General features: G+C 46.7%; 2 protein-coding genes across 2 annotated transcripts; both read left to right on the top strand.

The window, feature by feature from the left end:
* Positions 1–3,221: 3,221 nt before the first annotated feature.
* LOC129327985 (uncharacterized) lies at positions 3,222–28,139 on the top strand. The gene is given in 14 exon segments (XM_054976729.1): positions 3,222–3,301; positions 10,192–10,485; positions 10,754–10,900; positions 10,903–11,025; positions 12,295–12,579; positions 14,016–14,105; positions 14,753–14,788; positions 15,882–15,946; positions 18,393–18,588; positions 21,251–21,523; positions 22,558–22,833; positions 24,148–24,432; positions 24,979–25,065; positions 26,920–28,139. Coding segments are annotated over 14 exon segments (2,265 nt in total). The 5' UTR covers positions 3,222–3,228; the 3' UTR covers positions 26,955–28,139.
* A 3,685-nt stretch (positions 28,140–31,824) lies between these two features.
* On the top strand, positions 31,825–41,286 carry LOC129329141 (class I histocompatibility antigen, F10 alpha chain-like). The gene is made up of 5 exons (XM_054978580.1): positions 31,825–31,939; positions 34,731–35,006; positions 37,941–38,216; positions 38,483–38,767; positions 41,192–41,286. Exons 1-5 carry the CDS (start codon positions 31,873–31,875, stop codon positions 41,284–41,286), a joined length of 999 nt encoding a protein of 332 aa, XP_054834555.1. The 5' UTR covers positions 31,825–31,872.
* The last annotated feature ends 20,158 nt before the right edge of the window (positions 41,287–61,444 follow it).

Here is a 61,444-nt window from a genome sequence, read left to right as displayed (position 1 = left end):
TGAGACCACCAAATGGGGGGCTGCCTTTGAACATACCTTAGGGTCCAACCACTCAACAAAGAGTGCAGATGGGGCAGGGAGGTACATCATAAAAATCACATGAATTGTGAATTCAGGAACAAGCCCTTTATTGATGTATTGTCGTAGCGTAGCATCCAGACAAGAATAAAAGAACATGAAAGACACTGCAGACTTGGACAACCTGAAAAATCAGCAGTGGCTGAACATAGCCTAACTCAAACAGGGCACAGTATCTTATTCCAGGACACCAAAATACTGGACAACACTTCCAACTACTTTGTCAGACTGCACAGGGAAGCCATTGAAATTCACAAGCATAAGGAAAACTTCAACAGGAAAGAAGAAACCTTAAGAATGAACAGAGCATGGTTTCCAGTTCTGAAAAACACCAGGCTAACTATACTCGACAATAGCCCTGCAGAGAAGATTAGCACATCAAGCACCAATCCATATGCAAAAGAACCTCCTCAGGATACAGTGAAGCCTCCCGCCATTAGCATTCCACACCCTGGGAAACCCTTACAGGATGACTCAGCTCAACCCCAACCCTCCTGAGTAGATACAAATGACCTGCCAACATCTTTTCCAAACTGTGACACTGAGAGATCTCTGTCTTTTGGTGCTACACCTCTGAAGATGCCAGCCACAGCTGCTGGCGAAACGTCAGGAACTACAATGCCAAGACCACGGCAATACAGCCCGGAAAACCCACAACAACCAAAGCGGTGGACAGTCTTATTAGGGAGGGTTAGATTTTATACTCCTCTCTTCAGGCCAGCAGAGGCTGAGCCTCAGCCATATGCCTGGTGGAATATCTCTGTTTTACAGGCCCAGTGGAAGGATAACAAATCCTGCCGGGCCCTGGTCTCAGTAGAGAGAGAGTTCTACCAGGTTGGAGCCAGGACCGCAAAAGCCCTGGCTCTGGTTGAGGCTAGGTGGGCCTCTCTGGGGCCGGGGACCACCAGCAGCTGTTTATCTCCTGATTGGACCATGCTCCGGGGAATATACGGGTAGAAGCAGTCCTGCAGATACGCTGATCCCAGTCTGCATAGGGCCTTATAGGGTAGTACCAAAACCTTGAATCTGATCTGGTACTCCACTTTCTGTAATGAGGAACCAAAGAAATATACACCATTCGCCTCTCCTCCTTTATCATTACAACCACCCTGTGAGGTAGGTTTGCGTGAGAGTGTATGGCCAAGGTCACACAGCAATTTTCTGTGGTAGAGGCAGGATTTGAATCTTGTAGATTACACCAGACCGGCTCTGATAGGTCAAGAAATTTAGGAAACCTCCTTTGTTTAGTAACAGAGGAGGTATTTTCCACCTTCCCAGTCTGCGCTGCCTCCCCCTTCCTGGCCCTTTGCTTCCTTTGCAAATGAAATAGAGGGGAGATCTGACTGCATTGTTGGTCCCATTATTAGCTGGTGGCCAATTTTTGACACCTAACTGTATTATCCGACGAGCTATGCCTGCTGCAAACAAACAACTGTTGTTTCTTCTGCAAACAGAAGGGGGTGAGGGGCTTCTGCAGTTTATCCAGGCCAGGGTGTTCCCCTCCCCCTCATTTTTTTTGCATTGCATCTCCCACAAAGATTCTGAAGCAGGCAGCCAAACTTGAGACTCCTAGTTTTATTTTTTTGTGTGTTACGTCCGCTACAAATGAACAGACGTCTCTTTTAATTATCACAGATTTATACCTCGCTGTTCTCCTCTATGAGGACTCCCAGTAGCACACAACATTGCTTTCACCTCTTCTACTACTATCTTCAGGCATCTGAAGAAAGGAGCTTTGTATCTCAGAAGCTTACACCCTGAAAGTCTTGTTGGTCTCTAAAGTGCCACGGGACTCAAATCCTGCTGTTCTATTGCAGACCAGCACAGCTACCCACCTAAACTATCTTCATACCAGCAATCCTGTGAGGTAGGACAAATAGGAACACTGACCCGAGGTCACACAGTGAATTTCAGTGACAGAATAGGGGCCTCATTTGGGGGTGCAGCCCCCCTCCCCCAGGTTTCTTATTCCAAGATGTTATTGGGGACTGGTGGTGGTGAAGGCACTTTGGGCTCGAATGACCTGCCAGGCCCTGGCATCAGGGCAGCTTCCCAGCATGTATGGTCCCTGAGGGCACCTGATACAACATCCTTTATGATAGTGTCTGGTGGGTAGCCATGTTGGTCTGCAGTCAAAGAGCAAGATCCGGGCCCGATAGCACCTTAAAGACCCACTAGATTGCCAAGGTATGAGCTGTCAATAGTCAAAGCTCCCTTCGTCAGATCCTTTAAGGGTCTGGCCAGTGCCTCAATTTGCCTTGAGCAGGCTTTAGTTTCCAGGTCCCTTCCCTGTGTGACTGCTGGGCCCAACTGTTCTGCTCAGCTAGGGCTGCTAATTCCAGGTTGGGAGATTCCCGGGGATTTGAGGGAGGGCAGTGTTTTAGGAGGGGCTTCAGTGGGGTATAATGCCATAAAGTCCACCCTCCAAAGGGGTAAGGTTGCCAGCTCCGGTTTGAGAAACTCCTGGAGATTTGGGGATTGAACCTGCAGAGAGTGCCATTTGGGGAGGAGAGGGACCCCAGTGGAGTGGAGTGCCAAAGAGTCCACCCTCCAAAGCAGCCATTTCCTCCACGGGAACTAATCTCTGTCATCTGGAGACCAGTTGTAATTCCGGGAGATCTCCAGGCTCCACCTGGAGCTTGGCAACCTGACAAACAAGCTGGAAACGACCGTTGTAAATCTGGGAAATCTACAAGCCCCACTTGGAGATTGGCAGCCCTACTCTCAACTCAGAGTTCTCTGCAGAAGAGCTCTGTGCGGCTCGGAAGCTTGCATGCTCCTTAGCTGAACCTAACTAGTTGAAAGCAAAGGTTTCGCTTTCACTTCTGCTTTCCTAAACGACTCATCTGCAGGGCGATTGCAAACATTTGCGACGGGGCACAGGGGGCTTGGGTGCAGAAGCGGGTTGCGGCCGGCTGGAGTAACCGCCGCTGTGGATGTCGTTTTGCTGTGGACTGACTTCGCAAACTTCGCGGAAACCGCATGATTTCCCTTCTTTGGCTGTTGTGATATTTGCCTAGCAACAGCAAACGCAAATGGCACTCTTTTCTCCCATTGGTTGAATTCCTCCGCCAAAGCCAATCCCAGCTCTGCCCTCCTTGGTCATGTAGTTCCCGTTGCTCTTGCAGCGCCAGAGTCCGGCTGTCTACGATGGGGCTGCCCTGGGGTCGCTTTTTGGTGGTGGGGGCGGCGGCTGCCGCTGCCGCCACCTTCCTCCGGGAGGGTGAGTAGAACTTGCACCTCGCCCAGGGGCTGGCCTGCCGTGCAATTTGTCAGCATGAGTTTGCTTCGCTTTCCAAAGAGAATTGCAATGCAACTTCTGGAATCTGGTTTGTTTATTTAATTTGATTTATATTCCGCCCTCCCCGCAATTGCAGGCTCCCTTGTCCCCTATGGGAATAATTTCTCCTGGCAGTGTGGTGTAGTGGTTAAAGCACGGCTAGGATTTATTTAATTATTTACTTTTCTTATAGTTCGCCTTTCACACTGAGACTCAAGGCAGATTACCCATGTGAGTCAGTACAGTCAATTTCAAGGACACTTCAGTAAGCTTTGCATAAAGGACTATAAATGCAAAATCACAGAGATTTTAAACCCGCAGAAATCCAATACAGAGATTCAGAGTTGGGCCTGTCACTTACTTCTTCTCAGCCTGGCCTACCTCACAGGACTGCTGTATCAATTGGCAAGAAAAGCCATGTAGGCTTCTGCCAGCTGCTTGCCTGGCTCCCCTTTGCACTCTGGGTGAAGAGCTGATTTTGGGTAGGAAGTGAGCTTTTCTTGCAGCTTTTCTTTTTATGAACATAGTTGTGCAGTTATGATGATGCAGAATATAAAGGGATTAGCAGTTTTCTGCTGCACTCGTGGCATTTTATATGGGTCTTACAGTCAGTTGATGTATGTTCTCGAGATTGGCAACAACGGGAACACATCTTGAGCTCTGAAATCATAAACTTCCTCACTGTCAGTGGCAGCTTTCTGAAAAGTGGGCACCTATTCGCAGAGTGTTGCTGAATTCAAACAGGGAATGCACACTGGATGTATTTATTTATGTTACTTATCTAGGACTCAGAGTGGATATGTGTGTGTGTTATGTGCCATCAAGTCACCTCCGACCTATAGCGACCCTATGAATGAAAGACCACCAAAATGTCCTAGACATACTCAGATCCTGCAAACTGGGGGGCATGGCTTCTTTTATTGAGTCAAGCCATCTCGTTTCCTGTTGCCTTCCACTTTTCCTAGCATTATTGACTTTTCAAGAGAATCTTGTCTTCTCATGATGTGACCAAAGTACGATAGCCTCCTTGGTTTTGTCATTTTAGCTTCTAGGGAGAATTCAGGCTTGACTTGGTCAAGTACCCACTTGTTTGTCTTTTTGGCTGTCCATGGTATCCACAGAACTCACATTTCAAATAAATCAATTTTCTTCTTGTCAGCTTTCTTCACCGTCCAACTTTCACATCCATACATAGTAATGGATTGTCTTGATCTTGGTTCCCAGAGACATCTTTATCTTTAAGGATCTTATCTAGCTCCCTCCCAGCTGCTCTTCCAAGTCTCAATCTTCTTCTGATTTCTTCATTGCAGTCTCCCTTTTGGTTGATGATTGAGCCAATGAATAGAAAATCTTGGACAATTTCAATTTCCTCATTGTCATCTTTAAAATTGTGTAATTCCTCAGTAGTCATCGTTTTTGTCTTCTTGATGTTCAGCTGTAATCCTGCTTTGGTGTTTTCTCCTTCAACCTTCCTCATTAGTTGTTTCAAATCTTAACTATTTTCTGCCAGTAACGTGGTGTCATCTGCATATCTCAAACTGTTAATGTTCCACCAATTTTCACTCCACCTTCTTCTAGATCTAATCCAGCTTTCCGTATGATATAGAGGTTGAACAGGTAGGGAGATAATATGCATCCTTGTCTGACACCCTTGCCAACTGGGAACCATTCAGTTTTCCCATATTCTGTTCTGACAGTAACCTCTTGTCCAGAGTACAGGTTGTGCATCAAAACAATCAGATGTTGTGGCACCTCCATTTCTTTTAAAACTCTCCATAGCTTTTCATGATTGATGCGGTCAAAAGCTTTGTTGTGATCTGTAAAACACAGGCTGATTTTCTTCTGAAATTCCCTGGTATGCTCCATTTGCCATCGTAAAATTGCAATGTAATCTCTGGTGCCTCTTCCTTTTCTGAATCCCACTTGAACATCTGACATTTCTCTTTCCATATATGGTAAGAGAGTCTTTGCTGTAGAATTTTGAACATCACTTTGCTTGCAAGGGAAATTAACACAATAGTATGAAAGTTGCTGCACTCTTTGGCATCCCCTTTTTTGGAATTGGAATGTAGACTGTTTCCAGTTCGTGGGTCATTGTTTTGTTTTCCATATTTATTGACAGATTTATTTAAGATTCTAATGGACTTCATTTCTGTAGCTTGAAATAGCTCTATTGGTATTCCGTCCACTCCAGGTGCTTTGTTTATCCCAATTGCTTTGAGTGCAGTTTTTACTTCGCTTTCTAGGATTTCTGATTCTTCATCAAAAGCTTCTTGATTAAAGCTATCTGTCATCCTTCTGTCTCTTTTGTATAGTTCTTCAGTACATTGTTTCCACCTGGTTTCAGCCCATAGTTCTTCTGGCTCATGATCAATCAAACTTAAGCATTGCAAATCTGTTCCTTACCTGTTCTTTAAATTCTTTAGGAATATTATTTAGACTAGAAACTATGCCTGTTGTGTGAAACAATACAACGGGCTCTAACAAACTGTTGTAAGATTTTCTTTATATTTCATGAAACATAACAGTCAACGTTGAAAGATTTCTTTATATACAATGTTTTTTGTGAAGATGTTCATGTATATTAGGGCCCTCAGCATTGCAGCCAGGCTTCTTCAGGTAGGGGAGAATAAGCATCACAGACTGAGCAGGGACCCTTCCCAGGCTACTGCAGGCAGGTGTTCAGTAGCACCCTCGCTTCTGCCTTCTCCGTCCTCAGCAACCCTCATTTATTGTGGTTCATCCAGCTCAGTACGGACTTTCAAATGCTTATAAAAGGACTCAGTCACAAATAGTTAATTTTCCCAACTTGTCACTGGGGTTGATTTCCACCCCAAAGTGAAACAGAGCTCTTCCGCCATCCCTTCACTCACAGAATAACTCTCTCCTCTCACAGTTACAGATACCAACTGTTTCCCTCGGAAAACACTCTCAAAAAGCTTTCAGTTAATTCCATCCCATGGGTTCTAGGCTCCACTGCACATGTGCAGGAATAAAAAGTGAGTCATGAGGAATGCGGTTTGGCTTTTATGGCTTAGTAGCAACAAAGCCCATTGTGGGAAAAATACAACAGGCTCTAGAAAGGGGAGGGCAGATAGGCAGGCATTCCCTCCTCCTCTGTCACTTATCCTGGCTGGTGAAGGAGGGGGGTGGGCATTGCTACCTGCTCCACACGTGATCTTGGCCACATGAAGGGGTGGGTGGGCTTTGCTACCTGCTCCACACCTGATACAGGACGGGTAAAGGGGGGGCATTGCCACCTGCTCCGCTCCTGATCGAAGGTAGGTGAAGGGGAAATGGGTGAAGGGGGTGGTTATGGCCACCTGCTCAGTGCCTTATTCCAGTAGGTTGAAGGGAGTGAGCATTGCCACCTGCTCTGCTCCTTATCCCAGCTGGGTGAAGGGAAGAAGGGCATTGCCTCCTGGTCTGTGCCTGATCCCACCCAGGTGAAGGTGCAGGGCAGGAATTGCCATCTGCACCACTCCTGATCCCAATCGGGTTACGCTGGGGGATGGGCATTGCCACCTGCTCCACTCCTGATCCAAGCTGGCCGAAGGGGGAGTGGGCATTGCCACCTGCTCCGCTTCTAATACCAGCTAGGTGAAGGCAGGAAGCAGGCATTGCCACCTGCTCCGCTGCTGATCCCAGTTGGCAGAAGCTCTACTCCTGATTTTGGCAGGTTGTAGGGGGACGGGTATTGTTGCCTGCTCAGTGCCTGATTCTGGTAGGGTGAAGATGGGGTGGTGGGCTTTGCTACTTGCTTGACACCTGATATAGGCCAGGTAAGGGGGGGGCGTTGCCACCTGCTCCGCTCCTGATTGCAGGTGGGTGAAGGGGAAATGAGCATTGCCTCCTGTGCCACAACTGATTATTGATGGGTGAAGGGGGGTGGTTATGGCTACCTGCTCAGTGCCTTATTCCAGTAGGTTGAAGGGAGTGAGTATTGCCACCTGCTCTGCTGTCAGGTCTGTTGCCCACTGTCCCTCCATATCGTTATTCAGCGTATGATATGTTGCAATAGCCTCTTGCACCTGCTCCCTGTCGCTTTCCAGATTCCAGGACGGGCGAGCCCTTATCTGGGATGGCTCGCCACAGCGGCCTTGGGACAGCTCCTTCTGTCCCTCTACTGATTGTGTTCGTCTGGGAGAGCCGGAGGAGTGGGGGAACATGTGATCAGGTTGATATAATGTATCCTCTACTCAGTGCGTCATTCTTAACAAGAGACCTGTGTACAGCCAGAGGCCTTTAATTGCTTCTGTGTAACCTATGGACATATGTATCAAGAAGCCTGTGATATCTCAATAAAGACCCATTTACTCAAGAGAGCTTGGATTTCTTGTTGCAAGGGTTGGAAGTCGCCAACGTATCCTGTCTTCCATAGACTGACATGCTCCTTATCCCTGCTGGGTGAAGGGAAGAATGGCATTGCCTCCTCCTCTGCACCTTATACCAGGCAAGTGAAGGCATGGGGCTGGCATTGCCACCTGCTTGATCCCAACTGGGTGATGGTGGGGGTGGGCATTGCCACCTGCTCCCCTCCTGGTCCCATCCGGGTGAAGTGAGTCAGGCATTGCCATCTGCTATTGCTGATCTCAGCTGGGTGAATGGGGGTGAGCATTACCACCTGCTCAATTCCTAATACCAGCTGGGTTAAGTGGGGTGGGCATTCCCATCTGCTCCTCTCCTAATACCAGCTGGATTAAGACAGGGGTAGGAATTGCTGGGGGTAGGCATTGCCACCTGCTCCGCTTCTAATACCAGCTGGGTTAAGTGGGTGGGTGGGCATTGCCACCTGCTCTGCTCCTAATACCAGCTGGGTTAAGGTGGTAGGTGGGCATTGCCACATGCTCTGTTTCTAATACCAGCTGGGTGAGGCGAGGGGCATTGCCACCTGCCCCGCTCCTAATACTAGCTGGGTTAAGGTGGTGGATGGCCTTACCAACTGCTCCATTCCTAATACCAGCTGGGTTTGGGCACTGGATGGGCACTGCCACCTGCTCTGCTCCTAATACCAGCTGGGTGAAGGTGAGGCTGGGCATTGCTACCTGCTCTGCTCCTAATATTAGCTGGGTTAATGTGGGGGGTGGGAATTGCTGGGTGTGGGCATTTCCACCGTCTCCGCTCCTAATACCAGCTGGGTGAAGGTGGGGGGTGGGCATTACCACCTGCTCCACTCCTGATCCCAGATGGCTGAAGGGGGGTGGGCATTGCCACCTGCCCCACTCATAATACCAGCTGGGTTAAGGTGGTGGGTGGGCATTGCCACCTTCTCCGCTCCTCATATTAGTTGTGTTAAGGTAGGGGATTGGCATTGCTACCTGTTCCACTCCTAATACCAGCTGGGTGAAAGCGAGGGGCTAGTATTTCCACCTGTTCCCCTCCCGATCCCGTCCTGGCCTTCCTGCCATGGCACATTTTCTGGAGGGGCATGGTGCCTTGCCTGGGCTTCCCTCCACAGCAGCACCCTCTGGTGGTGCACCAGGGTATAAAATGAGTTGTCTGAAATACGCTTACTCAATTATAAAGTAGTATGATATGATATGATATATTTGTATTTTGGCACTATGATTCTTTTAGTGTTTCTCTTCAGCTTTATTCTAATTTTTGATGTTAGCAACTCATGATCTGTACTGCAATCAGCTCCTGGTCTTGTTTTAGCAGAGATAATAGAGCTTCTCCATCTTCTGCTTCCAATTATGTAATCTATTTGGTTCCTGTATTGGTCACCTGGTGATTTCCACGTATAAAAATGTGTTTTTGGTTACCTGAAGGTTGTTTTAGCAATGAACTGGTTGTTGGCTTCACAAAATTCTGAGTCGCTCCCCTGCTTCATTTTGTGATCCTAGTCCAAATTTTCCAACTATTTTGATTCTGCTTTATCTCCCACTTTTGCATATCTTGTTTCGGTGTACGATCAATTTCTTCTTGCACACTTGCATAAAAGTTTTTGATTTCTTCCTCCTCATAATCTGTAGTTGGAGCCTAAACTTGAATGATGGTTATGTTAACAGGCTTTTGCCGACATCGCATAAATCAGGATGAGATGTCTAATAAACAATGTTGTTGGAGTAGGGCTGCAGAAATCTGAAACGAGGCATAAGTATTAAACACAACATAAACAATGCAAGAAATGGTATTACAGACATAGAAATATAGTGCACTTGGAGGATAAAAAAGCAATTCCCCGTGGGAGGCCTATTCCTGTTCTTGTAGGTGAATGCAAAAAAGGGATCCTTCACCTGGAGAAACGTAATCCAGGCCTTCTTTCTTCCACCAGCATTTTTTAATTTTATTTATTTTATTTTATTTTATTTATATCCTTTATAGTCTGCCTTTCTCACTGAGACTCAAGGCGGATTACACAGCATGAGATTAGTACAATCAGTATCAAGGATATTTCCATAAACAATACCATAAGATAAATAGATACAAGTTTAAAAGACATAGTATTCGCAAGAATTCACTGCAGAGTAGAAAAAATACTGAAGCAGAACATAATCAATTCTAGGACTAGCATTAGACAACATGGAGCACTGGTGGTACATAGGAGGACATATTTAAAGCAGCAGATAATACGTAAGGCAATATAGCGGTGAAGTCTATGGTCCCTAACTCATTAGCAAAGCATCAGAGCAAAGCAACTCATTAGCAAAGCATCCCTACAATACAACCGCCCCATTTGAGTAAAAATCCTTTTTTGAATAGTTTGGTTTTGCATCATTTACGAAAATCCAGGAGACTTGGAGGGAGGGGGGCTCACAGGGAAGGAGGGGGGCTCTGAGCTGGGTTTGGAAGGTGCTGTGCAAATATTCCTCCTCTCTGTTCCTTTGTAGGTACCTCCTCTTCCTCCTCCTCCCTTTCGCACTCCCTGCAATTTTTCTACACGTTGTTATCAGAGCCCAGCCCGGGGCTGCCCCAGTTCATTGCCGTGGGGTATGTGGATGACCAGCTCTTTGCTCACTACAACAGTGACACTAAGAGAGCCCAGCCACGTGTGGCCTGGATTGAGGAGGTGGAGAAGGATCATGCCAACTTCTGGGACTCGAACACCCAGCGAGCCCTCAACTCCGAGCTGCGGTTCAGGGGGGATTTGATCACCCTGCAGAAGCATTACAACCAGAGCGGGGGTGAGTAGAGGAGGGGAGGAACCCATTCCCCCCAACAAGATTCCCTCCAAGAGTAGAAGATGGGGAGAGGGAAAGGGGAATGCTCAGGACAGATGCTTTTTGCATGTAACACAATATTGCACATGTTCGTGCATGACTTCCCCTGGTGGGGGGAGAGAATGGGCCGGGGGGGGGGGGCACCAACGCTTTCCTTCCATACCTAGAGAGCGGAGTACACACCTATTGCAATAGTGTCCAAGTCCTACCCTGCCTCGGGGCTTTCTTTTAGGGCTCCACACTTGGCAACGCATGTACGGCTGCGAGCTCAGCAGTGACGGGCGTAAAGGAGGGTTTATGCAATATGGCTATGACGGGAAGGACTACATCAGCCTAGATAAGGAGACCCTCACCTGGACGGCGGCTGAGGCCAGAGCTTCTTCAAGAGGAAGCTGGACAGCAACCGGTGGTATTCCAGACACTTGAAGGTCTACCTGGAGAAGGAATGCATTGAGTGGCTGCAGCAATTCTTGGACCATGGAAAGGAGTCTCTGCTAAGGATAGGTGAGTGGGGGTGAGTGGGAAGCAGTTGGTCTTAGAAATTCTTCAGCACAGCCTGTCCCCCGCACCCATCCATGCCGTATTGACCCAAGTGATGCTGTTCAGTAATTTCGGAGCCTGTGGGCATCTCTTTAGATGGGGATGTATTTTTTGTCAATTGCAAAACTGCAGCCTACTTTTGCTCTTCCTGCCAGGACCTGGACTTTGGACTCTCACCCCAGTGTTTGGTCCTGATAGCAAGGGGAACCTACTCCCCTTGGTAGGGTATGAGCTTTCGTGAACCACAGCTCACTTCATCAGACACAACTAGGAATGGAGAACCCTGAACCTTTATATCTCAGTCAGGAGGTAGGAGAGGTTTTACAAAAAAGAAAAAAAGACCTATTTAGTTAAGGGCATTTGGCTCTGTGGTTCAATCATGGATTTTTTAAAAAAAGAAATGCTGTGGAAAGAGCTTTGTGGTACCCTAGGCTGTTAGAAAGTCACAGCTCCGGCCTCTCTCTTGTTGAATGGAACAGATAAGATTGCTCAGAGATGCATTTATGATCTTCCATTGACAAAGATTGGGCCTAACCCAGCCATAGGGGCCTGGTAAAGTCCCAAGGAGTGTCGGATTAGGATCTGGGACCCAGGTTCAAATCTCTGCCACGAAAGCTTGCTGGGTGACCTTGGGCCAGTCACACTGTCTCAGCCTAACCTACCTCACAGGGTAGTTGTGAGGTTAAAATGGAAGAGAATAATGTAAGCTGCTTTGGATCCCTATTAGGGATAAAAGTGGGGTATAAATGATGTAAATCAATAAATTGAACATTTTGAAACCATAGAATCCAAGAACCATAGAGCTGGAAGGAGCCTTACAGACCATCTAGTCCAGCTCCCTGCCTAATGCAGTAATAGCCTAAAGTATCCCCGACAAGGATTTGTCCAGCTGCTCCTTGAAGACTGCCAACAAGGGGGAACCCGCCACATCCCTAGGTAGTCGATTCCACTGCTGAATTATTCTTAACGTGAAGTTTTTCCTAACATCCAGCCATTTTTCCTAACGTCCAGCCAGTACCTCCCCTCCTGTAGTTTAAACCCATGCCTCGAGTTTTATCTTCTGGTGCCAACAGGAACAGCTCCCTTCTCTCCTGGGATAAACCATACTTTGAAGCCTCTTTCTTCCAGAGTATGTGGTTGGTCTGCCTGATGGATCCTTGGGGTAGTCAAACACGGTGTGCTTACCTCCTAGCGCTTGAAGGGATGTCTGGGCCAACACTGCTTTTCCCACAGAGCCCCCGGCGGTGACGGTGGCACGCAAGGCAGGCTATGATGGCCTGGAAACTCTCATCTGCCGGACCCATGGCTTCTACCCCAAGGAGATCGATGCTACCTGGCAGAAGGACGGGAAGGTGTGGGAGCAGGAGGTTTTTCGTGGAGGGGTTGTCCCCAATTCAGATGGGACCTACCATGCCTGGCTCAGCATTAATATCCACTCCAAAGACAGGGATCATTACCGGTGCCACGTGGAGCATGCCGGCCTGCTTGAACCTCTGGATTTGGCCTGGGGGGCATCTGGTAAGAAGATACAAAGAAGGAGGGAGGGATAGCCAGGCTGCCTGACAGCCTACAAGGGCAACGTCTACTGGGCTCCTGTTCACGTTTTGGGATAAAAGTGGGTGATAAGACCTGTGTTAAAAATGTGGGTGCTCTTAGAGGGTGGTTGAAGGTAGTTTGGGAAAGATAGGTGGTGAGTGGGTTAATCCTACTCGGGCTCCCAGTTTCTGGTCCTTGCTTTGGGTGAGGTGACTTGCAAATGCTCTGCTTAGAACCTTTCCCATTAGCCTGTCATGCTGAGCTCTGTTGGGAGCCTCCACGAGGAGGGAGTTCACAAGTACTGGGACACCACAAAGAAGGCCCTGCAGAGCAATTTTGGGCAGTGGTGGGAGGCAAGACGTCACATTCCCCTAATAGAAATCCTTCTTCAAGTATAAAAACAGGAATTCCCAAAGTTCCTCCAGCATTTCACATTGCAAGTCTTGTCCAGTTTCTTGACATAAATCTCCTCCCCGAGTTGCATTCTATTTCCTGCATGATAATGTTAGAGATTATGGTATTTTATATATTTAGTTTAGTAATTTAGCAGAGTAACATAGCAGAGCAATTTAGTCAGAAGCATTTAAACCGTTACAAACGTGCATTAATTAATCCTCAGACAAAATTCATAGAAAGATAGAACTTGCAGTTTATTGTAGCAGATTTCTCCATAGCAATATCTTCTGGTAATAACAAGGGAAAGATCCTATTCTAAAGAGTTACATTCCCTAGTCTAATACCACGGCCTGAAACTAGGCAGCGAGGTTGTAGGTGCAGGTTTGTGGACAAAAGAAGGGCTCCATAAGGAGCATGGTGGCTTTACATCCTTTCTCTCTGGAAGACCATGAGGGAAGGTGTGAAATCTCCCAAGAGGCACAGAGGCAAGAGAGGAGGAGTCAGTAGGCATTCCCACCTTAGACAAGAGAGTGGCAGATTGCTAGACTTACACATTACATTCAAAGAGACATGCAGCACCCCCTAGTGTCCAAGGCAGGCTGAGTCGCCTATTCCAACAGATAAGACAAAACTTTTGTGTTTTTTTCCCCTGTAAGTTTTTTCTCCAATTAATATCCTATGTGTACTTAAACAGGGCATTGACTGGGAAAAAAATCTGGGCGTTGTGGCTACTGTTAATTCCTAACAGGGTCTAAAACGTGAAAGCCAGGGCAGTGTAGTGAAAGAATGTCACACTACAAGCAGGGGAAGCCAGAGTTCAAACCACTATACCATGAAGGTTGCTGGACACCCTGGGCCAGTCTCTGTCAGACTTCCTTGCCCCACAGGGTTGAAATGATAGAATGAGAGAGGGAGAAGGAACTCTACACCCTGAGCTTGTTGGAGGAATATACCAGCTCGATTCCTATAGATCCATATATCTAATTGGTTACCCAATTGCTTTCTGTGCTTCCTTATTGCAGATTCCTCCCATATGTGGTTCGTAATTTTGGGAGTACTTTTGGGGGCCACAGCTGTCTTCCTGCTGGTGGCTGGAGTCATCTTCTACCTGAGTAAGTTAACTTTTTTTGGCCACGGGTGTTCTAGCCAAGGGGACTGATGGCCCCAAAGCAGGAGTGCCCGCGAGGTCTGCTTGGCAGAATGGCATTTTATTTATTTATGTTATTTATAGTTTGCTCTGAGACTCAAGGTGGATTATGTAGTGTAAGTCAATAAGATCTTCAGATGGAACATCCAATAAACAATGCAACGTTTGTGTTGTGTGCCATCAAGTTGTTTCCGACCTATAATGGCCCTATGAATGAAAGACCTCCAAAACGTCCTATCATTAACAGCCTCGCTCAGATCTTGCTGTGGCCTCTTTTATTGGGTCACGCCATCTCATTTTGGATCCTTTTCCCCTACTGCCTCCAACTTTTCCTAGCATTATTGACTTTTCCAGAGCGTCTTGTAGGGTATTGATAGCAAGAATTTTTTTAAAACAAGCAGAAAAATGATACAGAGCTAAAACAACGCTGAGATTTTGGGATCTGTGGGTTGGAAAACTGGAAGAGTTTCTCACTGGAGTCTCATGTCCTGGAAGACAGAAGGAGCAGGAGAAAGCCGGAGGGCACGGCTTCAGTCTGGCGTGGGGATTGGGGTTGAGTGGTCTACTGAGGAGCCCCCAGTGATGTCTGACCTTCTGATTTGGTCTCTACAGGGCAACAGCAGGAGGCAGGCTACAGAGCAACGGCAAGTGAGTGGCTTTCTCCTCTTCTGAAATGTTGCTCTAACACAGGACAGCCGTGTTGGAGGGGGATGCTGGGGTGTTTGGTGGGCCCCAAAGTTCCAGAAGGTGGCTGCCCCCTCCCTCCTTAGTTGCAGCCAAGATCATGCCTTGAAAGAAGTCTAAGAAATACTTTGGGGAAAGCCAGCAGAGGAGAGAAACAAGGGTTGAGTTGATTTGCTAGGCCACCAACCCATACCAATGCTCCTGCAGTCATCACACACCCCTCTCTCTGTCGCTGTGGCCTCCTTTGCAACACCCCCATAGCCTCAGCTTCTCCCCCCGCCCCTTCAATCTTTATGCCTACCGTCCCTGCTTTCCTTCAGCCCTTGACTGTCCCTTTGCACTTGCTCTTCTATCTTCACAACCAGGACTGGGTCCTTTAACGCCATGCCCAATCTTTTCAGTTGCAGAATTGGTGGCGGGGAGGTGGGTGCATTTCTCACTGAAAGACCAGTCACTCACTTCAGAAGTTGTGCTTTTGTGATGAAGGGGGAGGGCTTCGACAGAGTATACATCTTCTCGTTGCACAGGGTAGTCTAAGCAGGTCTCCTCAGAAGTAAATCCCCTTTTAAGATTGCAAGTCCTGTGAGCCCTACTCTCTTCCCCTCATCCGCCCTTAAAATCTACCACAGCTGGGGTAGAGGGATTATATGATGGGCCCATTTCTTTTCAAGCAGAAGTTTGCAAGCACTTTCCGCCCCCGCCCCCGCCCCCGCCCCCCCCCCATATGCTGACTTGTTAGCTGTGGGATGCTCTCCCTTCTTGGGCGATGACCCTCCAAAGCGGTCACTGACTGCTCTCCCCACTCGCTGGGAAGAAAATCTCTGCAGCTTGAGGTTACAATGGACACAGCTTCTTTGGGATGTGGGGCTTTTGCTTCCCGTGGGACAGAATTTTCTGTATTTTGGAGCCCAGTGGTGCACTGCCAAGTGCCAATGGCCGTGCCCTCTGGGGGTGTGTTGAAAAGGTCTAAAGCAACTTGGAGCTGATGGGAAGAGGCCAGGCTGTCTCCTTCCACAGAATTCAAATCCGAACTCCATCTCTGCTCTCTCCTTTGCAGCCAGCGACCAAGGATCCGACAGTTCCACCAGGGGAAAACGGGCAGGGCATGCTCGGTCCGAACAGGCTTAGAGGCCGGCAGCAGTCCTTGTGGGGCATGGATCTTCTTCAGGGAGCTGTGGCTGGGTTCCTTCTGCTCTCTTGTGCATGGAGGAGGTACCAGGCTGCAGACACCAAAGAGAAGAGAGGGGAAGCTGTTGGCTCCGTGAAAGGGGGCACACACCCCCAACCCATCCATCACAGATAATCTCATCCTGCAACTCTGGTCAGGTGCAACTGGTGGCGCCTTCAGAACCAGAGAGACTGAAGCGAGAATGCCACGTGACCTCTTCTCCCAAAGCACATAGGAAAGGGACCCTGCCAGGAGTTCAGGTAGGGACAGAATTGTCGGTCTCCTCCAAGGATGGCAACTGGGTAAAAAGGCTCCAGGCTTGGCTTAAACATTTGTTTAAAAGCAGAAGCTGGGCAATAGCTGGCTGTTAACCCCTGTTCTGTTACATAGTCACCACAATATATCTATGTGTTTTGAAATCATTCCCTCCTATGTTCTTTATGTAAATTAAAATGTTGTGCTCTGCCCTGAGCCCGCTCGGCGGGGAGGGCGGACTAAAAATCTAATAAATAAATATAATTAATAAATAAAAGTTATTCTTCATTCTGTTTTAACTCTGGCTGGTGTGAAGTTGTTGGCTGGGGGGAAAATAAGACACACTCAAAACTCAAACACTCCGGTCACGACAAACGGGTCAAGTTTAAATAAATGGTGGCAGCTTATATAGGGAAAGTAAACACCAAGTTCCCTTTTCCCAATAGCTCTGGGCAGTAACTGGATGGAGACAACTTGTGCGAATGCGGCACAGGGAAGAATAAATCCATTTCTCTGAATCAACCACCTCCTATTTGTTGGCAATCAGGTCAGAGGAACTGATCAGTTGATAATGTGTGATTCGAATCCAATAGCACCTTCAAAGACCAAAAGCTCCCTTCTTCAGACAGATTAGTCAATAGACCTTCACTTTCTCTTCCTGCCAGAAGACCAATGGACCTCACAGCCTTCCGAGGGGAAAGCTGGAATGTCTTTCAGCACCAGAAGCTACGGGGCAGAGAGCGGCTGAAAAGCAGAGGCCCCACAAGCTCTCCCCTGCATCTGTCCCCGAAAAGGATCCTTCCTTTGCCAGAGCAGTCTGCATAGCTACAATTAATGACCCTTCAACAAAGTTTTTGTATCAAAACAATAGATATCACCTGTATATAAATTGGCAAAATAACCTATTTTGCAAATTACTGCAATATATACAGGTGATATCTATTGTTTTGATGCAAAAAACTTCGTTGAATGGTCATTGATTGTAGCTAAGTCACTTCTTAGTAAGCCCTCGAGATTTGTATCTTTGTTTGTTGATTGCCATGTTGTGATACTCTCTGTGTAAGGAGCAGGCTGCATAGCGACTGTTTCAACCCTGCCCCAAAGAGGCCCCAATCTAGGATGCAATATTGATGCTGTTCCTTTGCTCATAAGGGAGACATGGAGGATGGGAATACACAGTCGGGTTTGTTTTTATGGTCTGGGTTTTTGTGCTGAGCTGGGGTTTTAAATGCCGGCTTTTGCTTAATGTTAATCTTCATTGTAAGAGCCAGAGAGCTTGCAAAGCTGAGATCTGCAGCTTTGCAGATTTTTCCAAGGCATACAGAAAATTCTCGGCCAGGAATCCGGAAAATGAGAGCAGAGAGAGGGCTCTGCCCCTGGTGGCCTTGTGCGCCTTCCTGCCCCGCTGGACCCCTTGATTGATATCCTGGCGTTTGCAAGATCCTTCTTGCATGTCTTTGGGGAGCGGTGCCTGGAGGCATCTCATTGCCCTCCCTGAGGAAGGGGGTCTGTGGCCGAGTGGCAGAGCATCTGCTTGGCATGTAGAAGGTCCCGGGTTCAAGTCCCCAGCAATGAAAAGGATAAGTGTGTACGACACGTGAAACAGCGGGCTGTGAAAGCACCCCACCTCTGATCTCCATAGATCCGCAGTGGGACGCAGCGTAAAGAAGCTTTATGTCTTCCAGAAGGAGCTCTTGTATGGAGGGCAGAGGGATGGTTGTTCATGAGTGCTGCTTAACTTTACAGGCATTTTGTCTTTCCCTTCTCCGATTTTATTCCACGCCAGTTTCATCTGGAGACCCAAACTGCGGTCTGTTTTCTGTTCTTTTACGCTGAAACAAACTCCTGCTGCAGATCCCCTGGCGGTTCTTTTTTCCCCCTCGCGAGAAGCCGCACCGACCCCTTTATCCTCCCCTTACGGGGTTAAGTTCAGCTACTATTATGGGCTGGAGCAAGACTCCGCCCCGAGGCGCCCCTTCCTGGCCGCTTTCACTTTCTCCCCCGGGCTGCGCTAGCCGGAGGCGGCCTGCCACGAACGCGAGTCGGCCGGCGTCACATTCACACGTGCGCAGGTGTCCCCCTCCAGGCCCGGGAAGGATTCCAGGACGAGGCTGGGGCAGATTCTTTTGAGCTGCCCCGGGCAAGATCTGCCTAGCAACCGCTGCGCGCCGATTTTTCCGATTGGCCGAATACTGCCTCTGGCAGCTGGCTGCGGCCCAGCGGAGCCTGGGGCGAGATCCTGCTCCCTTCCTCCCCGAAGCAGGCGAGACGATGCTGGCTGGGGCCGGGGGCTGCCTCTCGGGCCTGGGGGCAGCCTTCCTCCTGCTGGGGGGCTGCTGCGGTGAGTCTTCCTGTTTGCAGCGGAGGGTAGGATTCGAACCTGGCCCAAGCTGCCTCCACGGGAGCCAGAAGCGGAGCCCGCGGCGGGGCATGTTTGGGGTACTCTTCTGGGATGGGTGCTCAGACCTCTCCTAGCAAAGCCCTTGAGGTCGAGCAGGATCCTTCTCGGGCCTGGAGCCAGATCCCGTGTTAGCCCAGAGAACGTCACGCTGCACTGTTTGCAAAGCACACACGTGTCTCTCTCTGCTTGCGTCTGCTGCATGTTGTTGCCCCACTGAGTATTGTTTGCATTTATTTATTTATTTAAAACATTTCTAGGCCGCCTTTCCGCCCGTAAGGTCCCCATTAACCTCTGCAGCGTTTATCTGCGGGTGTTCTTGCCCTGTCCCTGCAAAAGTCAGCCTGGGCTTGGGGGTCCTTTTCCATGTTGAGCCCTTAAGAGGAGATGTCGAGTAGCTTTAGGGTGGGGGGCTGTCAATGCTACTGGGGCTCGAGCGTCTGCAAAGCTTAATTTGTTGTTTACATTATTTGTAGTCTGCCTTTCTTCTGGGGACTCAAAACAGATTACATTGAGGAAGTCAGTGCAAGCAACAGGATGGGCCATAAATTAGCATGCTTGACCATTGTTTACAGGTGCATGATGGGAAAATATGAGCAGGCATAACAAGTTTCTAGTCCTCCTTGTGTTCTGGGGATATTAGGGAAAAAATCTGCCTAATGGGCAGAATTTTGCAAGGAGCAAAATCTAAGTTTGGATTCTAACACTCTGGCCCCTGAGTGGAAGCCCCTCTAATGAAGCCAGCCATAATTCTGCTGGTTAGCCCAAATCAATAATCACCACACTAAATATTTGTTCGTATATTCTGTGCTCAGTGAACCTCAATATAAATATTAAACAATCTATTCCAAAATACAGAACAGTAATTTACATTCCATACAGTGAATAATACACATCCTAATAATTTTCACAAAGACAATTTTAACACAGCTATAACAGTGACAGCTCCAAAATGAATATTTATTAAATCGATGTATTGTTGAAGGCTTTCACGGCCGGAGAACGATGGTTGTTGTGGGTTTTCCGGGCTGTATTGCCGTGGTCTTGGCATTGTAGTTCCTGACGTGACACTGAGGTGATCTCTGTCTTTTGGTGCTACACCTCTGAAGATGCCAGCCACAGCTGCTGGCGAAACGTCAGGAACTACAATGCCAAGACCACAACAATGCCAACCCACAACAACCATCAATATTTATTAAATCCTTTTAATAGCTCAAATCCCCACCCTTGACGTACACAAGTCTCATCAATTGGGTATAGAACCTAAGGAAATGCAGCATGATATTCGCTAGTTCACACAAGGCTAATAATTTTTGTTGGTGTACACAAGGTTCACTGAGCACAGAATATACGAACAAATATTTACTTTAGTGTGGTAATTATTGATTTGGATCCTCCAGTGTGGTTTCCACTGTTGGTTTGCTGTTTAACGGAGGTTGGCTTCTTTATTATTATCTTCTCTCCAAACTGAAGACACGCCACCCTGAAACCCTTATGATGCAACCACCACCCACATTTCCATTTTAACAACAATAACCATTGCATTGAACTCTGTACCTCCTACTGGATTTTTTCGTTATTTGTTCCCAATAGAAGGAAGCCATCGGCAGCCCTCCTTCTGTAGGGGAGGGGTGGCAATGATGCTCACATCTTCTGTCACTTCCTCCTTTGTGCCCCCAGGTCTTGCAGAAGCATCTCTGCCACTTGGATACCAACAGGAGACGCCGAGCGCTGCAGGCATCAGACAGGCAGGGCACAGAGCACCACCCTCATGGCTCCAGTGAGCGGAATTTGGCAGTAGCTAGGCATAGCCGAGACAAAATCATAGCCCTGCCTTCTGCTTCTTCGAAGTTGCATGCCAAAAGGAAATTCTGCTGGTTGGCTGGAATTTGGCCCTTTGGAGATGACACTGATGTTTTAATTGTGTGATGCATATTATATATGTGAAGCTGCAGAAATATTTTTCGGCAGGCTTTTCTCCCCCTCTGTGCCGTGCTCAAAGTCTGTAAACCAGGCCAGCTCTTATGTGCTTATTAGATCTTCCAGAAAGAAAGCTGGCAACCTTGAGTCTCTAGCTCTGCCTAGTGCATGTCTGGGACTCAGTATAGCGCATCTGCTGGGAAATATGAGTCCCTGAAGGGCCACTGCAATTCAGAGGAGTATCCATGTGCAGTTTTTGGTGGTTGTTTCATGCATGATGTGATGTACTTGGTGTTCAATAGACCTCTCAATGCCAGATTGAGGGTTGGGTGGGTGAGGAAATTGAGGCAGGGCAGCAGGCATTGTGCCCTACTTTTCACAAGTTTTCTGACTGGTGATGGCTTGGATGCTGGAGTGGATGGACCTCTCTTGGTCTGACCCATCAGGGCCATAATCATGAAAAGAATGAGCAGAGGACCTGTGGGCATATAGACAAGCCGTGGAACCTCCCTCTAGCGGTTGTACAGAGCTATACTGCAGTGTTGCCTGGAACGTGGGCACTGAAGACCGAGGTAGCCGGCTTATGTTCGGTCCAGCAGCGGCACCTCCCCAAGCGGGGGAAGGATAGAGATCTGTAATCAGTCTGGAACCCTGTTGACACCCCCCTCCCCAAATTTCCTTCCAGGTTCTTTGCACTCCCTGTACATCTTCTACATGCTGGCGACAGATTTCGACCAGGGGCCGCCCCAGTTCTTGGCCGTGGGATACGTGGACAACCAGCTCTTTGCTCACTACGACAGCCACGCCCGGAGGGTCCTGCCTCTAGTGCCCTGGATGAGGAAGATGGATGAAGTGGACCCCCAGTTCTGGGACCTGACCTCCCGGAGGCTCCAGAAGTCTGAGCGGAGGATGAAGGGGGACCTGGGGGCCGTGCAAAGCCACTACAACCAGAGCGGAGGTGAGTGAGTGGCCTCAGCCATGCCGCAAGGGGATTCAGCTGTGATTTTAAAAACCGTTGTTATGTTAGAAAACAGAATAGTAGAAAGAAGGGATACAGAAAGGGGGGAAAGGATTATATAACATGATTATGTAGATCGAAGATAGTTGGATGTAACAAGATGAGTAGCCGTGTTTGTCTGTAGCAGTAGAAAAGAGCAAGAGTCCAGTAGCACCTATAAGACTAACAAAATTTGTGGTAGGGTATAAGTCACAGCTCGCTTCTTCAGATATAAGTGAGCTGGACTTACGAAAGCTCAAACCCTACCACAAATGTTCTTAGTCTTATAAGTGCTACTGGACTCTTGCTCTCTTATATGTAACAGAATATGTAAAACACAAAGTATTTTACCCCACTATCCCCTTCATTACATTTTTGAAACACTTTCTATGAGATACAATGATACTGGCTTATATTAAGATACATTTATATTCAACATTTTACATTATAAATTTCATCACTAATCTAATAACAGGGTGATTGTCGTGAGGATAATAATAACACACTTTGTAAACCACTCTGAGTGGGTTTTAAGTTGTCCTGAAGGGCGTATATAAATCGAATGTTGTTATTGTTATTAATATTTTACTAATAGTTGTTCTTATTTATTTTTAATTTTCAGCTACATGATAAAAAAAAAACTTTCCATTTTTCCTGAAATTCTAGGATTGGCCTGTTGTGTATGGCAAAATTAACATCTCATATACATAATATACATAATAGCTGTGATGTTTTTAACAACCATTAGCAGTGATCTGGTGGTGGATGCACAGGTAGGAATGTGGAAGATCCGTCTATTTCCTTTGTTTTGGCTTTGGATCACTCCCTGAGCTGCTTCTTGATTATTCATTGATCCTACACATTCTTATCTATGCCCTTCCTCTGTGATGCCCCTTTGCATCAAATCCATGGAAGGGTTGGGATTTGATCCAGGGTCTCTCAAACCCCAGTCTGACTCTCTAACCACTACACCATGCTGCCTTGTTCTCTTTCAGGGGCTCACACCTGGCAGCGCATGATCGGCTGTGAGGTGCGCAAAGACGGGAGCAAAGGAGGGCATTACCAGTACGGCTACGACGGGGAGGACTTTGTCAGCCTGGACAGGGATACTCTCACCTGGACAGCCACCCATGTCAAGGCCCAGGTGACCAAGCGGAGGTGGGAGTCGGAGCCCCTCATCGCTCAGAGCAGGAAACACTTTGTGGAGGAGGAATGCCTTTCGTTGCTGCAGAAATTCCTGGCCTTGGGGAGGGACGCTCTGTTGCGGAAAGGTGAGGAGGGCAAACTAGGATGGGGAGGAACTTGGGGGCAAGTGGACTGTTCTATACATACCCCCCACTCCTTCCTTCCTTCCTTCCTTCCTTCCTTCCTTCCTTCCTTCCTTCCTTCCTTCCTTCCTTCCTTTCTTTCTTTCTTTCTTTCTTTCTTTCTTTCTTTCTTTCTTTCTTTCTTTCTTTCTTTCGTTCGTTCGTTCGTTCGTTCGTTCGTTCGTTCGTTCGTTCGTTCTCTCTCTCTCTCTCTCTCTCTCTCTGACCCTTCAACATATTTAGTGCTTCAGGTGATTTATACACTATTAAAATATGCTATTAAAATACACTATTAAAATAATATAAATACAAACATTAAAAACTAATAGCATAGTAGAATGTGTGTGTGCAAAGTGCTGTCAAGTCACAACTGACTTACGGCAACCCCCTGCTGGGGCTTTCAAGGCCAGTGAGTGCTTTTCTCCGCAGGGTCTTCCTTGGCGGTCTCTCAACCAAGGACGGACCCTGCTTAGTTTCTGAAATCTGACAAGACCAGTCTATACCATGCTGCCTTCCCTCTCAGCATAGTAGAATACAAACATTAAGACGCATACATCTAAAAGAACAGCGCCGTCACCAAATGCTACTCACTCTTGAATTGGTGAGGAATTGAGCTGTGAGTCAAGGTCCACAAACTTTTTGAGTCTGGAGGCAGCTTTTGAGACGGGGCGATGATGAGATTAATCCAAAATGGCTGCCACAGAGGTGGCGCCAACCCCAAAATGGCTGCCACACTTTGCAAAAGAATTGCAGAAGGGGAATAAAAAGAAATAAAGGAAATGCTGGGAAGAGGAAGAGAAAAGCGAAGGGGGAGTAAAAAGACGGAAACCATGAAGGGAGGGTGGAACAACAATCAATGCTTACTAGTCTGCCTGATCCTCCAGTGGAGATAGATCAAGTTGGGCAGCCATGTTAGTCTGTAGCAGTAGAAAAGAGCAAAAGTCCAGTAGCGCCTATAAGACTAATGAAATATGTGGCAGGGTATGAGCTTTCTTGAGCCACAGCTGAAGAATCCGTATCTGAAGAACTGAGCTGTGGCTCACAAAAGCTCATACCCTGCCACAATTTTTTTTAATTTTAATGCTAGATACTTAGGGAGGCTGTGAGAATCTTCTAAAAGGTAAGGAAATGTTTTCATCCCTTGGGGATTTGATGGGTGTTGGATACCAAATTTCATGACGGGTGAGATATGTGTTCGATGCTTTCCTGCTGTGTTAGATCATCCATCCCACCAGCTGATGGAGCGACGCTGTCTTTAAAAAATAAAAATTTCCACAGAGCCCCCAATAGTTAAGGTGATGAGGAAGGTAAACTACGATGGCCTGGAAACTCTCAGCTGCCAAGTGTACGGCTTCTACCCAAAGGAGATCGGTGCCACCTGGAGGAAGGATGGTGAGGTTTTGGAGCAGGAGACATTTCGTGGGGGTGTCGTGCCCTGCTCGGATGGCACCTACCACACCTGGCTCAGTATCAAGATCAGCCCGGAGGACAGAGATCGCTATCAGTGCAACGTGGAACACGATGGCCTGCCAGAGCCCTTGAACTTGGGCTGGGACAATTCTGGTGAGATGTGGCCACCGAGGAAGCTCGGGATGAATTTGGGCTCTGAATTATGAGTCAAAGAAAGGAACTTTTCAGACTCTCTGACAATTAAGACTTTCAGATTTCCCTTAGTTGAATGGGGGGGGGGGGGTGACGACCAGAGAGTTGAAAATGGGGGCGGGGGTTGGAAGAGATGCTGCTGCTAACATGGGACTGGATGAACCGACTTACCTCCACAAATACGCATAGTTAAAATATTTAGTTTTTATTGCTCTCTGAGCATGCGATAAAATAGAATTACTAGGTACAGTCACTGAAAGCATTTTCAAAGAAGTGTTCTGGGAAGGCCTGTGGGGAGTCACTCACCTTGACAATGCAGTGGCCAGCATGCCTGTCCGCCTGTTTTAAAACCTGCGGTCACTTCTTTTAACAACTATCCCATGATGAGAAAGGCCTTCCTATTCCTTGGATATCTCACACCTTCCTTTAGCTTGGTTAACTCTAGGTGCCTCTAACTTGAAGATGCATAAAAAATTATTTTGCTCTTTTCCCCAATTTTTGCCATAGCGTCCAATATAGGTCTCATTGGGGGAATCTTCTTGGGATTCGCTGTTGCTGCTGTCCTGGTTGTGATTGGGATCCTTCTATATAACAGTAAGTCAACTGTAAATGTGTTTTCTGGGCTGTGTGCATGCATACTGTTCCGTGGCAAAGTTTTGTTGAGCATGCAGGTGGCTTAGGCTTTCGAGAAGTGGCAGAGGGACCCCCACAAATCTGGCAGTGCCTCCTGGTAAAGACCCCACAAACAAGGGCAGGATACCTTATACTGTCATTCCACACTGAAATGGATGTTCCCTACCAAGTAGCTACCAGGTTATTGAATGTAGTCCAGATTTTACGAACCCCAACTTCTTTGAATTGGGTTACAACGATACATCCTAATTATGCACCTCTTGTAATACAGAATTTAATATGGAATGTTAAAAATGATCATTTATGCAAATTGATAAATAATCCTTTTTTAGTGGATATACTGAGCATATGGTCTCAATACAAAAAAAAGATTTTGCCAAAATTATCCCGGTTTTCATCCTTTTTAGGACAAACATGGTTTCCCCCAGGCCAATCTAATTCTTTTATGTCTTTCTGGCAACAACAGAATTTAACTCGTTTAATTGATATATCCACAAGTACAGGTTTTTTAGGTAAACAAGACTTAGAACATAAATTACAACAAAAAATGCAATGGTTTACTTATCTTCAACTTTCTCACATGATGTATCAAATTGGAATTAAACAAATCCTTAGTAACCCTATGACAGAATTTGAACAGCTCTTAAATCAAACAGATTGGACACAAAAAGGTTTGATATCCAAACTTTATAATTTGCTTCTTAATACCTTTGAATTAAAACCTCAGAAATATCAGCTAGACTGGCAAACCGATTGTGGATCTGTAATTCCCCCAGACCAATGGGAAAAAATTTGGTCTTCTAATATAAGAGATTCTCGCATAATAAACAACAGAATTCAAGCTTATAAAATTATCCACAGATGTTATTTAACACCAAAGAGACTCTCATTATTTTCACAAACTCAGTCACCTTATTGTTGGAAAAGATGTAATTTGATAGGTTCTTTCGATCATTGCTGGTGGAATTGTCCCCTAGTTAAAAACTATTGGATAGAGATTTTAAAGAATATAAAAGAAATAACAGGTTATGAAATACCCTTTGATATTAAGCTAATTTTTCTAAATCAATGGGACAACATAGATATCCCAAGCATTAGGAAAGAATTAATTAATGACCTCCTAATGGTCGGAAAATTCCTTTTGGCAGCTAACTGGAAGTCCCCCAAGATCCCATCTATCGACAGTTGGTTTTCCAGAGTCTGGGATTATTATATCCAGGAGAAAGTTTATGATTCTATTTATATATCTCAGCATTTTCCAAAAGAAACTGATTTTATGACAAAATGGCTCCCTTTCTTTGACTACTTATTAACCAATGATATACACCCTCCAAAGCACTTATTGTTTGTCTCATGGTGTTTCTGAGCAATATGTTTGGTTTCATACAAACTGTAAAGAACCTCCCTCTCTGCTTAGGTATATTGCAATTCTCTAAGCAAATTTTCTTTTTCCTTTGTTAATATTATATTTGAAAACTGGTAGTATATTATAAGCTATCTGTTTTTTCTTGTATTATAGTTGACTTTAATATTGTGTCATTTGTTTTCCTGTTTACGCATTGTATGTTGTTTTTTTAAAGTTAATAAAAAGTTTATTAAAAAAAAGAAGAAGAAAGAAATGGATGTTCCCAGAGAGCAATCTCAAAGGGATAAATGAATATCTTTTTGGGTACCCACAGCAGACATGAGAAAAATATCCTGTCTCCCAAACATGTCTGCTAGGAATCAATTCCAGGAGTTCGTTGCAGAAATGAGACTGCACCATTGTGCCGGGCGTCACCTTAGATTTTTGACTTTCTGATTCTGTCTCTGTAGAGGGACGGCGAGACAGTGCGGCATCGAGCGAGTGACCTCTTGGGGCAGCTTCATGAGTGTTCCTCTGGTCCCAAGGCTGACAATGAGCTGCTTCCAGCATCGTGGACACCACCTGAACGGAGTGATCTTCCTGGAAAGCAAGAAAAGAGCTGTCAGACCGTCTTTGAACAAGCACGGCTCCATTGAGAGGCCTGAAAAAGGCAGTGAGCAATCAGTGGGTGCAGGGGCTACGCCAGGAGATAAATGCTCAGCTAGGGAATGGATAACACAATACAGGTCTGGCCCGTGCATAATCCTTTCCCACCTGCCCTGCAAAAAGGAGGTGGGACAGCAATCACTGGAAGGATCTTGGGGGAAATAGGAGACACCCTCAGACTGTATAACACCTTAGCTTAGGTGGGGAGGTGTGTACTCCTCTAGAGGCAGGGGAGATCCTGAGTGGAAAAGAGGCTGAGCAGCTCTCTTTCCCTGCCTTTGATGAAGATTGCAGTTTCCAGCAGCTGTTTGGTTCTGTCTTCCCTCTCAGTGGCCAGAGGCGGAAGGGGCAGTGGCTGGCCATCCTTTGATCATGCCTGGATTGAGATCTCACCAAGCATCCTGTCACCAAGTATCTTCTTACTGTCTTGCATATCTTTATTTATTTGCTTTATTAATAGTCTACTTTTTTGCTATGACTCAAAGCGGATTACAAAATGTAGCAATGCAAGAGGAACATTTTCTCTAGGCCAGCTTGGCCAGGGATTCTGGAGGTTTTTTGTCATCTTCTGGGCATGGAGCAGGGGTCACTGGGAGTGTCGGGGGTGAGGTGTGAATATACTGCATTTTGCGGGGGGCTGGACTAGATGACCCTAGAGGTCCCTTCCAACTCTATGATTCTATTGTAACATATTCTACGTAAGTCTTCCTTAAAGTAAATTCAAAGACTCCAGTTGGTGCAGAATGCCGCAACTCAGTTGCTCTTGGGAGCTAGGCAGAGCATCCATGTTATTTGCATTCTATACTCCCTACATTGGCTCCCCATTAATTACCAGGCATGATTTAAGGTATTGGTTATCACTTACAAAACTCCATGGCCTAGGCACCTCGTATCTGCAGTAACGCCTCTTTCCCTCTCTCACTATGGCAGCTTGCTCTTCTGAATGGGGTCTTCTGCAGGTGCCCTCCCCTGCAAATGGGCAAATTAAACAACTGCCCATGTTCATAGATCCAGAGGAGTTAGCCGTGTTAGTCTGTAGTAGCAAAATCAAAAAGAGTCCAGTAGCACCTTTAAGACTAACCAACTTTATTGTAGCATAAGCTTTCGAGAATCACAGTTCTCTTCGTCAGATGCGTGGAGGGCCAAAAGAAACTGGTCAGATATAGAGGAGGAGATTCTCTTTGTCAGATGCATCTGGCGGGGAGAGCTGTGGTTCTCGAAGGCTTGTGCTGCAGTGGAATTGGTTGGTCTTGGAGGTGCTGCTGGACTCTTTTTGATTTTGCTACTACAGACTAACACGGCTACTCCTCTGAACCTTTACAGAGGTAAACTGATCTCCATATCAGAAGGAGCTGTTTGCATCTGCATATCAGAAGGAGATGTTTACATCTACCCCGCCCCCCCTCTCCTCCTCTATATCTGACCAGTTTCTTTTGGCCCTCCATGCATCTGACGAAGAGAACTGTGATTCTCGAAAGCTTATGCTACAATAAAATTGGTTAGTCTTAAAGGTGCTACTGGACTCTTTTTGATTTAACTGCCCATGTGTTACCCAAATAGGTCTCCTTAATTAGTTGGGGGCATTGGCCTTAGGGAGGCAAGTGAGAGAAGGTAACTGGGATTCTCCACCCATGTATACCGGAATTATGCCCTTGGAGAACTCTCGAATAAAACAGGCAGCTGTTCAGTGGGGAAGGGAAAAGGCAATCAAATGGGTTCAAAACACACGCAGCACACGTACGAGACTAGCTATGAAAACAGAGAGGAAAATGGGAGACAGAGTAATTGGGATAGGGTGAGAATGACCAGTCCTGAAGAAGAGGAAGGTCTGCGGAGGAGCAGCAAAACAACCAGCGTGTCACGGAAGAGAAAAGGCGGTTCAAGGATGAACTTAAGGGTGGATGTATGGACCCAGTGCTTGTTTGAGGGGCATGCAGGGACTGCCCACTTTCTCAGGGAGGCGAGTCTTAGGAGCTAAGCATTCTTGCTTGTCTGGCTCTTCTCAGCATCGTTATTGGACCTCCCTGGTGCCAGTCTTATATCTTCAGCAAAAAGAGGTGGACAATCTGCCCTTTCGAAGAGAACAAAAAGAGGCTTTCCCCCTTCAGTCAAACATTCGCCCTTAGAGAGAGGCTAGAAGCCCCGCAGTCCTACACAGAGTCACTCCAGGTTAAGCCCTCTGGAATCAAACACCATAAACAGGATTGACTCTGCTTAGGACTGCACTGTGGAAATCGCCTCCCCTCTGCCTCAGTCTGCAAAAAGGGGATAAGAATCTGGACCTGGCCTACCCGGCAGGAAGGTTGTATGGATTGTTCTGATAATGTATGTCAAGTGCACCAAACACTGAAAATGTGTGGTGAGGGTGGCCTTTCGTAGGGTTGCCAATAGGCCTGGAAAAATGTGACAAGTCCCTTAAAGGGAGGCTTTAGGTGTAGAAATGAATGGCTGAAGCTTTCCAGGGCATGGAGTCAATTACCTCCCCAATAACATCTCCAGGCAGTTGGCAGCCTTCCTGCAAAGAGAGCTGGCAGTCCATGGAAGGTGCAGAGGGTAGAAGCAGGTGCCTAGCAGGAGCCCTGTCTGGAAGTAAGAGTGGCCATAGGGCTGCCATCTTCAAGGAATGGCACCCCTAAATAAATAAATGACTCTGGAGCCTCTCCTTTAAAGCTTTATTCTGTTCATAAAGGCAACTCCAGGGCAGCAACTTCAAAGCAGGACTTTATTCACCAGTCATAACAGTGAGGGAGATCCATGGGGAGCAGGCGCTCCACGAGATAACGGCTGCAAAGGAAGAAATAAGTCTGTCATAAATTAAAAATGAAAGCTGGTTTGGACCGATAACCCAGCCAGGGCTCTGTGTCTGTGGATCGCATGTTGTCACCCTTTGAACCAACAAAAGATAAAATTGTGGTGAATGGGAACAATGCAGCAAAAAACCCACAAAAAGTTAATTAAGCCTCCTCTTAAATAGTAACAATAAATACAATTCCTATGCCAATTATTAAATATTTTACAATAATGCACAGAAATGTGTGCGCGTTATTGTCAGTAAAAGATTTAATAATTGGCATAGGAATTGTATTGTTATCAAGGGCCTTTTTTCTGGGAACTCAGCGGTGGAAGTCAGGCCCACACAATGATGTCACTTTGGGTCAGCTGGAACAAGGGGGGAGTTTTTTAAAGTTTAAATCACTCTTGGCAAAAATGGTCACATGGCCGGTGGCCCCGCCTCCTGATCTCCAGACAGGGGGGAGTTTAGATTGCCTTCCACGCCGCTGCACGGAGGGCAATCTAAACTCCTCCGTCTGGAGATCAGGGGGCGGGGCCACTGGCCATGTGACCATTATCAAGAGGTGCCGGAACTCCATTCCACCACTTTCCCACTGAAAAAATGCCCTGATTGTTACTACTTAAGAGAAGACTTAGTAAGTATTCGTGGGTTTCTTGCTGCGCTGTCAACCTTTGAACTGGCAGCTCCTTTTTGCCCCCATTCCTTGTCTCTCCAGCACCACGCCACTTATTAAGGTTTTGTATTTTACCCAGCTAAACGAGCTCTGGTCTTCCCACTTTTATCCTCACAACAACCCTGTGAGGTAGGTACACATCAAATTAATCAGCCCAAAGTCACCCCATGAGTGTCCGTGGCTGAGTGGAGTTTGAAACCTACTCCCATTCATAGCCCACACTGACTTCCACCCAGCCACCCCTTTTTTCTAGCCTTGCAATTCCTCTCCTCCCACATTCCTCTGTAGCCATGGGGGGCGGGCTCTCATCTCACCCAAATCCAACCTGATGTCACCAGAACAACCAGGGACGAAGCTGATGCTGCAGGGGTGGGAAAGACAAAGCCCACTTTTCCAGGGTGGGAGGGGGTCTGGGCAGAAGTGATCTCATAACTCCTCCTCCTTTGCTTCGGATCTAAGAAATGAGGAGTCTCTCACTGTAACATGTATATTGAATCTTGCCAGGAATCAAGATTTAATTGGTCTTTAAGGTGCAAATGTACCAAATGTTACCTTTCTAGACCAACCCCTTCCTCTTCCCTTTTACACAGATCATTTACACTTGAAAGACTAATGTACATTGAGGGGTGACCAATTTTTGAATAGCTCCCAAGATAAAGAGGCACCCGCTCAATTAGTTCTATACAGAGGTAAGATGCCAAATGCAGGGTAACACAAAAGACAAAATGTATTTATCTGTCGAGTGAAAGTACTCATCCAATTCAAAAGAATATCTCAAACCCATCAAAGTGTCAATATATGAAATAACAAGCAATATTTCAAGCAGGGAGACAGCCAACAGATAAGTGAATAATATAGTTGTGCAACGAAGTTCCAGTTTAGGAAGACTCTACAAATGATGAATATATTTTGTCTTGATTTTGAATATTTACTTCTTTTATGTTACCCTGCTCTTGGTATCTTACCCCTGTATTGTACCAATTTTTGAATAGGGCACGGGTTTTTTGCCCTAATGTAGTTACAGGTACAAATTTCTCAGTCTCTGATACCAGCACTTTACCCTTTGTTATATAAAAAAAATTCCTTATTATAATGTTGTACGTTTCCACATGAAACTGGAGTCTTTGTCAAGCACTATTAATAGTGCATTTTTAAAAAGTGATGTAAAAGAAATCCGGTATCTTAAAAGAAAAAAAAAAGCGCTTGCGTCTGCCACCTCCTATTTCTTAGGTAGTTCCCCCGTTCATCACAAACAGTTCAGTGCCAGGGTCGTTGGTATCCAGATCGGAGATGAGTCTCCTTGGACTGTACTCTTTGCTCCTGGTGGCACCTTCACTCCTGTTGGGGGGCCCTTCTGGTGAGTACCTAAATGAAGAAGGGGAGGGATGGGGGATTGTATGGGATAGAGAGCTAAATTTGTACCCAGCCCCATTGCCCCGGGAGCATCACTGCAATGTAAAAAGGGAGGGAGGTAGATCTCGGGTTCGCCATCCAGATAAGGCTGAATGAAGTTTCAGTTCCTAGATTAAACTTCTGTTTTTGTATTACAGTGAAAGGTGCAGGCATGTTCTGAATGAGGAAGTGGGATGCCGCAGCCCTTCTTTTTCTAAAAAAGGCCACCCTCCTTTTCCACTGAATTTTCCTCCTACCCGTTGCCTCCCAGTTTCTAGACTGTTATCCTCAAATGTGCTCCCCAAATTAAACATCAAAACAGACCTCCATTTATGCAGACATATTTACGACCTATCATAGGCATAAGTTTAGCGTGGCTTTTGTGCCAGGTATCCCCCATCAGCTCTCTCTTTGATGTTAGACTCAATCCCTAGGAGCCACTTTTAAAATCTACAACCTGGGATTTGATTCTGCTCACACAGAGAGCAATATAAAACAATTCTCCTTTGCTGACTGACAGAGGCCACTGCAGGTGCGGAGAAGGGACTTTCTTGAGAATTGAAGCCAACAGCCTTCAGTTTGCAAGACCTGAGCGAGGCTGTCAATGGCAGGACATTTGGGAGATTGTTCATTCATGGGTTATCTTTCCCCCCAGCTTTGAACCTCCAACTGCCTGTTTGATGGTTCTGCTTAGTTAGTTAGTTAGTTAGTTAGTTAGTTAGTTAGTTAGTTAGTTAGTTAGTTAGTTAGTTAGTTAGTTAGTTAGTTAGTTAGTTAGTTAGTTATCTCCTTTGTAGCCCACAAAATACTTCCATGTGGAACAGGAAATGAGAAACTCCCCCCTTTTTGCATGGGGGGAAGCTTGGGAGAAAGGCAGGAGCACTCCCCCGCCCCCGCATGGCAGCTTTCCAGGCCCATTTGGGCTTGCCTTTTTTAATGCAAGCCATTCCCCAGAGCTGCACAAGCCTGGGTTGGCTCTGTGGAGAACTAGTGAAAGAAGTAACGTTTAGAGTAACCCATAGATACACGGTTTTAATCAGTCCCAGTTCATTCTAGCAGTCAATAATAACAAAATATCAGTTCTCAGAAGTCATCTCTATTCAGGCTGCTCCCTTTACAAGTTCCAATAATCCTCCCTTCAGATCCTCACACCTAACAGCTGTAACAGATCTCAGCTGTCACCAGCCCCAGCATTCTGTTAATGCTCATTGGCTGTTCCCCAGCCAGAACTGGTCCTGCCTGTCACAGTGGGTCCCAATGATTATTTTGGGAATTCCAAGAAATTTAGCCTTCATTTCCTTAGTCATGCTGGGCAGAGGGGCCATGCTGGGCTAGCTCAAGAGATTTTGGTGCGCAAGGCCAGGCGTCTCCAACCTTTTTGAGCCTGTGGGTGCCTTTGGAATTTTGTCACAGGGTGGTGGGCCCAGTCACAAAATAACTGCCACAGACAGGAGGTGGAGCCAGTCACAAAATGGCCGTGGCAGCTTACCTTAAGTCATACAGTGAAGACCCTTGTGCTGTGGTGGCAGCTGCTGCCAAAGGAATGTTTTTAAAAATCTGCGCAGCCAGCCAGCTCTCCAATGAGCAAATCAGAGCAAAACCCCCACCTGGCCCAACTCACTTTCTATAAAGACGTGGCGAATGCCAGGAAAGGTGTTGGTGGGTGTCATAGTGTACCACATTGGGGACCCCTGCCTTGGGTGAATGATAACTTTGTCATACATGCACGCATTTAATAGAAAGAAAAGTAAGAAGTCTCCTTTGGTGTCCCTCACTTGCCCGGCTTGCTGCTTCTCCATGGTGATGCTGTCCCATCTCCCACGCTCCCATGGATGGAGGGGGCGGGGAGCTGCAGCGGATCTTGGTCACCTCATGTCCTGCAAGGGGTCAGTGGGACAGAAGCCACTGCAAAGCCTTGCCCAAAGAAATGGTGTATTCCAAAGCGCCAGCCCGGCTGCCAGGAAAAGGCACACTGAATGCCAGCTAGTGGGTGCTTGGCTGCATTGTGGAGTTCTGCCAGGCTAACTCTGCCCAACACAAGCCAGGGAGTTCAGCAGTCACCCACCTCTAAATGGCTTCCCTGCCAACTCTTGGCTGGAAGGGGGGACTGCAGAGGGGAAGTTTTGGAGCTTGGTGGCTCCAGACACTCTGGGGAAAGGGCTCAAAGATGCCAGGAAAACCAGAGCTGGGTGAGGAGCGGGCATTTCTCTCTTCTTCCACGGCCCCTGCCAACCCTCCAAGGTAGCTCCAAATCTGTGCTAGCATCAAGGAGAGCCCTTTGAAGGGAACCATCTGTGCTGTGCCAGCCTGCAGAGAGCTTCCCTTCCTGCTCCCCAGCGCCATCCCTGTCAGGATTGAGGGAAGGCTCCAGACATCACTCTGATTCACCAGCCAGCACAGAACATCCGCCAGCCACCTGGATGCAGCTGTGGTGCAACTGTGGTGCAGAAGAGTGTCATGCCACTACCACAACTCCGGGGCCGGGAAGGGGAGTTTCTGGCTGCCAACTGCCCCATGGCTCAGGGATCCCTAGTGGGTGGGTGACCCGTGGTGTGTGTGTGTGGAGGGAAAGAGGCTGTCACTGGAGACCTGAAATACTTTGGACCTCTTTTAGAGAAAGAATTGGGGGGGAGGCTACTGGCAGTGTTTTAACTTGGAGAAAGGGAACCCCTTCCTCTCTTTGTGGAGGGGTCGGAGGGCTTGTGAGTTATTTGGGGTGTGTGCCTCTTAGCTCTCTGCCTCTCTGCCCTTCCCAGGGTCCTCCTGGAATTCCCTCCAGTTTTTCTACACAACCATGTTGGAGCCTGTCCAGGACTTGCCTGATTTCATTGCTTTGGGATATGTGAACGACCAGCTCATCGGCCACTACAACAGCACCACGAGGAGGGCGGCGCCTGTGGTGCCCTGGATAAGGAAGGCGGAGAAGGAGGAGCCCCGTTTCTGGGACCGGGTCACGCAGATAGCCAAGCATCATGAGCTGCAAATGAAGGGGAACCTGAGGGACTTGCAGCGGGTCTACAATCGGAGTGGAAGTGAGAAAAGGGCGGGTTTGGGGCTGTCCCATCTTCCTCCCTAGCAAGGGCAGAAAAGGGGAGGTACTTCCTAGAACCCCGCTGGATCAGACCATCTCACCCTAGCTGACCAGGGCCGATTCCAGATGGCCTACCTTTCGCCGGAACATCGCGTGTCGTTGCGCCGAAAATGCGAAATATCGCATTTTCGGCGCAACGATGTGCGACGTTCCGGCGAAAGGTAGGCCATCTGGAATCAGCCCAGGTTGCCCAAGAAGCCCATAAGCAGGACTTCCAGTGGTGGTGGGGAAATGGGGAGGGCACAGCCACCTCCTCTTTGTGGCCAGAGGCAAGAAGAAGAGGCTGGGAAACACCTTTAGACAGTCATGCCAGGACCGGTCCTGCTTTTGTGTTTCTGATTAATTGAGATCACTTCCAACTTTTGATAGATGGGCAAAGCAGGATTAAGAGCAGAGTAAAACATATACTGATCCAATTAAAAATATAAAGGTAAACCTGAAGAATTGAAAGGGGTTCTAAGGTTTTTAGCCACATCGATGAGCCCTTAATATCTTACATCAGTCTCAGGGAACCTTCCCTTGGCCATGCAATAACAACAACAACATTAGCTGTATATACTGCCCTTCAGGACAACTTAATGCCACACTCTGAGTGGTTTATCCACAACAATCACCCTGTGAGGTGGGTGGGGCTGAGAGAGAGCCAAGAAACTGTGACTGACCCAAGGTCACCCAGCTGGCTTCAAGTGGAGGAGCAGGGAATCAAACCTGGCTTTCCAGATTAGAGTCCTGCCACTCTTAACCACTACACCAAACTGGTTTAAAGAGGCAGTTATCTGCCCACTCAAAAAAAAATCCCTATAGGAAAATGATGTGACCATTTATGGCCCAGTTCCTAATCTGCCCTTTCTGGGCAGAGTGATTGAGAAAGAAGTAGCAGACCAACTCCAGGACTTCTTAGATAACGTTTGTTATGACTGGCCCAAGGTCACCCAGCACACTTCCCTAGCAGAGTGGGGATTCAAACCTGGAATCTCCCAGATTCTAGTCTGACTCTCTAACATCTCTCAAGTGGAATATAAAAGATTTTGTTGTTATTAACTCCCATTTGTTGCCCAATATACTCACACAACGACAACAACATTCAATTTACATATTGTCCTTCAGGACAACTTAATGCGACACTCAGAGTGTTTTACAAAGTGTGTTGTTATTATCCTCACGACAATCACCCTGTGAGGTGGGTGGGACTGAGAGAGCTCTGAGAGAGCTGTGACTGACTCAAGGTCACTCAGCTAGCTTCAAGCAGAGAAGTGGGGAATTAAACCTGGTTCTCCGGATTAGAGTCCTGCCATTGTTAGCCACTTTGAATAGTGAATGAGCACTTCTGCCTCCTGCCCAAAGAGCTGCAGGCAATAATAAATGAAGAAAGTGAGATCGTCTTTTATTGTGAACTAACAACAAACCCCGTTGTGGGAAAAATACAACAGGCTCTAGAAAGGGGAGGGTGGGCAGGTGAGCATTCTCCCCTCCTCCATCACTGATCCCGTCTGGTGAAGGACGGGGGTGGGCATTGCCACCTGCTCAACACCTGATCTCGGCCATGTGAAGGGGCAGGCATTGCCATCTGCTCTGCTTGTGATCCCAGCTGAGAGAAGGGGGACAGGCATTGCCACCTCCTCCGCTCCTAATACCAGCTGGGTGAAGGCAGGTGCGGGCATTTCCATTTCCTCTGCTCCGGATCCCAGCTGGGTGAGGGCGGTGGCAGGCATTGCCACCTGCTCCGCTCCTAATACCAGCTGGGTTAAGGTGGGGGATGGGCATTGCCACCTGCTCCGCTCCTAATACCAGCTGGGTTAAGGTGGGGGTGGGCATTGCCACCCCCTCTGCTTCTAATAACTGTCTTTTCTGTACTGGACAGGAATTCTGAACCTCCAAAATGCAGAGGAGAGATCCAATGTCAGGCCTATGCCTTGAAACACTTGAACACCCGCCTCTAAAGATCACTTTTCTAATTCTATATGGTTCTTGGGGAAGAGCATTGTGCAGTTAGCCAGATCCAGTTTCTTCCTCTCATGCCAGGAGACTCCTCTACCAGCGGCACCCCTTGGAGCAGCATCTGAGGAGTCCTTCCTATTCTCAATTAGAGCAGAAAATGGCGCTGAGGAGTAGAAAGAAAAAGATTTGGGCTCCCATCAATGAAGCACTACTATTGGACGTACCCAGTCACATGATTGTGGCAGGGAGGGGCTGATCTATCGATCAGCCCTCCACTGCTGCAACATTCACCATTTTGTCAGCCCTCACAAAATGGAACGTGGAAAATCCTTTGAACTGTAAAAGCAACAAATAAATAAACGAATTCTTCAACTAAAGATGCAGGAATGTAGGGCCTGCGCAACCTGCAAGCAAATGTATTTTTATTGCATGGGCTGATCGCAAGGCGGGCAGCATTGCAACCCTTTAAAAAAACACTTCAGCACTGCAACATTTTAAAAAGTAAAAAATAAATGGGGGCACGAATTCTTCTGGCACTCAGAAGTTATTAGTGGGCTACCTGTGTTTGCAGGGGAAAATATTCGGGGGGAAGCTGGAGAAAAATTCTGTTCTGCATCTCATGCCTCCCTTGCATGTGTGAAACTCTGGAGACCATGAGAAGCAGAATGGAATCTGAACTGCTGCAATTTGACTTTAGCTGATGCCGCACACGTTGGATAATGCACTTCCAATCCTCTTTAGAGATCATTTGGAACTGAATTTTTCATGTGTGAAACAAAAAACCCACTTCCAAACGATTGCTAAAGTGCATTGAAAGTGCATTATCCAACGTGTGCGGAATCAGCCTGTATGGAAGAGACCAGTGATAGGACAGCAGCCAGAGGGGAACATGGGCTTGCATCGACTCTGAGGTCCCTCTCTGATGGTTCTCTTTCAGGGATGCATACCTGGCAGTGCAGGTACGGCTGCGAGCTGAGCAACGATGGGCGCAAAAATGGGTTTGACCATTATGCCTTTGATGGGGTGTACTACGGAAGTTTCGACCCGGAGACCCTCACCTGGAGGAGAGACATGGTTCCTCCTCAGGTGATCAGAAGGAAGAGAGATGATGACGATGCCTACAGCAAGTTAGTCAAGGCCTTCCTGGAGAAGGACTGCGTCGAGGCGCTGCGAAGGCTCCTGGACTACGGGAAGGAGTCTCTCCTGAGGAGAGGTGAGGATGGCTTACCATGGGGAAAGGAAAAGATGCACCAGATTAAATGAAAATAACAAACATCAACATTAACCATGGGAAATTATATGATGGGCAAATGCCTCCTTCGGGATTTTTCATTGCTTTGTAATGCTGCAAATGTGGGATAGCCAATATCGATACGAGGAGAGGAGCTAGATTATCTCATGGGTCCGTTCCTGGGACCCACCCTGCCTGCTAACAGAAAGATTCTGTCCTAACATGCACCAATGTTGCTGCTTTCTCAGAGCCTCCGGTGGTGAAAGTGGCCCGCAAGCCGTCATACGACGGCCGGGAAACTCTCGTCTGTCGGGCCCACGGTTTCCACCCCAAGGAGATCAACGCCACTTGGCAGAAGGACGGGGAGGCCTGGGAGCAGGAGACCTTCCATGGGGGTGTCGTTTCCAACTCCGATGGGACGTATTACACCTGGCTGAGTGTCAAGATTGAGCCCAAGGACAGAGATCTCTACCGGTGCCGCGTGGAACATGACAGCCTGCTGGAGCCTTTAAATGTGTCCTGGGAGGAACCTGGTGAGACACTGAAATGGAGGGGAGGAAGGAGTTTGGGGGCGGTGACTTCTAGCAGGTGAATTTCCACCCAGGGAGGAAAGAGGGCTCAAGGAAAGGATGCTCCTCTGAGCAGCTTCCCTAGAAGACAAGAGCCCTGCTGGATCACACCAGTGGTCCATTTAGTCTAACTTCCTGTCTCATACAGTGGCCAACTAGACAGAGCCAGCGGAGATCGCTCTTCAGAGGGTTTGTTAATTTCATCTTTGCCTCCCTGAAGGGGAGGTGAAATTGTCAGAGCCTTCAGGGAGGCAAAGATGAATTAACAAACCCTGCGAGGAGTGATCTCTGCCGGCTCTGTATTTTTAAACTATGTTTCCGGGCTAACATTGCATCTCCCTACACTTGAGTGTTCTTTTTTTGTTCCAGCATGCATCATCTTACACTTGCCAGCATTGAACTTCATTTGCCGCATTGTTGTCCATTCGCCCAACTTGTGGAGATCCTCCTGGAGCTCTTTACAGTATTCACCTTCTTGAATTGTTTTGTATAACCTGCAAACTTGGCCACTATACTACTCACCCCCAGTTCCAGTTCATTTATGAATGAATTAAATAGCACCAGTCCCAATACCAGTTCTTGTGGGACCCCACTGCTTACTTCCCTCCGTTGCAAGAACTTCCCATTTATTCCAGAGGAGTGAGCCGTGTTAGTCTGTAGTAGCAAAATCGAAAAGAGTCCAGTAGCATCTTTAAGACTAACCAACTTTACTGTAGCATAAGCTTTCGAGAACCACAGTTCTCTTTGTCAGATGCATGGAGGACAGGAAGAAACTAGTCAGATCAGTTTCTTCATACTCTCCATGCATCTGACGAAGAGAGTAGTGGTTCTTGAATGCTACAATAAAATTGGTTAGTCTTAAAGATGCTACTGGGCTCTTTCCCATTCATTCCTACTCTTTGTTTCCTGCCATTTAGCCAATTCTTAATCCATAACAGGACCTGTCCTCTTATCCCATGACTAAGCTTCCCCAAGACTTTTGGTGAGGAAACTTGTTAAAAACTCGTTGAAAGTCCAAGAATGTAGCACCTATTGGAACACCAAATCCACAAACTTGTTCACTTTCTCTAAGAAACAGGACTTCCCTTAACAGAAGCTGTCCTGATTTCCCCTTTGTTCCTCTATGTACCTAATAATTCTGTCTTGGATTACAGTTTCTATGAATTTGCCTGGGACAGACATTAAGCTTCCTGGCCTGTAATTTCCTGGTTCCCTCTGGACCCCTTTTCAAAAATCAATGCAACATTAGCTTCGTGCCAGTCTTCTGGTACAGTGGCTGATTTTAGCAATGGGTTACATATATGGGTTAGTAGATCAACAATCTCACATCTGAGTTCTTTAAGACTTACTGGTTTTTAGTTTCCCCAACAGGACTAGAACTTCACCTCTTGCCGCCTCTATTTGACTCTCAAGGAATTAGTGCAACAACTTGTAGTGTGCCAAAGAGACAATGTGTGCCTGTCTGGAAAAGGGAGTGGAGCAGAAGAGGAGAAACTGACATTCTAGTTCTATTGTCATCTTAGTGTATACAAAGCCATTGTTTAAAGCTACCAAAGGCCTCTTAAAATAGTGAAGCTTTGTAAGGTTTGATATATAGTAATAATAATAATAACAACATTTGATTTATATCCCGCTCTGCAGGACAACTTAACGCCCACTCAGAGAGGTTTACATAGTATGTTATTATTATCCCCACAACAAGTGAGGTGAGTGGGGCTGAGAGAGCTCCTAGAAGCTGTGACTAGCCCAAGGTCACCCAGCTGGCTTCAAGTGGAGGAGTGGGGAATCAGACCCGGTTCTCCAGATTAGAGTCCCACACTCTTAACCACTACACCAAACTGGCTCCTTTAAGGCCTGCTTTTTCTGGGCCTCTGTGGGGACAGAACTGGCAAAATATCGTGGCCACTTCAGAAAAGGCCCTGCGTTTCCCTTTCCACTATTTCAGAAGTAGTGGAATCAACACTCCTTATTTTCAAGGCTGCCTTATGAAGTGAAAGATTTGTTTTGCTGTTCCTGATCACCAGTGTCTCTCTGCTTTCTTCCTCCTTCCCCAGTTGGTGGTGGAGAGTGCCCTCAAGCCATAGCTGACTTATGGCGACCCCTGCTGGGGTTCTCAAGGAAAGAGAATAACGGAGGGGGGTAGCCATTGCCTGCCTCTGCAACCCTGGTGTTTGTTGGAGATTTCCCATCTAATTACTAACCAAGGCCAACCCTGCTTAGCTTCCAAGATCTGTTGAGATCCGGCTTGACTGGGCTATCCAAGTCGAAGCATTTCTCCTGACTAATTCTGCGGCAGGCCCAAGCTTCAGATTCATACAGTCCTTCTCTATACATATGGAGATTCTTTCGGTGCTTCCTGCACTTATCCGGATCTTTTCTTCGTTTCAGCCTCATCCAAGGTGGGGGTCATTATTGGGATACTTGCGGGGGTTGTGGCTTCCACCCTTCTCGTCGCTGGGATCATCATGTGTATCCGTAAGTAAATGATTTTTCTGGTATGCGTGTCTTTTCTATGGGAAACAGTAATGAAGAGCATGCTTTTTAAAAATTTCCTGTTTTTCTAAATTGATATACACAATGCAATCAAAACAAAACACTGCAATATCGCAGAGAGACACAACTTGTCTATCATGAGGGACATGCCGATGTCACCAGCTTCCAGGCACTGATTGTCAAACCCAGCATAATATGGAGATATGATAACCCTTCTCATTTGACTGAAAATGGCAGCTTTGGGTAGCAACTGGAAAATGTCTAAAGTCATCCAGCCGGTGGTGTCTATAGAAGAATTCATCATCTCTGGGTATGAAATATCTTTCTAAAGAGGAACCTTCAAATTTAGATCCTAGCAATCACTTTTTGACCGCAGCCTTCCTCTAAGGAGGTCAGGAAGGCCTACATGGGTCTTCATTGCCTTTATTTATCCTCACAACAACAACCCTGTGAGGTAGGCGAGGTTGAGCGAGATTGGTCCCAGATCACCCAGCAAGCTTCCATGGCAGAGCAGTAATTTGAACCCTGATTCCCCCAGTCCTAGTCTCACATTCTAACTAGCACTCTGGCTTTCATCTATCCTGGTGCTGAGATTTCCCCGGTAGTTACACACTCCAGTCTTTTCGTCCCTGTTCCTCAATACATATAGTTGGAATCAAGTCCAAGGGACCCTCAATAAAAAATACACGCCCCTTTAAAAATTTAACAGTGAGCGAAGCATGCAATTACGTGCATGTGGGTATGTGTTTGGGGAGGGGGTTAAGAGTTCCTCTCTTCTATCAACCCTCTCCTGGCACCCCTCGGACTGATTGAGAGTCGCCAACTCTTCTGCTAGCTTCTGTGGTTTTGCTTTTATCCGCAAGCATTAGCTGCAAAAATTAGCAGCGGTTTGTGCTTACCTCCATTCCGTGAAAAATATCACCTACTCACACCTGCTGTTCAAGACACAAAAATGGGCCAGACCAGTTTTCTCTAGTCAACTGGCAACTTTGTCATGAGACCCCAAAACCTGAGCTGTGTTGAGCCTACTGGCTGGGGATCCAGTTCTGTCTCAGCAGCTTATCTCTACCTTTGCTTAAGCTTGAGATTCTCTGGTTCTACATTGGGATTCTCTGGTTTGACAATGGTTTCCTTGCTGTAGTTTGGTTCTGTTGGGCTTTGTTGCTTCGGTTTGCATTGGGAGAGGGATGTAAATTGGGACTGGCTTTTGGACTGAGGGTGGGGGGCATTGTTTATGGTTTCACTTTGCCTGGAAAACTTTGGAAATGTTTCCCCCACAGGGAGCAATGGAGAGTGGCTGCAGGCACCTTGTTCAGAGGCCCACAGTCTTGGACCATGGGGTCAAATCTTCCTAAAACTTCAGGGATCTTTAGTGGACAGGAAGGAGGAGGTTCTCTACAAATTTGGTGGAGTTTGCTTGAAAATACCCCCCCCCCCCCAAATAGTTTTCCCTATAGGGAATAATGGCTAGATAAATTCAGCATTCTCAAACCTTGCCAAACTGGATTAGATAAGGATTTTAGGAATACTGGATTTTTATGGTATCCCTCATAGCTAGATCGGGATTCAACTGGTGGTTTCTTCTTCTTCTTCTTCTTCTTCTTCTTCTTCTTCTTCATTTCCTCCTCCTCCTCCTCCTTCTTCTCCTTATACTTTTTCTCCTTCATCGTCTTCTTCTCCTTCTTCTCCATCTCCTTCTCCATCTCTTCCTCCTTCTCCTCCTTCTTCTTCTCCTCCTCCTTCGTCTCCTCCTCCTCCTCCTCCTTCTCCTTATACTTCTTCATCGTCTTCGTCTCCTTCTTCTCCATTTCCTTCTCCATCTCTTCCTCCTTCTCCTCCTTATACTTCTCCTCCATCTTCTTCTTTTCCTCCTTCTCCTTCATCTCCTCCTCCTCCTTATTCTTCTTCTCCTTCTTCTGCTCTTCCTTTTCCACCACACCCAAGAGGTCAGTTTGGGGCAAAACTCATACCAGCAACAGTCAGCTTGGAAACTCTTGGGCCCTCTTTTCCTGAAGGAGCAGATTGAGGAGGGGGGTGGACAAGGGTCTGAAAACCGTACCTCAGCATAAGTGATGGGAATAGATGATCTTTGTAGCTCCTTCCAGTTCTAACTCTGATTCTGTCCCGCAGGCAAAGATGAAGCAGTTCGAACGCATCTCATAACCCACTGCCAAGGGACTGGACTGTTCCATATTTGAGTTCTCCATCAGCACAAGAACGGGTGTGTTTGGGAGGAATGTGTGGTTATTGCACATGGGCAAGATCAACAGCTGCCCATTCATGTGCATCCTCTGTAGTGGCTCAACCTTCTGGGATGGCCTGCCTGAATTGGCCAGGGAAGCTCCCACTATTCTGGCTTTCCCCAACTCATGCAAAACTGAATTATTCTAGAGGGCTTTTTTACTCAGATAGGCTGTGCCATAAAGAGCCCAGTGGTGCAGAGTGGCAAGTGGCAGTACTGCAGCCCAAGCTCTGCTCACGACCTGAGTTCACTCCTGGCGGAAGCCGGGTTCAAGTAGCCGACTCAAGGTTGACTCAGCCTTCCATCCTTCCAAGGTTGGTAAAATGAGTACCCAGTTTCCTGGGGGTAAAATGTAGATGACTGGGGAAGGCAATGGCAAACCACCCCGTAACAGAAGTCTGCCAAGAAAATGCTGTGATGCAGCATCCCCCCACGGGTCAGTAATGACCCGGTGCTTGCATAGGGGACTACCTGTACATTTATCTAGTTTGTATTGTAAGGAAGTAATCTCAGAGGGATGCATTGGTAGAGAAATAGGGAATATAGATTTCACTACTATTTATTTTGTATTTTAAAAAAAATTATTTACTTATAATTTGCCTTTCTCACTGAGATCCAAGGCAGATTACAACAGTGTGAAAATACAATATAATTGACAGCTAGGATATTCACTGAGCAAAGAATAAGGCCTTTTTTGTATGGCTGATTTTTGCCAGTTTTGGTCCCATACCTCATTGGGGTTTCTTCTGAATTCTGCACGATTAACTCCCCCTTCAGATTTCAGTGCGGCGTTTCAAAGGTTCTCTTCCAAATTTTCTGCCTGCTTGGAAAAAGCACAGGCAGAAAATTTGGAAGAGGACTTTTGAAACACTGCGTGAAATCTGAGTTAATCATCCAAAATTCAGAATTTGGAAGAAAACCAAAAATGGTATGGGGCCAAAAGCAGCAAAAATCACCTGTGCAAAAAAAACCACCCCACCTTAATAATGAACAACTGTTCAGACATTCAGGAAAAACGTAGCAGAAAATTTTTAAACAGGCATAAAGCCAAGCATAGAGATAAAATCTATCTGAAACAAAGCATAACTAATTTCCGTGGCATGTTTAACAGCATGGAAACTCCCTGGTAGGTGCATATCTACATCAGCAGACAGTACCTAGTAGCATAGTGTTTAGTCGCTGTCCCTATCAAGGCATGTCTCTGAACTATTTCTCGTAATCTGAGCAGAAAGCTCCCCTGAGTAATTCAGTTTTGCATAGTTTGTGGAAAGCCAGGTGTTCAGGTTGACTCTGGTGAGGGCTGTTTCAGATATAGGCATACGCTTAAGAAGCCCTGAGCATCTAGTTAGCTTTCCTGTATCAAATCATTTCACTCCCGGTCAAAGGTACACCACAAATAACATCTTATGACCTCATACCCCAGACAAAGTTATCCATATATGAAACATCTTCTTGAAACATATAACAATAATTAGTGCATTCTTGCTTCTTTTTATCTTAACAAAGGCTATGTAAAATTAGAGATTAGCGTCCTCCTTTCCTCAGAAGAGAAGGACCCTTCATGGTAAGTGTCCAAAGGTCCGTTCCTTATACATCTGAATATCTTTTTGCCCTCCACTTGTACGTCTATAATATTTCCAGCTTCTATGAAGTTAGACATTCCTGCCATTCTCAGATACTCCCTACACGTAGGCCTTGGTACATTGTATGTATTAGTAAGAGTTAGATGGCTCTTCTAGTCTACCCAAGGCCGTACAACTGTGTTAACCCATTGTTTCATGCCCCTCTCCAAGGTTGTTCTATTCTTGGCCTCCATTTGTGGCTTGTCTAGTTATGGGGTCGGGCTTGCCTTGTTCCTATGTGCAAAAGTATCTTGAATGACTTTCTTGGTCATATCCAGCAACAGTTTCCCCATAGTTCTAGCTATATCCATGGCGCAGGAGAGCAGAAGCTTTCCTGACCACCTCAGGTGGGCCATTCTGTAACGTGGGGGCGACTGTGTGCTATCTGTTGCTTTGGGTATGATCCTACTGGGTAATTCTACATCGATGTATTGTCGAAGGCTTTCACGGCCGGAGAACGATGGTTGTTGTGGGTTTTCTGGGCTGTATTGCCGTGGTCTTGGCATTGTAGTTCCTGACGTTTCGCCCACAACAACCATAATTCTACATCGTTTAATTTTTTTTAATGTATCAGTTTTAGAATTGTGTATGCTCTGTTTCAGCATTTCTTCAACTGTGTTAGATTTCCACTGGCTTTACATCTTTTGCAAATGTGTATTTATAGGCTCTATCATATTGTTTATTGAAATGCCCTTGAAACTGACTGTACTATCTCATGCTTTGTAATCCGCCTTGAGTCTCGGTGAGAAAGGCAGACTATAAATGTCGTAAATAAATGAATAAGAATAAAATTATATGTGTGCCTTTTATTGAACTGTGTATCGGGCTGACGTGTCTGCAGGCATCTTCTAGACTTGTTTATTTGGATACTTTTAAGGCATTCCTAATGTGTTGGTTAAGGTTGCCCTTCTTTGAGAAAGGGGTAGGACCAGGTGACGTTGGCTTCCCCATCCAGTTCTTTGATTCTAATGCACCCACCACAACAGTTCTATGATGTTGACTGAGCTTTTTGCCTTTTTGCCTTCTGCAGAACTATGTATAAGTATGTGAGAAGAGCTGCAAAGGGAATCTTCTGTGGCTTCCTATATGATCTAATCCTGCCTCTGTCCCTGTATCTAAATAAAGGTGGTCAAAAGACCATCGGGAAGGAAAATTCTACAATACTATAGTGCAACAGTTTATAAACCTTTTCAAGTGATTTTAACAATAATACATAATTACATCATATTACATATCATATCATTTTTCAACATTTTTCAGCAATCTTATTCATAATACATAGAAACAAGAGTCCTCTGCAAGAGGACCTGAGGGTGTGACGGCAATGCAGCAGGAAAAGTCTTTAAAGACTCAAAATAACGTGTCTTCTTTAGCTTTTTTCTTTTTTCTTTTTTCAAATTTTTCAAATGCCAAGATGGAAAAGTACGTGGCTGGTCCAAAGATGAAAGTTGGAGAGCCCAGCGGTGCCCGGAACTAAGACCGGCAGATTTTCCTATAGTTCTTCATCCATAAGGACTTCCTCAGGGGCATCCAGCTATTTCTATATTTCAAAAAATAAATGCCATACAATATAAGCCACTCCTGGCTTTACGTGTATTTCTTTACAATGATAATAGCAAACGTAATAAATGAACATCCAGCTTACCCGTACACAGTTGCATCATATACGCGCCGAGAGAACACCCATGTCCCTGTATCAGCAGAATGGCTTCAATAAGGTGAGGGGGAGGGGGAGGAGATTGGCATTTCTAACGGGTTTGGGATTTTTTTTCTGCTTGTAAAATATGTCAGCGACTAAAACAATAATGAGATGAGGATATTCTCTGGTCTTTTGGTCGACATACCATCTTCTTCAATTAATCTTTCGCTGCGCTGTCCATCCTGAATTATAGTTGATGTTTGTATGTGCCTTTAAATATATGCTACATGAAATGAGCTAGATCTGGCTGCTGTCTGTCTCCTGAAAGCTCACTTGATTATTGACTAACCTGGTGTGAGGTTCTAGAATGTTCAAAAGCATACTAACTTTGCAAGGGGAATGTGCCAGCAACATGCACATTACAGCTTCTGTCTGAAGAAGAGATCATCGTCATTGACAGAAAGCCCTCATAAAGTGTCAAGGCACTGGGTGGGAAGTCTGTTGACAGGAGGGAGTAGTGAGTAGAGCAGAGGGGGGCTGAGGGAGACAAGAAAGAAGATGGACAGTATGATCTGGCCCTGGCAAACTCTGATGGTGCCTTAGAGGAGGCTTAGCTTTGAGGTTGTCTTAGAGGAGTGAAAGCCACTGGCCCTTGAGAGCCCATGCGGAATTGGTTACAGCAGTTTAGGGCCTGTCTCTTGGAAGAATCTGGTACTGTTTGCAGTTTCTATTGCCACAGTAGAAGTCTCTTATTCTGTCATCAGGCTAGGTTAGGACGTGGTAGAAATGGAAGTAATTTAAAAGCTTCTTTAGAAAACTTTCTCCTTCTGGATTAAATGCCAGAATTCAACGTAACTTATTCCCTCATTGGTTAAAAAAGGTAACCTTCCCAAAGCTCCAAGCCAACCAAAATACAGGATTTCAGTCCTGCTGAAACACAGACTTTTGATTCTGTTGTTAGATAAAGCAAGAAACTGAATCAAGAATAAGTTAATTGCTACTAAGTTTGCCAAGAACCTGAAGAACAAAAGGTGCTTGTATCTGTTGTCCAGATCAGGTGCCCCCAACATGGTGCCCGTGGATTCCATGGCACCCACTAACACCTTTCCTTGTGCCCACCAAGTGTATTTAGAAAGAGATTGTTGCCAGGAGCATCTCTTACACAGCAGGGCTTCTGATAGGCAATTCAATTGGCTGGGCAGATTAAAATAATGTCGCGGTAGCTGCTGCCACTGTGAGTTATAAAATTGATTTCATATTTTTAATGGCTTTAGCTAAACTTGTGGGATTGCCGGTATTATCAACAATCATCAAGCAATATTTTCCGGGTCTGTGCACCACATATACTAAAAGCAGAAGTTGAGAGGGTAATTTTTTTTCCCTGTCATGCTATTGTTAATAAAATTAGCTGTTTGCTTCAGCTTCCTGTTGAAGGAGCAGAGCAGAAGAATTTACAATTAATAAAGTATAGCCTTCCGCTTGAGAACTATTTTCTGCATAGCTTCCTTGGGCAAACTTGTCCAGGTGTGGTTAAGAGAGGGTGAAGGAGAAAAAGAATGGGAAAGGGAGAATGGGTATGGGCTAAAGACCCTGGCCAAAAGAACACTTCGAATTACAGGAGTAAAAGAAACCAGCAATGATAAGGTCCCCAGACAATTTTTATCCTAGTGACTAGAAAAGTGCTGTTGTCAGTTCCCTATCAGGGAGAACAGGGGAAAATCACAACGCTGCCCACGAACAAAGACGTGTCAACAAAGTTCCAGAAAGTCTGTGAGTCAAGATCATCTCCCCCTGCAACCAGTTCTCTGTGCCATGAGTGTAGACCCTGGGTATTTTTAAAAATGATCCCTCGTCTCCCCTGCACTTTGGTTTCCTTTGTGTGGTTGGCTCTGCCTTCTGTGGCAGCCATTTTGTGGTTGTGCCCGCCACCCTGTGTCAACATTGCAAAGATGCCTGCAGGCTCAAAAAGGTTGGAAATCCTGGTCCAGATCTTGTGGGATTTGGGGAAGACTGCTAGGCCTGCGCTATCATATCAAGAATTACTAGTCCCAGAGACCAAAGCAAAGCTCCATGAGAGACATTGGGAGCGCGTGCTGATGCTGCTTCTGGTAGGATTTGCAGTCTCAAAATGTATGTAAGTCTCTAATTTACTCACAGTTACAAACACACGTGATCCCTGAGGCCTAGGGCTACCAGCTCCAAGTGAGGGCAGGGGATCCCCTGCTCCCAGCCCCCGCCTTCTCCCACCTATCTGGCAATGGGAGGGAGGTGTAGGAATGGGCTTAGGAACCCCACAGTGAGCTTTGGAATGCTTCCACGTTGCGCTAGGAATGACGTAATTCCCAGCATGACACAGAAGTGATGGGTTGTATGGAGGGCCGATTTGGTAAGTCTTCCTGTCATCCCCCCCCCGCCTCGTATCCTGCTTTCACATGTGGGGGACCTGACAACTTTATTGCTGCCATATCTAGTGGCTAGCAAAATTTCAGTCCAGGGGCACCTTAGAGACCAACAAGTTTTTCAGGGTGTAAACTTTCAAGATAGAGCTCCTTGGTAGGGAAAGTTTCTGAAGAAGGGAGCTTTGATTCTTGAAAGCTTACACCCTGAAAATCTTGCTGGTCTCTAAGGTGCCCCTGGACTGGACTCAAATCCTGCTGTTCTACCATAGACCAAGATGGCTACCATCCTAAAACTATCCTGGTGGCGGCTATAAATACAAAGCAGGCAGCCAGAAATGTAGGAGGTAGAGCTTAGAAGTGGTGAGTTTTGGAGAACAGAGAGGCTTAATACCATATTCACCCTCCACGGGAGCCATTTTCTTCAGGGCAACTGGTCATAGTTGTTGTGGGAAATATTAATGTGAATAAAGCTTGGATTTGGATAACAGAAATATAAAGCAATAAAATAAAATGACATGTGCCTATTACGGCAACGCCATTATGACGAGTTTCTTGAACAAGGCATGTGAAGGAACGAGAGGTGTCATTTCACAACTCTTCCAATAGTTCATTCCTAAGGCAAACAAGTTGTGGTCATTGTTGGTGTGTTAGATAGAGCATCTTTTATTTTCACCATCAGATGCTCCTTCGTATTCAAGTCGGGCCTCACAAGGATAATGTAGCATTTGGGAAGGAAGAGGCAGCCCAGCAAGCCAGCACTGGAGGCCAGGATGGAGAAGATCTGCACGGCCACCATGTACTTCCCCTTCGTGCTCAGGTAGGAGGGCACGAAGGACACCCAGACGCTGCAGAAGACCAGCATGCTGAAGGTGATGAGCTTGGCCTCGTTGAAGGCCCCGGGCAGCTTCCTGGCCAGGAAAGCCACCGTGAAGGAGACGGCAGCCAGGAAGCCCAGGTAGCCCAGGGCAATATAAAACATGGCGACAGAGCCCTCATTGCACTGCAGGGTGATGTACCCAGGCTGGGAGTGCATGTCCGAGTCCGGGAAGGGGGGAGAGAATCCCAGCCAGATAATGCAGAGGCCAACTTGAACAGAGGAACAGGAAATGACGATGGAGTTGGCCAGACTCTTCCCCAGCCATTGCCTCATCCTGTTGCCTGGCTTGGAGGCCATGAAGGCCACCACCACAGTGATGGTTTTGGCCAAGACAGAAGAAATGGCTACTGAGAAGATGATGCTGAAGACGGTTTGTCGGAGAAGGCAGGTCCCCTTCCCTGGCTGGCCGATGAACAGAAAGGAGGAGAGAAAGGAAAGCAAGAGGGAGACAAGGAGAACATAGGTGAGGTCCCGGTTGTTGGCTTTGACTATAGGAGTGTCCAGAAATTTAATGAAGACTCCTAAAATTAAAGCTGTGCTTAGGGACAAGAACAGGGCAAAGAAAGCCAGGCTGATCCCCAGAGGTTCTTGATAGGACAAGAATGTTATGGTCTTGGAGACACATTGAGTTTTGTCCCTGTTTGGATGCTGATCTTCAGGACACACGGAGCAGTGATCTTCATCTGCAAAGAATGAGAGCGGCTTCAGTGTAACATCCATATTCCATCCATAATAGCCTCCATTTTCTCTGGGATAAAAAGAGTCACCCACAGTACTTTTTGGGGGGCAGAATGCTCATTCATACAGCCACTTGCTATTTGCCATCTTCTTTCCGTAAATCGAGAGGTGCCTGGGGCATAAAAGGTACTTTCAAATTTGGTTTGGGATACTGAATGCACCCCAAAATACAATCTTGCTATGTTATAGAGAGACTGTATTTTTGAGGATGCAAGTATCTCAAAAGATTGAGAACGATGTGGTGTCAGGGAAGGCTTGGGGAGATCTGAGTTCAAATCTCTCATTGTCAAGAACCTTCATCAGTGATCTTGCACCAATCATTCTCCCTCATCCGAACCTACCTCGCAGGGTAATTGGAAAGATAAAATGGAGGTGGGCAGAACTATGTGTACTCCTCTGAATTCCTTGGATGAAGGGAAGGACTAAAAAAAAAAATTGATGAATCAATAAACAGGTAAGGATGCCGCAAGACCCAGCGAAGTTATGTGAAGGGAGAGGCAGGAACTGATTATCATAGAATCATAGAGTCATCTAGTCAAAGTCCCTGCACAATACAGGAAATTTTCAACTACCCCCCTCCCCCCGACACACACCCCCAGTAACCCCTGCTCCATGCCCAGAAGAGGGCAAAACACCACCAGGATCCCTAGCCAAACTGGCTGTGGGAAAATTGCTTCCTGACCCCAAAGTGGTGATTGGCATTACCCTGGGCATGTAAGAAAGGGCCATGAGAAATAAGCACTGATGTGACCCTTCCTACCCTTCCCCTCATGATCTGTCTAAGTTCACAGAATCAGCATCGCTGTCAGACGGCCATCTAGCCTCTGCTTATAAAAACCTCCAAAGAAGGAGAGACATCTCCCGAGGAAGCCTGTTCCACTGAGGGACCGCTCTAACTGTCAGGAAGTTCTTCCTAATGTTTAGGCAAAAGCTCTTTTGATTTAATTTCAACCCGTTGGTTCTGGTCCAACCTTCTGGGGCAACGAAAAAACAGCTCTTCACCATCATCTATATGACAGCCTTTCAAGTACTTGAAGATGGTTATCATATCACCTCTCAAGTTGTCTCCTTTCCAAGCTAAACATACCAAGCTCCTTCAACCTTTCCTTATAGGACTTGGTCTCCAGACTCTTCACTGTCTTCGTTGCCCTCCTCTGGAAATGTTCCAGCTTGTCAATATCCTTCTGAATCTGTGCTGCCCAAAACAGAACACAATATTCTAAGCCAGGGCTCATTTCGAGGGGGAACGCACAGGAACGCAGTTCCGGCAGTTCCCCAAAGAGGTCACATGTCAGGTGGCCCTGCCCACCTGACTCTCGGTGGCCCTGCCCACCTGACTCTCAGCCATTTTGAGCCTGTTTCAGCTTGGATTGGGGCGGAAACGGCCCGGATCGGGCCTCTGACAGGTGGTGGATCACTCTCCCACTCAGCAGCGGCCCAATCCTGACCATTTTGGGCCCAATTTCGGCCCTGAATGGCCAGGATTGGGTCCAAAACAGCCAGGATAGGTGATGTCGGGGTGTGTGGCATATGCAAATCAGTTACGCCAATGACACACTTCTGGTGATGGCAAGGGGCGTGGCATATGCTAATAGATTATGCTAATGAGGTATGCTAATGAGTTCCTCCAGCTCTTTTTCTACGAAATGACCCCTGTTCTAGGTGAAGTCTAAATAGAGCAGAGTAGAGCAATACCATCACTTTGTATGGTAGTATGGCTGGAGAGGGTCGAAAGTTCAGATGACATTAGAGGGCTAGGCCATGGCTCAGTGGTAGAGCACTTTGGAAAGTCCCAGTTTCAATCCCTCTCATCTCCAGTTAAAAAGGATTGTGTGGGAGGTGATGTGAAGAGCCACTGCCAGGCAGAAGAGACAAGAGTGACCTCGATAGCCCAGTAAAGTGACTCAGGTTAAGAGAGATTCATGTGTTCCTGTGATATATTCATTTGTTCTTGTGAGGGCCAGTTTGGTGTAGTGGCTAAGAGCGGCAGGACTCTAATCTGGAGAGCCGGGTTTGATTCCTCGCTCCTCTGCTTGAAACCAGCTGGGTCAGTCACAGCTTCTCGGAGCTCTCTCAGCCTCACGTACCTCACAGAGGATAATAATAACATACTTTGTAAACCATTCTGAGTGTAGCATCATCAGAAGAAAGCTTATGCCCTGGAAACTTCGTTGGTCTTTAAGGTGTTACTGGACTCGAATTGTGCTATTCAACTGAAGACAAACATGGCTACAAACATGAAACTTCAAAGAGGTAGCTGTGTTAGTCTGTTGTAAAAAAAACCAAAAACAAAAGCCCGGTGACATCTTAAAGACCGCAACATCTTATATCAATCTGAGCAATATCTTGGCAATATCTGCCAAGACCACGGCTATACAGCCCAGAAAATCCACAACAACCATCGTTCTCCGGCTGTGAAAGCCTTCAACAATACAATATCTGAGGAAGTGAGCTGTGACCCACGAAAGCTCACGCTGACATGAATGCTCTTAATTTTAAAGGCACCACTGGACTTTTGTTTTATTCTTCTAGAGTCACCCACCTGTCTGAGTGGAGACGGTCCCTTCTGCACATGGAATACAATCATAGCAGCAAAATGGCTTTCCTTCCTGAATCACCTTGACGTGTCCCGGCTGACAGCTCTTGCTACACTGTGACTGAGGCACAGTCTGACCAAAGAAGCAGCAAGCAAAGAAAGTTAGGGGGCATGAGAGGGAACTGGAACAAAGAGAATAGCACCTTTCACTATATCCCTCGTTTGATCACCAAGCAATCCCATATCCTTTTTTTGTTGGTGGCATTTCCAGTGCATGGAAGAGGCACAGCTTTGGCATCTCTACTTTTGCTGCTCTGCAGTGCCACAGGTTGGCAGGGAAGGATGGCTAAGCAAAGCTTGGAGGCCTGCCATATCTAGAAAATCAATGAGAGATGGCCAGCTGGGCTCTTGATGCCATTTGGCTTAGGTGGCACTGTTAAGGAAGAGACCTCCACCTCAAATGCTGTTTTGAATGTTCTAAACGTCCATGAGTCCCACCATGTTTTTCTTCACCTACACCATTCATATTTCTGGGGTTATAAGCCTGTAACGTAACTGGTCAATAATAATAATTTACTTCCTCTATAGGAGTCCACCAATTGTTACTCTTTAGGGAATGTTAAAGGGAATCAAATGGTTTCCCCCACCTGGTTTAAGTGTTTGGGCCACACAATGGCGTCTTGGTCGACAGTGAGCTTGAAGCCTGAAGAAGTCTCTCTCTTCACGGTCCCAAAGTTCATGCTGCCAAAGGACTTATTGGGGAAAGCCACCCAGTTCACAAGGTCAAGGTCAGCTTCCAGGTTCCCCTGTTCATCCAAACGAAGGCCCTCTGTCGATGTGTTCTCAAACCGATTGTTCCTTAGAAAAGGATGAAGCTGGAGGAACAGAGAAATGCAAGCGGGGACGTGTTTCATTTTTCAGCAAAATGAGGTGCAGGCGTTTGTTTGGTTATAGTCCACCTTTCTTGATTAGACTCAAGGCGGATTACACCCTGTCAGTCCAATCAACAGCTTGTATTGTAATAAACAATACAATCGGATACGGATAGCAGAAATTTGAATGAGATTTTGAAAGAAATTTGAACGAGGCGTGAGATTTTCACAATGGGGGGTGGTGGGCTGAAGACATTTTGCCAGGTGACCAGAGCTACATTGCCAAAGGATACACTATGGCCGTTTCCACACGGCTTACCTTCTTCTGGAAAACAGCATCTTCTTGCGCGAAATCGCGCTAGGAAGTCGCTGTTGTCGCATGAGAAGATGCTGTCTTCTGAGATAACAGTGTCTTCTTGCGCGAGAAGATGCTGTTTTCCGGAAGAAGGTAAGCTGTGTGGAAACGGCCTAGGTTGGAACTTGCCTGCGTTCCCTTCTTTCAAGGCAGTCTTTTCCAACCTCAGGAATGTTTATTCCCAGGGCTGTAGAAACTGTAACAGCCGCTTGAGACAGGAGTCTGCACTGTGGAGGAGGGAGAAATCGCTGCCCTGAAAACAGATCTTGGGAGATCCCAGGGCAATGTCTCGGTGAGCTGTATCCTCTGAAGCCACAAAAGACGTTACAAGAAGGTGGCGCCGTACCAGGTCCTTCACAGCTTTGCTTTCAGTATATGGATGCAAAATAGCTGTAGTTGAACATTTCAATATTTCTTTGAGGGAAAAGGAATACCTGCCATGGCTGTATTTTTTGAGGGGCCAACCAGCTTCCACCCACCGGCACCCTCCAGTTAGCCCTGGATTTGTAAGCAGCATTTAAAGCCTGGCCCACAGCATGGACACTGTTGAAAATGCAGTGGCTGTCCAGAGACAGGACCCATTCCTGCAGCTTCTGGGAAAGGTCCACCCGTTGCTCTTTCTCTGTGCATCTTGTCCGACCTTTCACAGACAGCGCTGGCTTTAAATAGGAACACTGGAATGTTTTCTTCTGAAACTGCATGATTTCATATAATAATGGCCGAAAATCGCTAGGAGAGATCCTTTTGTTTGTTTGCATTAAAAAAGAAAAAAAACCATGAACGTGATGGGAAGACAAAATATTGTAAGACAACGTCAAAGTGAGATCCCACAACGCTGTCGTGATCCAGACTTTGCCTGAAGTGGGTGTTGTCCATTTCTCAGTCACAGTTTGTACAAATAAGACTGTGAAGTAGAAGAAGCGGGTCTCCCCATAGTAAACAAATGTGTTAACTTGTCTCCCTACACGCAATACATCGAAGCTGAAGAGCCAGGTTTTCACGGGCATTACTGGGATTCTTTGCCAGAAAGCTGTGCAAATACCATTCCTGGTGAGCAGAGGGGAAAAGATCCTCAAGAATTGGTCCCCATTTTCAGTATCTGGAGCAAGGAGACCAACCCACGTCCATCTGAAATGGAGGAGCAGTTTGACAATCCCTTGATACTGGGCTTCTTCTTTGGGGACCATCCGGTAGACAAAAGGGAACTGAGTTCGATCATTAAGAATATGAGAAACAAAACCAGAACTGACCTGGGAAGGAAAGGGAAGAGATTGTTTTAATGAGAAAGCATCCCCTCCCCTGGTCCCAGGGTAATTTCCTGGAAAATAAGGATTCCAGCAATCCAACTTGTCTCTAGTGACTGAAGACTGTAGATTGGTAAATAAAGACTTCTCTCTTTAAAGAGTCCAGATTGTATTCAAAGTTCTTACCTTTGTGCCAAGACATTCTTCCATTCATAGGCTAGAAACTCCTGGCTGAACTAGGTTGGATAGCAGTCAGGAGAAAGGAGGGGGGGACAGCAACAAACCTCTCACGCACATGCTCAGAGCCCTATCTGCGTCCTAAAGCCACAGACAGACCCACTTGAGGAGAGTCTCTTATTAAGAGGAGAAAGCAAAGCAGACGTATCAACTTTCAGCTGAGCTCTAAGGCCTCCAAGATGAGATACTCGTCTCACTTCTAGTAATGGAGATTAGAAGAGTTAGAAGAGGAGAAGTTGCCGCTGTCCCTTTCCTTAGGTTTCAGAGGGGGACAAACCGAAGAGATAGAAAGACAGAGAGCTCAGGACATCTGCTTACTGCTCTGACTATCTTTTGATTTGTAGATTGACAAATCAGGACTTCCTCAGAAGTCAGAAAATCCTCCTCATGCCATCCATGTCCATCCCTAGACTAGATAGATAGGAGTCTCTCTTTCCTCCTTTCCTATCCAAGTATGGAATTCCTATAATAAAGAACTCTTATTTCCTTTCTGAAAACAAACCAAATGTAAGTTTGTTATTTTCTCTCTCACACTCACACCAGCCAGCACACAAACTCCAAGCACCCATCACGTTTTCACTGCAATCGATATTACTCTGCTAAGGTCCAATTATGGATTCTTTTAAATAGGTTTCCGCGACCCAGTATATGCTCCTTTTAATAAGAAGCCTCTTTGTCTGCTTTGGAATTATGAGCAGCCATTTCGAATCTGCTCTTTCCTTTTTCCTCCAAGTTTGGATGAGTCACAACAGCATCTAGAAATTCAAAATAGCTTGTTAATTTTTTTTCTTCTGGTTGCTGAACATCTAGAGATTGTACCTCTTTGCTTGTACACACAGTCACTATGCAGAGGCAAGAAATGGCAAACCAACTCTGTTCATCTCCTCCCTTAAAAACCGCAGCAGGGGTCGCTATAAGTCCATTGTGACTTGACAGCACTTTATCCTCAGGCACACACACAGCTCTGACTCAGATTGGCCCAGACTGCCCAATATCATCAAATCTCAAAAGCAAAGCTGGTGCAGCTCTAGTTAGTGCTTGGAAGAGAGACCACTGAGGAAATCTAGGGTTGCTATGCAGAGGCAGACAAAGGCAAGCTACCTCTGTTTATCTCTTGCCTTGAAAACTCGAGGAGGGCAATGCCGTAAGTCGGCTGCAACTTGACAGCACTGAGAGCTGAAACTCGGTTGAACAAAAAGAGGGAATGTTGCCCGTACACTACCTGCTGATCCCTTCAACATACAGAAGTTTTATTCTACTTCAAAATTCTGCCTAACGTGCTTGGTCTGAGGAGAAAGCACACACAAAAAAAGTGTGTGGAGGTGAAAATTCTCTCAATGTTCAACAGCTTTAAAAACTATGGGCGGTTCCTGACATGGAGGTTTTAATCCTGTTTTCTAGAGAGCGTGCAAAATGGGATTAGAAATATTGTGCCCCCCACACAGTTCCTACCTGTGGGATTTTATAGACGCTCAACAGGTTTGAAATCTGGATGGAGACTTCTGATTCTGCCTTTTCCTGAACAGCCACCGGGTCACTCCCTCGCCCGCAGCTGTAGTTCGGGACATTCTTTTGCCCGGTAGACAACTGGTCCAGCAGAACATTGGCTGTCATTCTTACGCTGAAATAGTCATCAAAGATATTGTAGCCCAAAGTGATATTGCTTAAGAGTTTCAGATTTTGGTTGATCTTCTGAACGCCAAGCAAGATGGACGGGATTGACCAATTGTCCGCTTGTCCACTCCTGCAGAGACAAATGTCATAATATATCCCATTCAATGACAAGTTGTTAAATTCCTCCTTTGGGGGTGGGGGTGGGAATTTTATTAATACTCTAATGCTTTCATCACACACAGAGAGAAGATTACCCAGTAAAGATTAAGCGTTAAATAATTCATCAATATAAAACATACTCCGGTGCTGTGTGGTATTCCCTTTGCAGCAGAGACGGGGCCTCCATTTGGCAGGTTTCTTTGCATTTTCCTTACCCCATTCACCCATAAGTGGCCAGCTCACCCCCCTGGGCCACAGGGCTGTCGCAATTTTTTTTAATACAATTGGCACTAAAATATTGTTCTATTCAAAATGATGATTACATTGACTGTCTTGGAAAAACCATCCCTCCCTTCTGAATATTTTAAACTTGAGATCTTCCTGGAATGTAAAAGTGGGGACTGTGGTTTCTCATGCACAAGTAATAATAATAATAGTGTGCTTATATACAGCCCTTCTGGACAGATTAGTGTCCCACTCAGAGCAGCGAACAAAGTCAGTGCTGTTATTATCCCCACAATACAGTCAGTGAGAGGCTGCCTGCTGACCTCATGGCAGCAGTGGGATTCGAACTAACAGAGTGCTGATTCACAGCCCAACCCCTATGCTACAGCAATTCTACAGTACTAGAAGGAGGGACCTTGTAGACAGAGACAACTGTGTTGCCAAGTAGGCCCCCTCCCCTGCTTTAAAGCCTGCCATGAACTGTGTTAGAGTTTCCTGCGTTGCTGTTTTACTGCTACACCCAAAGACTGCTTTGCACGTGTGTGCTCCGATGCACGTGTCAGTTTCCTGCCTGCGTGTCAATTACCCTGCTGCTGTAATAGACTGTGTAGTTTACTGACTCCATGTTTGGTTAACTGCACAAAGGACTCTTTTCCTGGGCAGCCCTGCCCTGACCTGTATCTGGATTCCCAGTGTGTGTGTTTGGACTTTATTACAAGTGTGCCCCGTGCCTGCATTGCCATCTGCCACGGACCGTGCCTGTTCCCTGCTTTGGACTGTGTTTTGTGTGCTGTTACCCCTGCCTCCATGGAAGCCTGCCTCATATGGGCCCAAGCCGCTGCTAGCAGCCGGGCGCCAGCCGGGGAAACCTCCAGCGAGCCTGGCTAGGCGCTCCCTGGTCAGTTCCCGCCTGGAGCCTCCCGCGGGTAGGTTGCCGAGCTTGCCCTCGCTACCGGGCAGCCTGCTATCCAGCCCCAGCTATGCCCAGCCGGCATCCATGTTCTCAGGCAGCCAGAAGACCCTGGGAAGAAGACTGCTTTGAGAAGCCATTTCGGCGAAGCGGGCACACCACGTCCGCAGCGAGAGCCCCTCGCCCCGCTCTGCATATCTTAGGAGCCGCCCCGGAGAAGGAACTAAGTGCCGACCATCCCAAGCACTTAAAGAATGCATCTCAAAGAAACCTCCGCATTCCAAAGCTGATGACATCAGGACAAGCCCTGTCCGCTGGAACATCCTTTCAGCCCACTTGGATTTCCCCCTCCCTCCTTTGTCCCCTCTTCCTGAGGTGTCACTTATCACAATCTGATTACCAAAGTGGCCCATCCAAGCCATTCAGTAGCCCATTAGACCCTTTGTTTTAATCTGTGGGAACCACCAAGTACAGCACCAGCCCCAGGGTACGTTTTGGGGTATTTAAGCTGGTCTCTCAGACCACTCGGTGCCTCGGCCATCCCTATCCAGACTTCCTTGCTGTCCGTCGGTGGTCCCAGTGCTGGCATTGGGCCACCTCGCTGCTGTATCTCTGCTTCGCTCCAGGATAAGTGAGTATTCCCCCTATCATCGTTGGGAACCAGCTAATGCGAACGTCTCTGTATTTCCTACTCTGTATTTCTTAGACCTTGTATGTTCTTTGTATGATTGTGCAAGCTAGGCTTATGCTACACTCAATACACGTGTTTGGACCTGACTCGTTGTCTGCCTCTTTTTCACTAGAGTGTCTGGGATCAGGACCTCCGTATACATAGGTTATGATCCTCGCTTAATATTAATAGTTACAGACTGCTACAGCTAATTCCCCATTATAATAAAGAGCAGTTCTGGTAACAGTTTACTGGTGGAGAATGCGGGCATAACCCAGTTCGTGTGAATACACGTGAGTCGACACGCGTGTTTTCAGCGAACTGACTTAGAGGAAAATTTTCCAGACCTCAGTGTAAAGAGTGCAATTTAGCTCAGGGAATTAAAAGTGTGAGTGTGTGTGGCTCTAGTGAGCATTTCTATCTTGTGGGTTGGCTTTTCCCCATTTCCTCCTTCAGCCAGCTTTGGACTACTTGCCTTTTGTGGTGCACCGCGAGGCCCTCCAGCCGTTATAACCGGTGTACTGTGGGTGAGGACCTCTGAACTGGTGAAGTTCCTGGCCACCTTCCGGGCCGCCTAAACGCGTCTATGTGGGTGGGATCCCAGAAGTAGGCTCTATAGATATATATATCCTGAAGCAGCACATATAAAATTCTCTTCCGCCCTCCCCCGTCTCTCCTAAGCCCGTCCAAACCCCCGTTCCTGCCAGCACTTAGGCTTCAATCCCCGCTCCGGAGGAAACGTGAAGGGATCGTTAGTCCGTTTGGTTGTTCAGTTAGTTAGCTTTGGGAATCTAAAGCCAGGTTCCTGAAGCCCCGCGGCAGCCGGCCGCACCGTGCTTAAGAGTTTTAAGGTAGACTCTTGGGCGCCTTTCCGCTTGCGAGTTTTAAGTCAGACTCGTGGGCGCACCTCGCTTGGGAGTCAGTGGGACTCTTGGGCACACTTCTGCTTGGGAGTTGTTAGAACTCTTGAGCGCACCTCGCTTAGGAGTACAGTAAGCTTTACTCCTGAGCCATTTTGCTTGGGGACGTGCAGAGGCAGTCCTTGAGCGCATTTAGTCTTTTGGTCGAGGCTTGGAGACAGTTTAACCGTTTGTCTCTGAGCACGAGGCCTGGGGACACTTTGAGTTTAGTTCTTGGGCAGAGAGCTTGAGAGCATTGTTGGCTTCTGAGCAAAGGCTTGGGAGCATTTCTGGTTGCCTGAGCAGAGGCTTGGGAGACCCCTTTAGTTGTAGTTCCGGGCAGAGGCTTGGGAACCCTTTTTGGTTTTCTGAGCGCATAGGCTTGGGAGACCCCTGAGCTTTGGTTTTCCGAGTAGAGGCTTGGGAGACCCCTGAGCTTTGGCTTCTGAGCAGAGGCTTGGAAGCACTGAGCGTTTTTTGGTTCTTGGGCTTAGAGAGCTTGAGAGCACCCTCTGAGCCAGTAAACTTTTCCTGGTCCCGTGGCTTGTAGGCAAGCTTGAAACGGGAATAGGAACTTTCCCTTCTCCCCCGGTGGAGAAGAACCGAGTGTAGAACCCTTAAAAATACCCTTTGAACCTAAAAGTAGAACCTTAAAACCCCTTGGTAAAAACCCTTGAGGACCTGAGGGAAGGATAAACCTCCCAAAAGGAACATAGAGAGGAAGAAGTTGTTAAAACCCTTGAGCAGCTTTAATCGCCCCACCCCTGGTGTCGCTGATCTACTCTTTAACCTCCCCCGAGATCAGCCTTAAACTAAAAAGAAAAATGTACCGGGCAAACCCCGCCGTGCCCCGCCTGGAGAAGTGGCTAGTGAAGAAAGGAGATTGCCCTTGGGAAGCCGGTTCCTTCAA

The sequence above is a fragment of the Eublepharis macularius genome, chromosome 4 (assembly GCF_028583425.1).
Source record: "Eublepharis macularius isolate TG4126 chromosome 4, MPM_Emac_v1.0, whole genome shotgun sequence".
Lineage (NCBI taxonomy): Eukaryota > Metazoa > Chordata > Lepidosauria > Squamata > Eublepharidae > Eublepharis > Eublepharis macularius.
Note: the sequence above shows the minus strand (reverse complement) of the source record. Positions and strands in the feature narration are given on the sequence as shown.

Bases quoted from the DNA above. Each gene is read 5' to 3' on its own strand.
- LOC129329141 (XM_054978580.1), top strand. From the start codon at position 31,873: ATGAGTCTCCTTGGACTGTACTCTTTGCTCCTGGTGGCACCTTCACTC. The intron at 31,940-34,730 runs GTGAGTACCTAA...TGCCCTTCCCAG, and splicing joins CCTGTTGGGGGGCCCTTCTG to GGTCCTCCTGGAATTCCCTC. The intron at 38,768-41,191 runs GTGAGACACTGA...TCTTCGTTTCAG, and splicing joins TGTGTCCTGGGAGGAACCTG to CCTCATCCAAGGTGGGGGTC.